Consider the following 57461-nt stretch of genomic DNA (forward strand, 5'->3'; position numbering starts at 1 on the left):
AAAATGAGAGCTGAAATGAATGCTCAAGACAGGACTAACCTCACATTGAATGCCAAGGCCATGAATGTTCTTTATAGTGCCTTAGATTCAAATGAATCAATTAGAGTGAAAGGCTGTAAATCAGTCAAAGAAATGTGGGATAAGTTAAGAGAAATCCATGAGGGTGGTGACAATGTGAGAGAACAGAGAAAGGCCATCTTGGTCACAAAGTATGAATCTTTTAAGATTGAACCTCTTGAGGATATTGACAAAATGTTTTGCAGGTTCACTGACTTGATCAAAGATCTCGAGGTGTTGGGCAAAGAGTACACCTTGGGAGAGAAGAACAGAAAAATTCTCAATGCATTGGGCAAAGAATGGGAAAATAAAGTGACTGCAATAGAAGAGGCTAAGGATTTAAGTTCTGTGCCTATTGAATCTATCATTAACTCACTAACCTCTTATGAGTTGAAACTGAAATCTAAAGTGCAGGAGGAAGAGGATGCTAGAGCAAAGAGAAACATTGCTCTAAAGACTACTCAAGGTGAAGATGATCCAGCTCACCTGGATGATGAAGACTCGGATGGTGATGATAATGATCTTGCTCTTATCACCAGAGGCTTCAAAAGAATTTTGAATAAAAGAAAGTTTAGAAGGGGAGGTCCTAGCAATCAATTCCAGAATCAACCATCTACCGCAAAGTACAAAGGAAAACAAGATTTCAACAAGAAACAGTTGGACAAATGCTTCGAATGTGGACAGATTGGACACTATGCAAATGAATGCCCCATGAAGAAGATGAAAGATGGAAAAGCTGATCGAAAGCCAAGATTCAACAACTTTCAGATTACTTGGAATGAATGCAACTCCGAAGGGGAAGTTGAAGAAGAAGAGGAATCAGCTCAAATGACCTTCATGGCTATTGGAAATAATGAGGTATCTTCCACTCACTCGCAATCTGAAAGTGATGATGATGAAGATGATGATCTTGAATCTTTTGTTGAAAAGCTACATAATGCCTTGAAGGAATCTTATGATAAAAACAAGCTGTTAAAACAGAAAATTGCTTTTCTCATTCAAGAAAATACAAGTCTGGTTCAACAAAATAAACATCTAAAGACTGACAATGAATGCCTTGTAAGAGCCGGATGTGATGTTCAAAACGAGCTTGACAGAAAGACTAATATTTGTGAAATGCTGAAGGAAAAGCATGGTGATTTGAAGAAAAGAATGGACATCTTGGATGAAACTTTGAAATCAAGAAAACAGGATTTTCTCAAAAGAAACATGTCATCTACCCATCTTACTGCTTGTCAAAGAACATTTGCTCACAACAAAATTGCACATGGCTTCACAACATATAGAAGAGGTGGATTGAGATATATCAAACCAGTACATGTTAAGAACTCTTTCATTATGTGTGATTTCTGTTGTCAAAGAGGGCATTTGAAAGGAGATTGCTATGTGAAAAGAAATCTGAACAAAGGGATGAAATGCATGTGGTTAGTTAGATACAATGCTAACTATTATGGACCCAAAAATTAAAATGGGTACCAAACACCTTATCTTTTCAGGAAAAAGGATCAAACAAGTCCAAATGGTTTATTGATAGCGGCTGCTCAAGGCACATGACCGGTGATCCCTCCTTGTTCATAAAGCTGAAATCAAAATCAAGTGGAAAGGTAACATTTGGTGATGATGTGAAAGCTAAGACAATTGGAATAGGTGATGTTGGTAAGGATGGTGAAACTTTTGTTCATAATGTGCTCTTGGTTGATAACTTAGGTTATAACTTGCTTAGTGTTAGTCAATTGTGTGATAAAGACTTGTATGTGTTGTTTAAAAAGCTTGAATGCATTGTACTTGATTCCAAGTACAATGTTGTGTTCAAAGGTAAGAGGTTTAATGACATATATATTGTGATTCTTGATAAAGTTGATTCTTCTAGCTTAAAATGTCTTAAAGCTTCAAATGAAGATCCTTGGTTGTGGCATAGAAGACTTTGTCATTTTAACATGGACTTACTAAAGGAAATTTCGAAAAAGGAACTAGTTAGAGGCTTGCCAAAAATCAGTTTTGAAAAGGATAAAATATGTGATGCATGTCAATTTGGTAAGCAAACAAAAGTTTCTTTTAAAACAAAGAAGTGTGTATCTACTTCAAAACCCTTAGAACTCTTGCATCTTGACTTATTTGGCCCTACTCAAATCTCTAGCTTGGGTGGTAAGAAATACTGTTTTGTGATTGTGGATGATTATTCTAGATACACTTGGGTGATATTTCTTGCTCATAAAGATGATGCCTTCAAGAATTTTACTTCATTGTTTGCTAAAGTGCAAAATCTGCTTGGTTTAAAAATTGTTAGAATTAGAAGTGATAATGGAACTGAATTCAAATTTTGTGGATTTCCAGAATTTTGTGATTATAATGGTATAACTCATGAGTTTTCTATTGCAAGGACTCCACAGCAAAATGGTGTTGTAGAAAGGAAAAACAGGACTCTCCAAGAGGCTGCTAGAACTATGTTGAATGAATGTAGATTGCCTAAATACCTTTGGGCTGAAGCGGTAAACACTGCATGTTATGTAATGAATAGAATTCTCTTGAGACCAATTTTGAAGAAAACTCCTTATGAACTGATTTTTGATAAGAAACCTACGGTTGGTTATTTCAAAGTATTTGGTTGTAAATGCTTTATTTTGAATCTAAAGGAACATCTTGGCAAGTTTGATAAAAAATCTGATGAAGGAATATTTTTGGGATATTGTGAAAATAAAAGAGGATATAGAGTTTTTAATAGAAGGACTCTTGTGATTGAAGAAACTATACATATAACATTTGATGAAGCCAATGATGATAATTCCAAAAGTTTGTGTGAGGATGATGATGTAGGTGTTCGAGAAGGAATGGAAAAGCTATCAATTGGGAATGAAGGAAGTTCTAAACCAGCAGCAACTGAAATGGAAAATGAAGTTCAAAATGATCAAGAAGTTGAAGATGAAGACAAAAATGATGATCCACTCAAAGATCTTCCCAAGGCTTGGAAATTCAGCCAAAATCATCCAAAAGAACTTATAATTGGTGATCCATCCGAGAAGGTAAACACTCGTTCCTCATCGAGAAAATTGATTGATAATTTTGCTTTAGTTTCTCTTTTTGAACCTAAAAATATCAATGATGCTTTAAAGGATGAAAACTGGATTTTGGCCATGCAAGAGGAACTTAATCAATTTGAGAGAAATGAAGTTTGGACACTTGTTGATAGACCTCAAAATCAGCCTATCATTGGCACAAAGTGGATTTTTAGAAATAAGTTGGATGATAAAGGTGTTGTTGTAAGAAATAAAGCCAGATTAGTTGCTAAAGGATATGCACAAGAAGAAGGAATTGATTTTGATGAAACATTTGCTCCCGTAGCAAGATTAGAATCTATTAGAATGCTTCTTGCTTTTGCTTGCTTCAAAGGTTTCAAATTGTTTCAAATGGATGTTAAAAGTGCCTTTTTAAATGGTTTTATTGATCAAGAAGTGTATGTGGATCAACCCCCCGGTTTTGAAAATACAAAATTTCCAAGTCATGTGTTTAAACTTCTAAAGCTTTATATGGTTTAAAACAGGCTCCAAGAGCTTGGTATGAAAGATTAAGTGGTTTCTTGATTGAAAAAGGTTTCAAAAGGGGTGTTGTGGACACCACACTTTTTACTAAGCACGTGTTGAAAGACCTTCTTATTGTGTAAATATATGTTGATGATATTATTTTCTGGTGCTACTAATGAGTATCTATGTAAGGAGTTTTCCACCACTATGCAAAATGAATTTGAAATGAGTATGATGGGAGAATTAAATTTCTTCCTTGGACTTCAAATACATCAAGCTCTTGAGGGAATTTTTATAAATCAAGCAAAATATACCAAGGAATTGCTGAAAAGGTTTGGCATGGAGGACTCAAAACAAGTTGGAACTCCAATGTGCACTTCTACAAAGCTTGACAAAGATGAAGAAGGTAATCATGTGGATGAAAAGCATTATAGAGGTATGATCGGAAGCCTACTTTATTTAACCGCAAGTAGACCTGATATTATGTTTGCTGTTTGCTTGTGTGCTAGATTTCAATCTTGTCCAAAAGAATCACATTTGAATGCTGTAAAAAGAATTTTTAGGTATTTGAAAGGTACATTAGACTATGGTCTTTGGTATGCTAGATCTAATGAGTTTGCTCTATATGGTTATTCGGATGCTGATTTTGGAGGTTGTCATGTGGATAGAAAGAGTACGAGTGGAACTTGTCATTTTCTTGGAAATTGTTTAGTCTCTTGGTTTAGCAAAAAGCAAAATGCAATATCTTTGTCTACAACCGAAGCGGAATATATTGCCGCTAGTGCATGTTGTGCTCAACTTTTGTGGATGAAGCACACTTTGAATGATTTTGGATTGTTGTATGACTGCATGCCTGTATTCTGTGATAATACTAGTGCTATAAATTTGACCAAAAATCCTATTCATCATTCTAGGACAAAGCACATAGATATAAAGCATCACTTTATTCGTGATCTTGTTCAAAAAGGTGAAATATGTGTAAATTATGTTTGTTCTAAAGATCAATTTGCTGATATATTTACCAAAGCTCTGCCATTAGATCAGTTCATTCATCTAAGATCAAAATTAGGAATAATCGAAAAATCATCCTAATATTTCTCAAAGTCTTCGGACGTCCGAAAGAAGATGAACGGACGTCCGATGATGTTCTTCAGCCATTTTCCAGAATTGCGCCTGTTCGGACGCAACTGTCGGACGTACAACTTCGTTCGGCCGTCCGACAGTGCAACGGCTCATTTGTTTTAAATCAACTTTCTTCCTTATTTGCTTCAGTCTCCTCATATCCTATTTCCTCTCGGACGAAAACTCTCTCTTCCCTCACTCTCAAATTCGTACCATTCTGTAACTACCTTTCCCAAATTGACTCAACCAAAACATTTCCCCATCGTTTGCGTTTCATTTCTCCTGATCATTTCACCAAACTGAGTAACATTTCGCAAATCCCCAAATTTTCCTCACAACCCTACTCTTGCATAACCGCTCTGTCAAATCTCGTTCAAGGTGTTTTTGTCCCAAAATTTCTGTGCGAATCACTTCCTTACTGCTGTGTGCATCATTTGCATCCTCCATTCCACACATTTAGAACAATGGTGAATCTAAGGGGAGGAAAAGTTACTGCCGGACGCAAGCATCCACTCAGGGATGAGGATGAGGATCTTCCTACTGTCAAACGGACATCCAAACGCTTCAAAAGGGGAGCTATCAAGGGTCAAATGTCACGGCCTACTCCACAACCCACATCTCAGCCTGAATCTGGACAGGGGACCTCCTCTCAACCGCCTCCTAAATCAGTTCCTCCTCCTACATTCTTTGATGATGCTGCGAAAGACAAATACTCCTGGATATCCCAGAAGGGTGTCATCCCTCAAAGAACTGTAAACCCCTCTGAATTTCGCTCCATAGGTTTAGAAACCATTCTGAGTCTATTTGCTTTCCAGAAATGGTCACATCTTATTTCTATGCCAAATGTCTACTATCCTGATATGTTGCATCAATTTTTTGCCAATCTAAGGAAAGGTTCTGACCCAACTGAAATATTTTCCAGGGTTAATGGGGTAGACTTAATCATTGATTCTGAAATCGTGAACTCCATTTTAAATACTACCATTGAACGTTTATGCAAAGATAAGATTGCTAATTTCTTTTCTTATGAAGAGCTTCCTACTGCTGCAAATCATTTTGATGGGACAAAAATGTTAACCTATTTCAAAAGAAGTTTTCCTCACCTGCTGATGCTAAATTGAATGATCTGGCCCCTGTGAATTTAATTGGTTTTTCTATCATTTCAAACCTGCTTGTGCCTACTGATGGCCACAGAACTGATGCAAACAAAATGGAGTTGTACCTCTTTTATTGTTTTCAAGAAAAAATTCGTATTGATTTTGGTTTTGTCATGTGCAAGTTCTTACTTCGCTATGCCACTGATTCTCGCAGAAAATTATCTTATGGAAAGTTTCTTCAAAAGATTTTTGAGTTTAACAAAGTCCCTATTCTAGGTGTTTGTCCTAAAGAAGCATCTTCTTATGCCTTTACAAAAGGGTATTTTGAAAGGAAAAATCTTGTTTTCAAAGATAATCTATGGGCTTATAAGGGTGCATCTTCTAGTGAACTTAGGTCTAAGACTGCACATGATCCTTCATCCATTTCACTCACTCCCATTCACCCTAGGAAGTCTGCCACTAAAGCATCTTCCTCTTCCAGTAATGAAGTAATTGAGCTTCTTCAAGAACTCAAACAGCATGTTCTTCTTCTAGAACATGGTCTCATGCTCACCATGTCTTCTGAGCAACAAACTGCCTTTCTTGACAAAAAGAATCTTCTTTTTCCTCCACCTGTGGTTGAGGAAGTCTCACATGACAAAGAACCTCGAACCACTGATCCAGGTTCATCAGTTCCAGATCCGAATCCAGCAACTCCTGTGACTCCTCATGGCCTTTCCACATCAGACAAAGGCAAGGCACCAATTGTAGAAGCTGCTGAAGATAATGAAGACACTGAAGAGGAGGATCTCGACCAATATCAGCTTTCTCGGAGGACACCTGGATCCACGTAGATCATCATTTAGGACATTTGCATTTTGTTTGTCTCTTTTAGAATATGTTATGTTATGGATATTCTCAGTTTCTTTTGGTGTGTGTTGATGGATGATCTAAGTACTGAGGTGTAATATAATGGATATTCTTGTTTATGTTTAAGTTCTGTGATGTTTCTAAGTATCTTGATGGAAGTTATTGGTGATGTTTAAGTACTGGTGATGTTTGTTTATTCTGTTTATGTGAATGGAATGAATTGTTTTTTGGTTTACATTTTGGATAAGATGTATTTGTGTATAAGATGGATGTTTTTGGTTTGCTCTTTTGTGATGACAAAAAGGGGGAGAGATCTGATTGATGATTGATAATGTTGGATATGATGAATTGATTGATGGTTTAATTAAATTTGGATTTTGCTGATGGATTGAATTGGTGATATGTTGGTTGTGTGTTACTTAATTGTCATGTTTTTGGATGATTGTCTAAACTCGGTTGGGCAGTCTAGTGAGGGGGAGGTTTTCAAAAGTTCTTTGATTCACTATGGCAGGGGGAGTTCTTGTCTATTTTGAAAGGGGGAGCTTTCATTGCAATCATCAAATTTCATTTCAAACTTTTGTTTTGTCATCATCAAAAAGGGGGAGAATGTTATTCTTGGTTTTGATGATCACAAAAGTTCTTTGAAATACAGTCCAAGAAAGTGAATACTTTGATCAGGCCTGATGGAACAAAGAAAGCATTGTTTTGTTCCGATCAAAGATATTGTCTTTTAAGTGTGTCATTCTTGGCACTTTGAAATGTTTATCTAACCTTCTTCAAAAACAAGTGTTTTTGTCTATCCAAGAATCAGGTTCGAATATGTCATCAAAAGCAAAACAACCAAAATGTGAAGCAAAAACAGGACAATCAGGTCGGACGGCCGAAAGGAAACTGTCGGACGTCCGAAAGGATGAAGAACATCAGGAAGGAAGCACCGTCGGACGCTCACATAGAAGCATCGGACGTCCGGAAGGATCGGACGCTTGCCATCGGACGCTAATCAATCGCATCGGACGTCCGAAAAATTCCAAGATAACTTGCTAGCTCTCGGCCCAAGGTCGGACGCTGTGCTGTCGGACGACAAAGAACTTATCGGACGTCCGAACCTCAACTTGGCTATCATCGGACGATTGGTTCGGACGATGATTCGATCGTCGGACGTCCGACAGCCCCAACGGCTAGTTGACTCTTCAGCTGCCTTCTATCCGTTGGAAGCATTGATGAAGCCCATTTCTGGTTCTCTTTAAAATCAACTGGTCTGAACGAAGTAGGAACTTTTGCACACTTTGTTTACAAGATCTAGTGAGATATTTTAGCTAGAAAATAGTCTCCAAAGCAGATTTGTTTTAAAGTGGTGTGAATTTCTGTTGAGCTTTTCTTTTGTGAGTGAAAGGATCTTTAGTGTAGCTCTGTTGAGGGTTTTCTGAGTGATTGTAAAACTTCTTGGCTTGACTAAGTGAGGCTTAGGGCAAGGAGGAAGTGCTCCCTCCATTGTACATCTAGTTGATCGACTTTCATCAAAGAGAAGTTGCTCTTCCTTGTGTTTGGTCTTCAAGTTTGGGTAAAGCTTGGTAAACACTTGGTTTGTTTCTCTATTTTACATTTCTGTTTAATAAAATCTTCATTGCTTATCTATACTTGCTTCTCCGATCAATATTGCTATTGTCTTCTAATCTACTTGGTTGATCATTACTAAAAAGGAAGGTAAATTTTCATTAACAAAAAAGTGCATAATCTTGGTTAAGATTTTAATCAAACCAATTCACCCCCCCTCTTGGTTGTCTGTGGGACTAACAGAAGAAGAAATTGGGAAATTTTGCTAAAATTTTTGGTATTTAGAAAAGGTAAGAAAGTTAGGCATGTCCAACTTCCAATGATTTTGTAACAAATGGCACCTTAGGGTTTCATTCTCATCCTTTGTCTACCAATGGTAATTTATCCAGCTAACCTCTAATTGTATCCTAGCACCTTGTAAAATAATATCACTTGATACAAAACTCCAACAAGTTGTCAAAAATATATCGCATTTACCGTATTAGCGGGTTCCACGTCAATAATACACTTAAAACTTATCATGAACTAACTTAAACTAGGAAAATGATTTAAAAACTCTATTCACTTATAAAATCTCTGGAAAATTGAAATAGTAGGGTATAATAAAAAAAATACACGCGAGGAAATAAAATAAATAAGATAAAATTAGAAAAATTTACGGGTCCTCACACCCTTGGCAGGCGGATCGTAGACGGAGATGCACACTGGGGCCCTTCCTTGAAACTTAGTGGTGCATTCAGTTACATAGAGAATTATTGGGAGTGGTTGGAGGATATCCTAGGCAAGAGCAAACAAGTACTCCGTGAAAATTACTTGTTTGATGCCTTATATGCTTCACTTTTCACATACGATAGGAATCCTCATGTACATAGAGCATTCTGCGAGGCATGGTGTCCAAACACTAATACCTTGCATACATCTGCCGGAGAATTGTCTCTCTCACTTTGGGACTTGCACAAGTTAGGAGGACTTCCAATCATCGGGGGTACCTATGAAGAGGTAATCCCATGCGCGGAGGAGCTAACTGGATTTAATGAAAAGAAATTAAGGCATATTCTACAAAGCTGTGAGTATTTGTTCGCAGCCTTACATCGTCTTCAACATGGGGAATACAACAAAACTGGAGTTTCTACTACCCAATGGATTAACTTCTGGTTTAAAGGCAAAACTAGGTACTCAAAGCCAAAACAGAGAAGGATAAAGAGGGCATCTCGTGCTCAAGCGACCCAAAATCAAGATGGCGGAATTGGACACCACGCAAATTTTCAAGTCAAGACAATGGCGTATTTGATGCCATCGGAATTAAACTTCACTTGTTGGAAGAGATCTATCTTGCAGCATTTATATTTTACTGGCTCTGTGTCTTTGCTTTATCAGATGAGGACCTCCATTATATTAGACCATTTACTTTCAAAATGGCTAGTATGATGGCTGCCGGTTGTAAGACTTGCCTTGCTGTTCCTGTCCTGCTAAACATACACCGTGGGCTCGATAAAATTTCAAACTCAGCTACCCCAGGGTGTGTACGTGCGGCATTTCCGGTGCACTACGTATATGCTTGGTTAGCGAGTTATTTCTCTACCCATTATTCGACTCCAAATACCATGCCTGGACCCACTATGACCAACTATTCTGGGGAGGGTGGCGCACGATACTTTGATGAAAGTAGTACTCGCGACCTCATTCATCAGGGAGACAAAGCAACTTGGGGAATCACTTCTCTTGTGAAGAACCGCAATGAACTTTTTATTGACAATGGCAAATTAGCGAATCTCGAACTAAGTTATTTTGTAAGCGCCTGTTCAAATTATTTAGTTTTGCATGCTGAAGGGGATTTCCTTGTTGAGCCATATAGTCCATATAGATTCGCGTGGCAATTCAGGTTTTATCAAGTTCCTCCACAGGAACTCGGGGCAGATGTTCGTTCCACGAATCATGACTTGAGTCGAATACTCTGGCGCACTGCCATTCGTAGTAAAACAGAGTCAAAGGTACTTTTTCCTAATTATCCCTTGAATGCTAGCAAGCACACATCTTCAGACTTTCAAACATGGCGGTCTATGGTGCATGATGATCATCTCCTCAAAGGGCGTGATGTTTTGATTAAGAGTGTCCAATCAAATGGGGAGCAGAAGAAGTCAAAAGAGAAGGAACTTGCAAACCTGAACAATCCTTCCAAGGTTGGCAATAGTCTTGAGATGAAGCAAATGACTGTGAGAAGCGAGAAGGAAATTTTGAAGAGTTCAAACAACAAGGTTGCTACCCCTGAGAACCTTACTCCTAATGAACAATTTTCGAAGGGTACTTAATTTCATCTTCCTTCAAAAATTGTGAAGGCTATTGATCATGATTCTTGAAATTCACATGAGAAGAAGAGGAGCGAGCCTTTTGATGAGGAGGATGAGCGATCCACTAGCACGGACCAGCATTGGAAGTACAAGAAGTCCAAGGTAATGACTCTCCCTTTGGATGATATTGGTTTAAATCCTAAAAAACTCTTTAAAGATATTCCGGATATATCTGTGCCTGGTATAAGCCGTGCCAATATTGTAAGGACCTTCCTTGCCTTCTTTAATTTAGCATTTGAAATTTGTTTGTTAATTTCATATTCATGATTTGTCTCATAACATTTTTCCTACAGTTGAATGATCAAGACTTGATCTTCATTGATGATGGAGAACCAAACCAAGCATCAGTTGAAGGACCTACTGCATTTGAACTTTTGGCCAAACAAGTGGTCAGTTCTACCCAACAAAAAGGTGTTAGTGAGAATTTCAAAAAAGCAGTAGAGGATGGAAATGTGATTCGGTAAATCACGCCACAGAAGGCGGAACATATGACTCCATCGGCAAAAAAGAAACTCAAAGTTTTCGATTCACCATCGTGGCCAAGGGCACCTCAAGTGTCTGAATTTTTGCCCCCAAAGTGTGATCTCAACATGCCGTTGAGACTATATCCAAATGTTATGGAATAACTTGAGGGTGATGATATCTCAAACAGCCTTGGAGCGCATGCCTGCTCTTGAAATGAAAGCAAGCGAAATTATGGAGGAAATGCAAAACTTCAATGCCACGGATATCTCAAATTTGCAAGGCCTTTTGAAGGCTTTCTTTGCAAATGCAGCTCGTTACGTCGCAGTGAAATCTTCTCTCTCAAATAAAATTTTAGTTAAATCATATAATGAGTTGCTTTCTACGGCCACCCAATATCTTAGAGATGCTCAGAGTAAGGAGAAACAACAAGCGAAAAAGATCTCAACGCACATGTTGAAACTTAAGGAGATTGATCGCGAGGAAGTAGAGTTGAGGAAGCGACTTGAGTTCTTGGATACTCACAGGAAGGAGACGCTTTCACTACTACGAGAAGAGCAAGATGAACTTACCCGAGTGCAAGGCGTGATGGTCGACTTACGAAATGAAATTCGAAAGATTGAGGATTCCCCGCCCCTACTTGCTGAGGAGAGTCAAATTTTGGACAAAATGCAAGCATTACTTGAAAACAACCGAAAGGAGCTGTCGTCATTTGAATTTTAGGAATAGTTGCAATCTTTTATTTTGTTTCAAATTTCAAATTTTGTTAATTGCTCAAAGCGTGTAGTTATGAATACAAGCACTTCATAATGAAACTTGATTTTTTTTCCTTTTCATCACATTCTTGCAGACGTTCTCGTCTTTACTTACTCTTTCTGTGAGGCCCCAGTCTGTTCGTAAGCTGATATGTGGGTTATTCGTTAATCGGTGAGGTGGTTTCGGGTTTTTATCGCCCGCCTTTTCTACATTTTTTTTCTTTATTGGAAAGTTCCCCAGATAATTTTTATGAGTAAATATAGTTTTTAGATGATTTTTTTTCTAGTATCGGTTAGATTTTGAGAAAATAAGAACGGATTTCGGACGTGGGACCCACTAGTGCGAAAAGTTCGGGAAAATTCGGCCAATAAGCTTAAATTTCGGATACTGTGAAAAATTTATCGGGTGTTAGGAGATAAGTAGAGGAGGTGATTTGATTGATGTGAGAGAGAAAAGAAAAGATAAGATTGCATTTAAGAGGTGACAAGTGTCACCTTCTTAGTGGTTCCAAGTTAAGATTTACTATTCCAATTTTTGACTTTTTTTGACCAAAAGGTAAATATCTTAAAAATTGCTCAAAATTCATCATTTCTTCTCCTTGGTGGCCGGCCCTCTTGTGCTAAGAAAGGAAGAAAACTTCTTCAATTTACAAGTCCCAACTAGCTCAAATCACCCAAAAATACTTGTTTCCATCTATTTCTACTCCATAAAATCTCTCTAGTTGGTGTTAGTGGTTGGTTTGGTGAAGTTTTTGGAAGAGCTAAGGTGTTCCACAACTTCCTCTCTCTTGTTTTCTTGGTAAGTGGTGCTTGACTACCCTCCTATACCTTATGAAGCTTAGGTTATGCTTATTAGTGATTAAAGTGCTGAAATTTCTGGTTTTTATCTTGGTTTGAAGTGATTTGGTGAAGTTTTATTTTATTGATGATTTTTCTGGTTTAATTGGATTATGATGGTGTGGTTGTTTATGATGATTGGCAATGGCCTATAATGACACTAGTAGGTGTGAATAGTTGATAATTGCACTCGATTTTGGATTTGGAAGAATTTCTGGAAAATTAGGGTTCTTGGTTGAACATTCTGTCTGAAATTTTAGGTCATAGATAGAGGCCGAATTGGACTTTTCTCAAAACATGAAAGTTGTAGGTATTGATGAGGTTGAAGTGCCTGCAAAGTTTCAGGGAATTTGGAGTAGTAAAGAGTGAGTTATGACGTTTTTACTGTTGCTATTTTTGGTGAACAGAATGTCCGAACTGCGATAGTAATTGTCTGTTTTGACTGGAATTGGTTTGGATTTTGTTGTTGGTGTCTTCTGATGAAATGTAGCTTGATGTCTTAGCTTTCATATTCCTTTGGAATCAATGCTTTTGGACCTGTATAGACTGACTTGGACTGATTACAGTTTTGTGTGATTTGGGAACCTGCAATTACGGTTCTGGGTTGGTTTTCTGCATTTTGACTTAGTTGTGCTAGGATTTGGATTGAGAGGCCTTCTACATTGTTGTAGCCCCTTAAGTCCTGGATATCCCTGTAAATTTTCAGGATTAACGGAGTGGTATAACCTGAGTTCTAAACGAAATACTCAGACCTGTTTTGACCGTCAAATTCTGTTCTGTTCTTATATCCGGACAGTTTACGACTGGAACTTTGGCTTCACGTTTGACTAGGTTACAAGCTGTTTGGGCTTGCGACCAAAACACCAAACTTATAGCTCTATATCAGAGATTTCTAACGCCCTTGGAATTTCATGAATCGGATTTATAAAACCTGAGATATAGCCGAGCAAATAAGGCCTGCCCGTGAAAATGACCATTTTCTTGTCAGATCTGTTTTGGTCCTGATGACCAACTTCCGTTCCGAATTTGGATTGCCGACCTTCATGAAAGTTGTTCCATCTGGAATGAACTAGCTAACTGCCAATTTTCAGCTCTTTTGCCCATGTGTAGCATAGAAAACAGTTTGCACTCAAAACTGACCATTTGTGCATTAGCCAGATTTCGTATGTGATTGTGTTTGGTTCATTTGGGGCTGAAGCCTCCAGTTTCAGTTCTGGATGTCTTCATAACAATTGTTGTTCATCCTTTAAGCTTCGATATGGTGTCTCATACGCCTTAATCCGATATTCGTAGCTCAACTTATAATTAAAATAGAAACGAGTGTCAAATCTGCCGTTTCCGCTAACGGCCGTTTCCGTTTCCGTCCGTCATATGTACGTGCGCGCGTGCCGTTTTTTGCCGTTTTGTTTGTTTGAGGCACGATAGTAGCCGTTTACGATATTATGTGACACAATCTCCTATTTCAGACGGTGGTAGATTGTGTCACATAATATCGTAAACGGCTACTATCGTGCCTCAAACAAACAAACGGAAAAACGGACGCGCGCACGTACATATGACGGACCGGTGGTGAGCTGGGCCGGATCTGGTGGGGTCCACTACTAGCTGTTCGTTTCGATCCGACTTCGTACTTTTGCTTATTTCCGTTTTGAGTAAGTATTCAGGCCAAGTTTGGTGTGTTTCTTTGCTATGTGTTTGAGAATATGTGAAAAGGGGTACTTAGGCGAGGTTTGTACTTTATCGCACTCGACCTAAACCCTAATTTGAATTGTATAATTGTACTTGGCATATGTATATGAACCTTTTGGAACCAAAACCCCTTGAGCTTGTGGCTCGGGGCGACTTCCAGTAAAGTTTGTGAAAGTTTGCAAAGTTGTGGAGTTCGTGGGCCCGATCTAAGACCTGTTTGGACTATTCGAGCCGGTTAGGCTTGGTCGAAGGTCAGTCCAACTTAGTCTGAGGTCACCAAGTTGTAGGTTCATGTTATGAACCAATTTTGTGAATCCGGTTCAACCGAGAAGGTGACCAAGTTTGTGACCCGAGCTTGTGACTCAAGCTCAAGTTTGTGATTTCGTTCGCCCGGGCAAGTTTGTGAGGTGACTGGCCAGTTGAGGGTGATAAGGTGTCGGTGGGTGTACAAGTGAAGTTCTACGGACCATTGGAGTGTGGTCGACGGAGTGTCGGCAGGAGATCACGCATGGCATATGAATTGGCTTTGGAAGCCACCTGTAATCCTTATTATGTGATGTTACTTTTCTGCTTTTGCTTTACTCTTACTGTGTAACTGTTGTTACGTGAAATTTATGCTTTCGCCCCTGTTTACTTACTAAGCATATAGCTTACCCCGTTCCATTTGTTTTCCTTAGCAGGGGCCGAGGCGGGGACTTTTGGTTCGTATACTAGTATAGTTAGATTGGCTTGTAATAGTTGAACAGTTAGGATGTTTGTTTTTATTTTGGTGGTTTGTATAAGGACCCTTCTTAGGGTCTATCTTCTGCTGGTTGTGGTTATAGTGTATTAGAGTGGTTTGACTCGAGACTTTTGAGGATGTAAATGTAACTTTTGGGATTGTATATATATATTGTATATAGTGCTCTTTCGATTTATCTAGTTTATTGCTTTAAGTTTTGAGTCTTGGCGCGCGCTAGGCAGGCGGCCCGCCGATACCCTTGGGTTCGCCCTTGGGAGAAGTGGGGTCGTCACAGTTGGTATCAGATTTAGCAGAAACCTAATCCTGATTTAGTAGAAACCTGGATGGACCGAATGCTCGATATATTTGCCGCGCTTAGGTATTCGGAAGAGCGGCAGATATCTTTTGGTGTTTTCCAGTTTGAGGGGGCCGCTCGAGCCTGGTGGAATGTGATCAGAGCTAAGTGGGAGCGGGAACAAACCCCTTGGACCTGGATCAATTTTACCCGAGAATTTAATGAGAAGTATTTGCCGCCCATCGTGCAAGAGAAACGGGAAGATGATTTTATTCGCCTGCGTCAAGGTGCATCTAGCGTGGCAGAGTACGAAACCCAGTTCACTAAACTTTCCCGCTTTGCCCCAGAACTGGTGTTAACGGAGCAGAAATGAATCCGTCGCTTCGTTCAAGGTTTAAATGTGGAAATCCAGGAGTCGCTAGCAGCTGCTCAGTTGAACACGTTTAGCCAAGCGCTAGAAAAAGCACAGCGGATTGAGACTGCCAGAGGACAGGTTAAAGCCTTCCACGATCGGAAAAGGAGGCAACCTAGCTCAAATGATTCCATGGTCGGACAAAGCTCGCGAAACGAGCCACCTGCCAAGATAACGAAAGGTACGGATGGTCCACGACCTGCAGGGACCCCGAAAAACTTTGTGCGGGGTCAGGTCGTGCAAGAGGGGCCGAGGAGTGTCCAGCGTGGAGGGGCAAGTACAGCCGCCAAGTCAACCTGTGGTTTCTGTGGGGGCAATCACACCGATGAAAATTGCTGGAAGAATAGTTCGGTACGCAAATGCTTCAAATGTGGTAGCACCGAACACCTGATTGCCCGGTGTCCTAAGATGAAAAAAGAAGAATTTAAGTCACCGACTGAAGGGACCACAACTAAGCCGTCCAATGCAGGGGACAATCGACCTAAAGGGCCAGCAAGAGTGTATGCAATGGGTCAACAGGAGGCGATTGACCCTTCGGCGGGTTTTGAAGGTACGCTTTGACCAACGAATTAATTTCGAGGATGAAATTGTCCTAAGTGGGGGAGATTGTGAGGCCCCAGTCCGTTCGTAAGCTGATATGTGGGTTATTCGTTAATCGGTGAGGTGGTTTCGGGTTTTTATCGCCCGCCTTTTCTACATTTTTTTTCTTTATTAGAAAAGTTCCCCAGATAATTTTTTATGAGTAAATATAGTTTTTAGATGATTTTTCTAGTATCGGTTAGATTTTGAGAAAAGAAGAACGGATTTCGGACGTGGGACCCACTAGTGCGAAAAGTTCGGGAAAATTCGGTCAATAAGCTTAAATTTCGGATACTGTGAAAAATTTATCGGGTGTTAGGAGATAAGTAGAGGAGGTGATTTGATTGATGTGAGAGAGAAAAGAAAAGATAAGATTGCATTTAAGAGGTGACAAGTGTCACCTTCTTAGTGGTTCCAAGTTAAGATTTACTATTTCAATTTTTGACTTTTTTTGACCAAAAGGTAAATATCTTAAAAATTGCTCAAAAATTCACCATTTCTTCTCCTTGGTGGCCGGCCCTCTTGTGCTAAGAAAGGAAGAAAACTTCTTCAATTTACAAGTCCCAACTAGCTCAAATCACCCAAAAATACTTGCTTCCATCTATTTCTACTCCATAAAATCTCTCTAGTTGGTGTTAGTGGTTGGTTTGGTGAAGTTTTTGGAAGAGCTAAGGTGTTCCACAACTTCCTCTCTCTTGTTTTCTTGGTAAGTGGTGCTTGACTACCCTCCTATACCTTATGAAGCTTAGGTTATGCTTATTAGTGATTAAAGTGCTGAAATTTCTGGTTTTTATCTTGGTTTGAAGTGATTTGGTGAAGTTTTATTTTATTGATGATTTTTCTGGTTTAATTGGATTATGATGGTGTGGTTGTTTATGATGATTGGCAATGGCCTATAATGACACTAGTAGGTGTGAATAGTTGATAATTGCACTCAATTTTGGATTTGGAAGAATTTCTGGAAAATTAGGGTTCTTGGTTGAACATTATGTCCGAAATTTTAAGTCATATATAGAGGCCGAATTGAACTTTTCTCAAAACATGAAAGTTGTAGGTATTGATGAGGTTGAAGTTCCTGCAAAGTTTCAGGGCATTTGGAGTAGTATAGAGTGAGTTATGCCGTTTTTACTGTTGCTGTTTTTGGTGAACAGAATGTCCGAACTGCGATAGTAATTGTCTGTTTTGACTGGAATTGGTTTGGATTTGGTTGTTGGTGTCTTTTTATGAAATGTAGCTTGATGTCTTAGCTTTCATATGCCTTTGGAATCAATGCTTTTGGACATGTATAGACTGACTTGGACTGATTACAGTTTTGTGTGATTTGGGAACCTGCAATTACGGTTCTGGGTTGGTTTTCTGCATTTTGACTTAGTTGTGCTAGGATTTGGATTGAGAGGCCTTCTACATTGTTGTAGCCCCTTAAGTCCTGGATATCCCTGTAAATTTTCAGGATTAACTGAGTGGTATAACCTGAGTTCTAAACGAAATACTCAGACCTGTTTTGACCGTCAAATTTTGTTCTGTTCTTATATCCGGACAGTTTACGACTGGAAATTTGGCTTCACGTTTGACTAGGTTACAAGCTGTTTGGGCTTACGACCAAAACACCAAACTTATAGCTCTATATCAGAGCTTTCTAATGCCCTTGGAATTTCATGAATCGGATTTGTTGAACCTGAGATATAGCCGAGCAAATAAGGCCTGCCCGTGAAAATGACCATTTTCTGGTCAGATCTGTTTTGGTCCTGATGACCAACTTCCGTTCCGAATTTGGATTGCCGACCTTCATGAAAGTTGTTCCATCTGGAATGAACTAGCTAACTGCCAATTTGCAGCTCTTTTGCCCATGTGTAGCATAGAAAACAGTTTGCACTCAAAACTGACCATTTGTGCATTAGCCAGATTTCGTATGTGATTGTGTTTGGTTCATTTGGGGCTGAAGCCTCCAGTTTCAGTTCTGGATGTCTTCATAACAATTGTTGTTCATCCTTTAAGCTTCGATATGGTGTCTCATACGCCTTAATCCGATATTCGTAGCTCAACTTATGATTACAATAGAAACGAGTGTCAAATCTGCCGTTTCCGCTAACGGCCGTTTCCGTTTCCGTCCGTCATATGTACGTGCGCGCGTGCCGTTTTTGCCGTTTTGTTTGTTTGAGGCACGATAGTAGCCGTTTACGATATTATGTGACACAATCTCCTATTTCAGACGGTGGTGAGCTGGGCGGATCTGGTGGGGTCCACTACTAGCTGTTCGTTTCGATCCGACTTCGTACTTTTGCTATTTCCGTTTTGAGTAAGTATTCAGGCCAGTTTGGTGTGTTTTCTTTGCTATGTGTTTGAGATATGTGAAAAGGGTACTTAGGCGAGGGTGTACTTTATCGCACTCGACCTAAACCCTAATTTGAATGTATAATTGTACTTGGCATATGTATATGAACCTTTTGGAACCAAAACCCTTGAGCTTGTGGCTCGGGGCGACTTTCGAGTAAAGTTTGTGAAGTTTGCAAAGTTTGTGAGTTCGTGGGCCCGATCTAAGACCTGTTTGGACTATTCGAGCCGGTTAGGGCTTGGTCGAAGTCAGTCCAACTTAGTCTGAGGTCACCAAGTTTGTAGGTTCATGTTATGAACCAATTTTGTGAATCCGGTTCACCGAGAAGGTGACCAAGTTTGTGACCCGAGCTTGTGACTCAAGCTCAAGTTTGTGATTTCGTTCGCCCTGGCAAGTTTGTGAGGTGACTGGCCAGTGAGGGTGATAAGGTGTCGGTGGGTGTACAAGTGAAGTTTTACGGACCATTGAGTGTGGTCGACGGAGTGTCGGCAGGAGATCACGCATGGCATATGAATTGGCTTTGGAGCCACCTGTATCCTTATTATGTGATGTTACTTTTCTGCTTTTGCTTTACTCTTACTGTGTAACTGTTGTTACGTGAAATTTATGCTTTCGCCCCTGTTTACTTACTAAGCATATAGCTTACCCCTTTCCTTTTGTTTTCCTTAGCAGGGGCCGACGCGGGGACTTTTGGCTCGTACACTAGTATAGATAGATTGGCTTGTATTGGTTAAACAGTTAGGATGTTTGTTTTAGTTTTGGTGGTTTGTATAAGGACCCTTCTTAGGGTCTATCTTCTGCTGGTTGTGGTTATAGTGTATTGGAGTGGTTTGACTCGAGACTTTTGAGGATGTAAATGTAACTTTTGGGATTGTATATATATCATATATAGTGCTCTTTCGATTTATCTAGTTTTATTGCTTTAAGTTTTGAGTCCTGGCGCGAGCTAGGCAGGCGGCCCGCCGATACCCTTGGGTTCGCCCTTGGGAGAAGTGGGGTCGTCACACTTTCGATAGCCACCATTTTGGGCTATCAACCGTAATACAAACAATTTCATCTTTGCATAATTTTGATCATACTTGAAAAGGTAATTATCCAAATAATTTGGTAATCTGAATAATACACTTTCAAGTATATGTCACAAAATAATTCGAACTGTCTTAAAGAGAACCGCTCTTTTTTTTTTTGCAACAAAAGAATCATCCGGACAAAGGATTTAGTTTTATAGGATTGTAATTGAACTTAGAAGTTATCCTCTAAACTGCCTACGTATCCCAAAAGGGAATCAAGTCACACGTAATTCCTACCGTTCACAGTTTAAACTCTTGTGGATCAGGAGTATTATTTTGTTTACTACCTTAGATTTGGTGGAGTGTTTCAGCAATTTAACCACGTGCTACACTATTGGTGGTTGTTATCCATAGTTTTAGCTCATGTGGGTTTAGAGCAACATGCAGTTTAGACTCATGCGTCATGGAGTACTTCATTTTTTTTCTATGGCATGTATAACTTCATGAATTTTCCATTTATAGGACCAACTTTTACGTCATCTTTGTCCACTAGTTTGTACGCGCCATTCGTGTAGATTTCTCGAACAACGTATGGTCCATCCCATTTAGAGACGAATTTGTCTTTAGTACGATGGGTCATAACTATTAGCTTTCGAACGGCAAGTACCATGTCCCCGATTTGAAAGGAGCGGCTCCGAACTTTCTTATAAAAAACTCTAGAGAGACGGGCATGATAGCATTCGAGATTTTGTTGGGCCTCCAATTTCTTTTCATCTAAACCTTTCAATTCTTCAAGGCGCAGGCGAATATTTTCTTCCTCCGTGAGCCCTTCCTGAATAGCAATTCTCAAAGAAGGAATTTGTTGCTCAAGGGGCAGAACAGCTTCTACACCATAGATTAAGGCATATGATGTGCCTTGCGTTGTAGTTCGGTATGTAGTGCGATAAGGCCAAAGAGTTTCACCTATCCTTTCGTGCCAATCCTTCTTTGATTTGGCCACCACTTTCTTCAACAAGTTACACAAAGTTTTGTTGAATGCCTCTGCGAGGTCATTGGCGGGGGCATTATACATGGAGGACTTGCGTTGCTTGAGATTAAATTTCTCGCACAATTTATCCATCAAGCTATTGGAGAAGGATTTTCCATTATCAGTGATAATGTACCGGGGAACTCCATAACGGTAAATAATATTCACACGAATAAAATTCACCACATCTTCCTTTCTAACTTGTTTGAGCGGTATGGCTTCAGCCATTTAGAAAAGTAGTCGGTCGCAATCAATATATATATGTATTGACCGGACGACTTTGGTAATGGTCCCACAACATCAAGACCCCAAGCATCGAAAGGCCAAGAAACAATGGTCGGGTGTAACGGCTCAGGTGGTTGATGAATGTAATTTACGTGAAACTGACAAGTTTAACATCTTTGAGCATATTCTATGCAATCTTTGACCATAGTAGGCCAATAGTAGCCCATCCTTTTAATCCGAAAATGTAACTTGGGACCGGATTGATGAGCTCCACATATTCCAGAATGTGCTTCGTGCATTGTCCGATATGCCTCGTCTTCGCTCAGATAGTGCAATAGTATACATTCAAATGATTTTCGGTACAGCGTATCCTTGTACAAGATAAAATGAGGGGCACGACGACGAATGTCAGTTCTCCTACGTTGCTTCTCAGGTAATTTTTGATATTTGAGATAATCAACGAAGGGTTGTCTCCAATTTTCTTTGTCAATTTCATAGGTTGAGACCACATGAGCGTCGCATCTTTCAATATCTTCATCATCAATTAGTGATGGAACTACCCACTTTTAGCATACACAAACTTGTATCTCATGATTCGGCATGGTAAGTGAAGAGACTAGCGCAGCGAATGCATCAGCTTACTTATTTTTCCTTCTAGGAACATGTTTAATACTTACACCTCCAAGCCGCCTCATAAATCGCGTTTCATATTTGTGATACGGAATTGATTTTGACTTTTTGACTTCATAACTTCCCAAGAGTTGGTTAACCACCAATTGAGAGTCACCATAGATTTGAAGTTTCAACTGCTCCATGTCAACAGCTATTTCAAACCCGAGTATGAGAGCTTGGTACTCAGTGATATTGTTTGAACAATGTTGATTTAGAGTAAAAGAGTATAACAATATTCCTCCATCAGGAGTCACGCATACAATCCCGCTCCAACTTCATGATGATGAGCAGTAGCATCAAAATACATTTTTCATGGTGGACGAATCTCAATAAGGAGTACATTCTCATATGATAGGTCATCACTTAGCTCCCATTCAGCAAGTATCGGGTGATCAGTAAGAAAATCTGTCAGAATTTGTCATTTCACAGCTTTTTGAGACACATAAATAATCTCAAATTGTTGGAGCTGAAGATACCATCTAACTAAACGGTCGGATAATACTGGCCTGTTCATCACATATTTTATGGGATTCGCCCTGGAAATGAGTTTCATACTATGCGGTTGAAAGTAGTGTTTTAACTTTTGTATTGCAAAAATAAGAGATAAACACAACTTTTCAATTGGTGAGTAGTTTAGTTCGTTGGGGGTCATCATTCTGCTTAAATAATAAAGGGCAACCTCTTTTCCTTTATTATTTTCTTGAGCGAGCAATGCCCCCACTGACCGTTCTTGGACAGCAATATAAAGGAGTAATGGCTTTCCATGAATAGGTGCAGCCAACACAGGTGCTTTCATGAGATAAGACTTAATGCTATTGAACGCATTACTGCATGTCTTATCCCACTGAAACGACACACTTTTCTTTATAAGGCGACTAAATGGTTGACACCTTCATGCCAAATTTGAAATGAATCTCCGCAGATATGCTAACCGTCCTTGAAGGCTCTTTAATTCATGAATATCACGAGGTTCAGGCATCCTTAATATAGCATCAATCTTGGCCCTGTCAATTTCAATGCCTAAATGACGAACAACAAAACCAAGAAATTTTTCCGATGTGACTCCAAATGCACATTTAAGGGGATTCATTTTGAGTTGATATCTTCTCAACCGATCAAAGACTTGTCTCAAATTCCTTAAGTGATTACTTCTTTCTTTTGACTTAACAACCAAATCATCCACATAATATTCGACATTTTCATGAAACATGTCGTTAAAAATATTTTACATTGCTCTTTGATAGGTAGCTCCAGCATTTTTAAGTCAAATGGCATTACTTTATAACAATAAATTTACGCCTTAGGACGTGCGAAATGCAGTGAGCTCTTCATCCTCAGGTGGCCATTCGAATTTGCATTGTAACCAGAAGATCTATCTATAAATGACAAAATCTCATGTCCAACAGTTGCATCAATCATGAGTTCGGCGATAGGTAAAGGAAAGTCATCTTTGGGACAAGCATTGTTAAGATCCCTGAAATCGATGCAGATGCGAATTTGCCCATTCTTCTTACGCACTGGTACAATACTTGAAATCTATGTAGCATATTTAACCTCACGAATAAACCCAACTTCGATGAATTTATTGAGTTCAATTTCAATCAAAGGAATCAAATCGGGTCTAAGTCGCCGTTGTGCTTGTTTTACAGGTCGAACTCCATTTTTAACAGCCAAATGGTGGATGGCCACTTTTGGGTTTAAACCCGGCATTTCTTTATAAGTCCATGCAGAAACATCTTGATACTCCCGCAAGAGTTCAATGTATGCCTTCTCTTCGTCAGGGCTCAATAAAGCACTTATGCATATTGGACCCGGGTCCTCTGAAGTACCAAGATTGATTTCCTTTAGATCATCCACAGTGGCCTTAACACCTTCTTCCAATTCAGGTGGAGCGTCTTCAGCATCTTCTTCTTCTTCAGGAGAGTCACCGTCAATTTGGGTTATATGATTGCATGAAACAACATTCTCTTCATCATCCTCTTTTGGTCTTATGTACACCACGGTATGCTTCCTGACCCTCAACTTAGTTCCATACTTTATTACAAGGTCTGTGCATCTTCTCATTCTCGAAAGAATGATGCTACCAAATTTATGAGGACAACCAGAAGGTTCTTCAAGATTTTACAATGACTTTGTTATTTTCCCTTTACTCTTATGAGAGTTTTGAGGATTTTGTCTTTTTTGTGGTCTTAACCTCTTAAAAATAGATACCCGTGGAGCATTATTTTCCTTTTCGTGAAAAACTTGAAATTTATGTGCTATTTGAGAAAACTCATCCTCTACAGCAATATATTGGCTACTAACTCTATTGATCTTGATGCAGATTGGTATAGGAGAGGAATAGCCAAGGCCAAATTTGGGATTTTCAACAGCTTATTCTTTTTCCTTCAATATCTTTTCGGTAGGATTCAACCCATAAATCATGTCACTAGTAGATTAACAGGATGGAACATTTAACACCGCAGATTCTTTGAGATCGTATCTAGCCTTAGCGAGAAGCTTATAAGCAATAGGATCAAAACTTTCTTTGGTTCTTGACTTTGGTATGGTGTCTTGTTCGACTTCAGATTCTTTGCTTAAAAGGTTAGACCTTTTAAGTTGAGGAGATGACGCCTTCTTTGTATCAAGATGAGCTACCGGAAGAGTCAAATCTTTTAGAGTTTCATGCTGAATTGCAGGTGACTGTCCCTGTTCCATTCTTAACTTGAGAGGGCAGCGAAAGACAACTAATTCATTGTTTGGCAATGAAACAACAGTTTCTTCATGAACTTCCTCTTTTGATTTCGAAATCATCACTTTCTCCCATTTTGCATTTGGAGATTCGGGATTCTGGATTTTATCCACAGATAGAGGTTGTTCAGACTTATCCTTCGCATTGTGCCTTTTGATGTAAAATTTGGCATCAGCGATATACGCTTCTGCCTCAGTGAAAGGATTATCATCGGCTTTCACACTTCTTGCTATCCCATTTTGACAGTACTTGAAACATTGATGAAGAGTTGATGGTACAACTCCATTTTTATGAATCCAAGGCCTTCCTAATAGCACATTGTATGTGATTTTAGCATCTATCACGTACAACAGTGCTCTAGACGACATGTCATCAATAACCATTTCCAAACTTAGTGATCCAAGAGCTCTTTGCCCTCCTTGATTGAAACTTTGAATCATCAGTCGGTTATTGGAGAGTTTATCAACAGGGATGCTAAGTTCCTTTAGAGTTTTTAAAGGAAGAATATTGACTGCAGAACCTCCTTCTATCAAAATTCTATTCACTTGTTGCTCCTTCGCATAACTAGTCACAAACAAAAGGCGGTTATGCGGTGTTCACCCAAGTAACAAGTCTTCACTAGTAAAAGACTTGTGATATTCACCTCTTCATTGCCGATAGGCACATGACCTTCTTCATTGCCGGTAGGCACACGGGTTATCTCACAGAGAGATTCGTGAGTATTATCCTTTTGTTCTTCGATATGATTTATGCGTGTTGCATGACTTGCGACCACATCAACCTCAAAGAATTCTTTAGGCATGAATTCCTTTAAAGTGACAGGAGTTTGCGACTTTTGCTTGAAGATTTGACCTCCTTGAAGATTATGACAGTCATTATTTTTCTTTACGTCCTTCCCTTTCCCCTTTCAGATCACCATACTTCTTGTTAAGGTCTTGTTTGCCTTACTAGATGGACGGGAATGTCGCCTCCTTCTTCGCGTGACTAAAGTCCACCTTCATCATCCATATCGGGTTGTAATGCCTTCTTATCTTCATATGCATGTTCTTGAATAGTTGAAGGAGCACCTTCTTGTTTGATTTCCATGGGATCCAATGATCAAAATTGAATTGTTGGCGATACAGGTACCCTGACCCTTTTAACCTCCACGGACTGCAGAAAACTAATGGACGTTTGATTCACACTCGCTTTGTCTTCTTCAAGGAGAACTTTTCCTTGTCTCGCTAACTCTTTTATTTTATCTTTGAAGACAAAGTATCTTTGAATGGGATGCCTAACCAATCGGTGATACTTACAGTAATTTGGATCGTCAGTGTTCCTGGCCTCATCAGGTCGCTTCATCTCAGGAAGCGTGATCAAATTTATACTTAACAGATCGTCAAACATACTAGAGACATCAGAATCAAGGAAAGGGTACTCTTTGTCTTGCATCTCCTTGAGAGTCGGCTTTCTCTTTCCTTGCTCTTGATGCGTATTGATCTTCCTGTCTTCTCTCCTGACAGTTTTGGAAACGATCTTAAAAGGTGTTATACTTGTAACCATAGCCTCATTCTTCTCATTTTTGATTGGTGGCTTGCCCCCTTTCCTCGCTTCTTATCTCTCTTTAGCCTTGTGAGGGTCAGAAACTGGCGGTTCTTGTCCATCAAGATTAATTTCTAACTTATGGGCTTTTGTGGATGTGACAGCCCCACCTTCCCCTAAGGCGAACCAAAGGGGTTAGCGGACTGCCTGCCCAGCTCTCGCCAGGACTACGGGCAGATACACGCGATCTAAAACGTTTCGGGAAAGTAAAAGCGCGCTCGGACAAGCCGAATTGATCCGAAAGTCAACCAAACATCAACCAGACATAAATACATTGAAATTCAATATTTACAACCACATTGGCATGTCAAAAGCTATTCATCATGGATACACATGTTCGGTTTGCCAATCAAAAGATGAACCCAATACACATTAGGGTTTCATGCAAAGAGCTATTCAAAATAGACATATACATGGCTCAATTTGACAACCAACAAGTATGATCTTCCAAAATGATCATTTTCCTGTAAGGAAAACAAATGGAACGGAGTGAGCTAAAGCTCAGTGAGTTACTACCACATAAGCAACAAAGATCACTTAAGCATAACCGTTCATTTCAAGTATACAAATAAGAAGCAAAACAAATAGGTAAAAGGATACGGACGGCTCTCAAGAGTCCATTTCCACGCTTACATTCTTGATCCAACCTCATTGACCCTCCGTCAATGTTAAAAGTACCAAACCGTAGACTTCACTTCACTTCCATTCCTTCCACCCATCATACCCCAACCGGGCCCGCACTCCAAGCAGTAACTTTAGGTGATACTCGAGTACACCGGAACCAAGGGTCTCATTACCACAAGATTCCCATTTCAGTCCCCGTGGCTAGTCAATGTTCACGACCAAGCCCTCGCTGGCTCGATTCAATTGAATGCCAACGGGGTCGAGCTCAGTACAGTAGGGCCGTTGGATACTTGTCCAACCAACACCCAAACAATTTCCATGAATGAAATCCAAGAATTCATATAGCAGTACAGTAATACAGTGAAACGGTAAACAATCGGTCACAAGAATAAAAGGAATGAGGGCGGTCAAGTACACCCTCACCCTAATCATTTCCAATAGCCAAACAAGCCTTCAAGGCATCACAATCACATATAGCAAAGCCACATTATAAATCCAAGTGAGTAGTATACTCACCAATTAAGCAAGTGAGGTTTCATGCACCGTCGTCCCTAGTACGTCGTGCACTAACGTCACGTCCTAGAACATGTAAACAAATACCATAAGACTCGATAACGAGTCATAAAGCCAAGCCCAACACAACCCCAATAGGGTTTCATATGCATATATAAGTATATAAGCAAACCAGAAAATCAAGAAATGGAACTCATTTGTCCCAACAACAAAAACAGGTTTTGGCTTCCAAATGCGGTAATGGCACAAAATGCGCTACGCTCATCGGATGAGGGTATAAGACCCACCATCGCGAAGCTAAGAGACAGGGCTACAACAATGTAGAAGGCCACTCAGTCCAAATCCTAGCACAACTAGGTCAAAAATGCAGAAAACCAACCAGAACCGTAATTGCAGGTTCCCAAATCACACAATGCTGTAATTCGTCCAACTCAGTCTACACAGGTCCAAAAGCATTGATTCCAAAGGAATATGATAGCTAAGACATCAAGCTACATTTCATCAGAAGACACCAACAACAAAATCCAAACCAATTCCAGTCAAAACAGACGATTACAATCACAGTTCGCACATTCTGATCACCCAGAACAGCAACAGTAAAAACGGCATAACTCACTCTACACTACTCCAAATGCCCTGAAATTTTTCAGGCACTTCAAACTCATCAATACCTACAACCTTTCATGTTTTGATCAAAGTCCAATTCGGCCTCTAACACTATGATCCAAAACCGGACAGAATTGGGGGTTATCAACCCTAACTTTTCTCATTTCAATCCAAACCCAAAATTGATTGCAATTTCCTATCATATGCACCTACTAGAGCCATAGCCCCTTATTACCAACCATCAAAAACAACCACACCATCAAGATCACATAAAACCAGAAAATTCCTCAAAAAATAAAAACTTAACCAAATCACTTCAAACCAAGAAATAAACCACAATTTCTAACACAATAGCCACCATTAGGCATAAATTCAACATCATTAGGTGTAAGAGGATAGTCAATCACTACTTACCAAGTAAACAAGAGAGAGGAAGTGGTAGACCACCTTAGCTCCTCCAAAAAACTTCACTAAGCAACTCACTAGCACCTAATGGAAAGCTTTTATGGAGTAGAAACTAGTTGATGCAATTGGTTTGGAAGATTGAGCTAAATGGAAGCTTGAAATTTGAAGCAATTCTCTTCCTTCTTGAGCTTGAGGAAGTCGGCCACCAAGGAGTGAAAATAATGAATTTTTGAGGTAATTTTTAGATATTTAACCACTTAGTCAAAAGGTCAAAAACATGAATAGTAAGTCATAAAGTCCACCCAATGGAAAAATGACACTTGGCACACTAGTAAATGCATTTCTATCCTTTGGTCACCTCTCACATCAATCACCTCACACTCCTCTACTTATCTCTTAACACCCGATAAATTTTACGTAGTATCCGAAACTTAACCTTATTGGCCGAATTTTTCCGAACTTTTTGCACTAGTGGGGCCCACGTCCATAATCGATCCGTAATTTTTCAAAAACTACCCAATGCTAGAAAAATCATCTAAAAACTATAATTACTCATAAAATCCACCAAGAAAATATTCCTAGGCCAGAAAATGCAGAAAACATGCAATTAAAGGGGAAAAACCCTAGGAAAATTATTAGGGCAATTATGGGTTCTCACACTCTCTCCCCCTTAAAAGAATTTCGTCCTCGAAATTTCTCACCTTAACTCCCAAACAGGTTTGGATACTTCTTCCGCATTTCTTCTTCCACTTCCCAAGTAGCTTCCTCTATCCCATGGTTTCTCCATAGCACTTTTACTAATGGAATCTGCTTGGTTCTGAGCTCTTTGACTTTTCGGTCAAGCACTTGGACAGGTTTCTCTTCGTATGCAAGCGATTCGTCTACTTCAATCTCCTCCGGTTGTAATACATGAGATGGGTCGGGATGATACTTCTTTAGCATTGAGACGTGAAACACATCGTGGATGCGAGAAAGACTGGATGGCAGTTCCAATCGATACGCGACCGCTCCTACTCTCTGCAGGATCTTGTAGGGTCCGACGTACCGTGGTTGAAGTTTCTTTCCTTTGCCCGCTGTAAGACTTCGTAAGGGTGTGATCTTAAGAAATACGTGGTCTCCAACTTCAAACTCCAAGTCTTTTCTTCGATTATCTGCGTAACTCTTTTGTCGACTTTGAGCTGTTTGAAGTCGTTACCGTATCATCTTGACCTTCTCTTGAGCCTCTTCCATCCATGGAATAGTTGCCGGGTCCAGTGCTTTCTTTTCGCCAACTTCGTCCCAGTAAATCGGCGAGCGGCACTTGCGTCCGTAGAGAGCTTCGTATGGAGCCATCTGAATCGACGAATGGAAGCTATTGTTGTACGCAAACTCTACTAAGGTCATGTGTTGACCCCAGTTGCCTCCGAAATCCAGAATGCACGTTCGTAGCATGTCCTCGAGAGTTTGAATCGTCCGTTCTGACTGTCCATCCGTCTGAGGGTGATAGGTCGTGCTCAAATTGAGTTTAGTCCCCAAGGTTTCTTAAAACTTCTGCCAAAATCGAGATACGAATCGCGGATCCCGGTCGGAGACAATACTCACAGGAACACCATGTAGCCTTACTATCTCGTCCATGTACAGTCGGGCCAACTTGTCCATGGAATACTTCATATTCACCGGCAAGAAATGGGCCGACTTGGTTAAGCGATCAACGATCACCCAAACGGCATCGTGTCCTCTTTGCGTCCTCGGTAGACCGGAAACAAAGTCCATTGTGATGTTTTCCCACTTCCACTCGGGTATTTCCAAGGGTTGTAACAGACCCGATGGTTTTTGATGCTCTGCTTTTACCTGCTGGCAAATTAGACACTTTTGCACGTACTGGGCGATTTCCCTCTTCATATTGTCCCACCAATAGGTTCCCTTCAGGTCCTGATACATCTTGCTGCTGCCCGGATGGATTGTATACTTGGACCGATGAGCTTCCTCCAGAATCTCCGTTTTCAATAATTCGACCTTCGGTACCACTATTCGGTTTCGATATTTCAAAATACCCTCAGGACTCAAATTGAAGTCCGTGGTTTCTCCCTTCTCCACTTTCTCTCTCCACTTCTTTACCATCAAATCTTCGTTTTGCCCTTCTTTAATGCGTTCCAGTAGAGTGGAGGTCACCCTAACATTACTAAATAGCACCTTATGGCTCCCGAGACAGGGTCTCCACTCACAGACGGATTCTAATAGATCCCATTCTTTAATCATCAATCCTGCTACTTGCACCTTACGACTCAAGGCATCGGCTACCACATTTGACTTTCCCGGATGGTAATTGATTGTACAGTCGTAATCTTCCAAAAATTCCATCCATCGTCATTGCCTCATGTTCAGTTCCTTCTGGGAGAAAAGGTACCTAAGACTTTTATGATCCGAGTACACTTCGAAGGTCACCCCGTATAGGTAATGCCTCCACTTTTTCAGAACAAACACAACCGCGGCGAGTTCCAGATCGTGGGTCGGGTAATTCTGCTCGTGAAGCTTCAACTTCCTAGAGGCAAAAGAAATTACATTACGGTTCTGCATCAAAACACACCCAAGGCCTTCTCGCGACGCATCTGCATACACCGCGAACCCGTCCACTCCATTTGGCAAGACTAGTACCGGAGCCGTGGTCAATCCTCTCTTTAATTCCTGAAAACTTGTTTCGCATCGGGCGTTCCAAACGAACCGACCATGCTTCTTCGTCAGGTCAGTTAAAGGTCCTGTTAGTTTAGAGAAATCTTTAATGAACCGGCGGTAGTACCCAGCTAGCCCTAGAAAGCTACGAATTTCCGTGGGAGTTTCTGGTCTCTTCCAATTTGTCACGGCCTCTACCTTTGCCGGGTCCACTGATATACCTTCGTGGGAGATCACGTGCCCTAGGAATGCTACCTTTTCCAACCAAAACTCGCATTTACTAAACTTGGTGTACAACTGATGTTCCCTTAACGTCTGCAACACCACTCTCAAATGCTTCTCATGCTTCTCGCGTGTCTTAGAGTAGACCAAAATGTCATCAATGAACACAACGACAAATCGGTCTAGATAGGGTTTGAAAACCCTATGCATTAGGTCCATAAAGGCGGCGGGAGCATTGGTCAGTCCAAATGGCATAACGGCGAACTCGTAATGCCCATATCTCGAGTTGAAAGCAGTTTTCGGTATATCCTCCTTTCTAATCAACAACTGATAATATCCTTGTCGGAGGTCCAACTTGGAGAAGACCACTGCTCCTTGCAGCTGGTCGAACAACTCGTCGATGTGGGGCAGTGGATATTTATTCTTGATCGTAACATTATTCAGACCCCGATAGTCAATACACATCCTCAAGATTCCGTCCTTTTTCTTCACAAATAGGACAGGAGCTCCCCAAGGAGACCCACTCTCATGAATGAATCCCCGCTCCAAAAGATCTTGTAATTGCAACTTAAGCTCCTTAAGTTCCGCAGGCGCCATTCGGTAAGGGGTTTTTGAGATAGGTGAGGTTCCAGGTAACAGATCTATTTGGAATTCTATCTCCTGTTCTGGAGGTAAAGCTACTAACTCATCAGGGAATACATCCGAAAATTCCCTCACTACGGCCACGTCTTCCACTTTTAACTTATCCGTAGGGGTGTTAATCAAAAAGGCCAAAAATCCTTGCGCCCCTCTACTTATCAGTTTCCTAGCTCGAATGCCCGAAATTAAAGCAGATGAGGCTAACCTACCCCTTATATCCAACCTTAAGGTTGCCTCGCCAGGAATGCGAAATTCTACCACCTTCGTTTTACAATCCAGTTGAGCGTTATATCTGGCTAGCCAGTCCATACCCAGAATCACGTCGTACCCCTTAATGGACAAGCTTATCAGGTCTCCTAAGAATCTCTTTTCACCTACCCATACATCACAATCCCTATAAACCATACTAGTCACCAAACGTTGATTTCCCGTGGGTGTACTAACTTCTAGGTCATATGGTAAACTAGCAGGTTTTATATCGATGCCACACATGAAATCAGGGTTAACAAACGAATGAGTGGCACCAGGATCAATTAAAACTTTGGCAAAGCGGTGGAAAATAGGGATCGTACCTTCTACGACCTCCAAAGACTCTGGGACCTGATGGGGCTCTAAGGAGTACACCCTAGCTGGCACTTTCGGTTTGGACCCATCTCCCTTCGCTGGTCCAGTATTGGTCCTCGGCGATGGTTGGCTTCCCTTTCCATCTTGTTTCAGGAACGGGCAAGTAGCCAATTGATGGTCCGCGCTTCCACATCGCAGACATTTACCCTGTTTCCTCCAGCAGTTATCTTCGGTGTGGTTTGGCTTTCCGCAATGCCCGCAGGGACCGCGAGGTGCGGAAGCCGATCCACTCTGAGTGTTTCCCCTCGGTCCTCGCCCAGTTTGGCCACCCCTGAATGGAGTCCCTCTACCTGAACCAGGTTGTCGACCACCTCCCGTTCCTCGGCCAAATTTAGTAGGAGTACTCTTCTCACCCTGTCCAGAACTACTTCCAGGAAAGCCACGCTTCTTCGCCTGGAAGTTCCGGACCTGTAACCGTGCACTTTCAACACGTTGGGCCTTTTCTACAACCTCGCTAAACGCAGTGATGTGAGCCACCGCGAGGTCTTTCTGAATCTCAACATTCAAACCCTGAATAAAGCGCCTAATCCGTCGTTGCTCAGTCATGATTAATTCAGGCGCAAACTTGGACAAACGGGTGAATTGACTCTCGTATTCCGCCACAGTTTGAGTCCCTTGGCGGAGTCTAATGAACTCGTCCTCCTTCCTCTCCTGGACCAGAGGAGGGAAGAACTTTGCATCGAACTCTCGAATAAAGTTCACCCAAGTCCTGGGCGTCTGCTCCCGTTCCCATTTCTGTCGGATCACGTTCCACCAGGAACGGGCCGCCCCCTTAAGCTGAAACACGGCAAACGTCACCTGCCGTTCATCAGGGTAGTGTAAGGCTGCAAATATGTCAACCATCTTTTCAAGCCATCTCTCAGCAACGTTCGGGTCGGGTCCCCCAACAAACTTTGGCGGAGCGAACTTTTGGAAACGTTCGAGAGCTCTATCCTCGCTCTCGACATGATGGCCAGGGTTTCCGGGGTTTCCAGGGTTAGGGTTTGGGTTCTGGGCTTGTTGCTGCACGACTTGTGCGAGCAAGTTTGTCATTTGCTGCATAGCAGCAGCTATTTGCGCATTAGGGTCGGCTTGTGGTTTAGGATCGGGTCCAGTCGAGGTTTTCCCCGTACCCCTAACTGGTGTGGGTTGTCTAGATCCGCGCCCACGTCCCCGACCACTCCGAGTACCTTCCATAAGTTTTACTTGGTCTAGGCAAGAGTACTAAACCAAAGTAGTAACAGGCATGTACGTAACATTCAAAACTTGCACATTAACACATATTGATACACGGCAAACATGATCACTAACATATATACAAGCCAAAAGCCACACACATATATATAATCAGTCAAGTCAAGTACAGGCAAGTCAGAAACAAACATAGAAAATCCCCCGAGGATTGGCCTTATCAAAAGAGATTTACACGTAGCTAATCTAACGACCAAAACGATTAGCTAAGGCTCTATCCCTATCCCTATGTACATACAAAAACCACCAACTATCCCAAAAGAAACCTAGAAGTCAAGGCCTAGTCAGTTGCCGGGGTCTGGGACCCAGGCGACGGGGTAGACTCCTCCCCAGGGTCGGCCTCCGCACACGAAGCCTCGTCGCTACACTCTTCAAGGCCATCGTCACAAAGATTAAGGATCGCCTTAGCGCGACCCCTGACCTTACGAGCTCGCTTAAGCTCGCGCTCTCGTGCCTCTTCACGAACGAGAGGCTCGGGGCTTTTCCAGACGAAGGACGTAAAGTCCCAACTGTCGGCATATGGCTCTGATACCACCTGTGACAGCCCCACCTTCCCCTAAGGTGAACCAAAGGGGTTAGCGGACTGCCTGCCCAGCTCTCGCTAGGACTACGGGCAGATACACGCGATCTAAAACGTTTCGGGAAAGTAAAAGCGTGCTCGGACAAGCCGAATCGATCCGAAAGTCAACCAAACATCAACCAGACATAAATACATTGAAATTCAATATTTACAACCACATTGGCATGTCAAAAGCTATTCATCATGGATACACATGTTCGGTTTGCCAATCAAAAGATGAACCCAATACACATTAGGGTTTCATGCAAAGAGCTATTCAAAATAGACATATACATGGCTCAATTTGACAACCAACAAGTATGATCTTCCAAAATGATCATTTTCCTATAAGGAAAATAAATGGAACGGAGTGAGCTAAAGCTCAGTGAGTTACTACCACATAAGCAACAAAGATCACTTAAGCATAACCGTTCATTTCAAGTATACAAATAAGAAGCAAAACAAATAGGTAAAAGGATACGGACGGCTCTCAAGAGTCCATTTCCACGCTTACATTCTTGATCCAACCTCATTGACCCTCCGTCAATGTTAAAAGTACCAAACCGTAGACTTCACTTCACTTCCATTCCTTCCACCCATCATACCCCAACCGGGCCCGCACTCCAAGCAGTAACTTTAGGTGATACTCGAGTACACCGGAACCAAGGGTCTCATTACCACAAGATTCCCATTTCAGTCCCCGTGGCTAGTCAATGTTCACGACCAAGCCCTCGCTGGCTCGATTCAATTGAATGCCAACGGGGTCGAGCTCAGTACAGTAGGGCCGTTGGATACTTGTCCAACCAACACCCAAACAATTTCCATGAATGAAATCCAAGAATTCATATAGCAGTACAGTAATACAGTGAAACGGTAAACAATCGGTCACAAGAATAAAAGGAATGAGGGCGGTCAAGTACACCCTCACCCTAATCATTTCCAATAGCCAAACAAGCCTTCAAGGCATCACAATCACATATAGCAAAGCCACATTATAAATCCAAGTGAGTAGTATACTCACCAATTAAGCAAGTGAGGTTTCATGCACCGTCGTCCCTAGTACGTCGTGCACTAACGTCACGTCCTAGAACATGTAAACAAATACCATAAGACTCGATAACGAGTCATAAAGCCAAGCCCAACACAACCCCAATAGGGTTTCATATGCATATATAAGTATATAAGCAAACCAGAAAATCAAGAAATGGAACTCATTTGTCCCAACAACAAAAACAGGTTTTGGCTTCCAAATGCGGTAATGGCACAAAATGCGCTACGCTCATCGGATGAGGGTGTAAGACCCACCATCGCGAAGCTAAGAGACAGGGATACAACAATGTAGAAGGCCACTCAGTCCAAATCCTAGCACAACTAGGTCAAAAATACAGAAAACCAACCCAGAACCGTAATTGCAGGTTCCCAAATCACACAAAACTGTAATCAGTCCAATTCAGTCTATACAGGTCCAAATGCATTGATTCCAAAGGAATATGATAGCTAAGACATCAATATACATTTCATAAGAAGACACAAACAATAAAATCCAAACCAATTCCAGTCAAAACAGACGATTACAATCACAGTTCGCACATTCTGATCACCCAGAACAGCAACAGTAAAAACGGTATAACTCACTCTACACTACTCCAAATGCCCTGAAATTTTGTAGGCACTTCAAACTCATCAATACCTACAACTTTCATGTTTTGAGCAAAGTCCAATTCGGCCTCTAACCCTATGATCCAAAACCGGACAGAATTGGGGGTTATCAACCCTAACTTTTCTCATTTCAATCCAAACCCAAAATTGATTGCAATTTCCTATCATATGCACCTACTAGAGCCATAGCCCCTTATTACCAACCATCAAAAACAACCACACCATCAAGATCACATAAAACCAGAAAATTCCTCAAAAAATAAAAACTTAACCAAATCACTTCAAACCAAGAAATAAACCACAATTTCTAACACAATAGCCACCATTAGGCATAAATTCAACATCATTAGGTGTAAGAGGATAGTCAATCACTACTTACCAAGTAAACAAGAGAGAGGAAGTGGTAGACCACCTTATCTCCTCCAAAAAACTTCACTAAGCAACTCACTAGCACCTAATGGAAAGCTTTTATGGAGTAGAAACTAGTTGATGCAATTGGTTTGGAAGATTGAGCTAAATGGAAGCTTGAAATTTGAAGCAATTCTCTTCCTTCTTGAGCTTGAGGAAGTCGGCCACCAAGGAGTGAAAATAATGAATTTTTTAGGTAATTTTTAGATATTTAACCACTTAGTCAAAAGGTCAAAAACATGAATAGTAAGTCATAAAGTCCACCCAATGGAAAAATGACACTTGGCACACTAGTAAATGCATTTCTATCCTTTGGTCACCTCTCACATCAATCACCTCACACTCCTCTACTTATCTCTGAACACCCGATAAATTTTACACAGTATCCGAAACTTAACCTTATTGGCCGAATTTTTTCAAACTTTTTACACTAGTGGGGCCCACGTCCATAATCGATCCGTAATTTTTCAAAAACTACCCAATGCTAGAAAAATCATCTAAAAACTATACTTACTCATAAACTCCACCAAGAAAATATTCCTAGGCCAGAAAATGCAGAAAACATGCAATTAAAGGGGAAAAACCCTAGGAAAATTATTAGGGCAATTATGGGTTCTCACAGTGGACAATTCATCAAACAATTCTGGTTGTACACCTTGTAAGATGTATCTGAATCCCTAGTGCGTACCTTGAATACACATCTCGATCGCGAAAGATTCAGAAATTCGATCTTTGCAATTTAAGTTTAGATTCCTCCAACAGTCGATGAAATCAATGACAGGTTCATTCTTCCATTGGCGTGTATTAGAGAGTTCAGTCATGCTGACAGTTCTTTTTGTGCTATAGAAGCGACTAAGAAATTCATGTTCTAGCTGCTCCCAACTGTCAATGGTTCTAGACTCCAGATCTGTATACCAATCAAAGGCATTGCCCTTCAGCGAGCGAACAAACTGCTTAACGAGCAAGTCACCATCAGTGCCTGCATTGTTGCAGGTTTCCACGAAGTGTGCAATATGTTGCTTAGGATTACCCTTGCTATCAAATTGTTAAAATTTTGGAGGTTGATATCCTACAGGCATCTTCAAACCTTCCACTCTAGCGGTGTAAGGTTTAGTGTAATCACTATATGACTTGGCGCTTCCACCAATCTTGTCCTTGATTGCACTTTCGATAAATTCCTTCAAATTATCAACATGAACGGTGCCATCAGGGGAGATTGAAAATTCCTTCGTGGCTTGTGACTTCGCATCCTCTTTCTCCTTCTCTCTTGATGATGAGTCACCTTCATCTTGCACTTTAGATTTCTGTTTGGACATACTAAGGCTATTTTCGCCTATATTTTCCACCATAGCCATTAATTTGACTATCTTGGCATCTTGACTTTGCGCATGCATTACTAGCCCTTCGAAAATTTTGGCTAGATTCAAAATCTGGTCTTCCATAGTTGTGGTATTGGTCATCATGACGGCCATCACCACAGAAGCAGCAGAATCACTTGGGCTATCAATGGATTCATCATGGGCTCCTTTCTTGTTGGGAAACATCTTGAGGTTTGTTTCTTCAGTCAAAACGTTCGCCTTAGCCCTTTCTGCTAACTTCTTGGCCTTGCTCCTTGTCAGAGGTGCAGTATACTGCGTCTCTTGAATTGTTGAGATATCGACAACTAAGCCTTCAAGAGAAAAGTTCACCTTCTTGAACTCCATTGAATTTTGAGACTGGTAAGTTGTTGGAAGAAAAGAGATGAGAGGCAGAAATGGTCCCACCGGGCGTGCCAAAAATTTGTATGCACGAATTTTGTTGCCTAAAATAAGAGACAAAAAAACTTGCATAAATATCAAATTTATTAAATTAAATAATAAGTAGCTTGCAATCTCTGAAAATTCTTGAATCAAAGAAATTAATCTCCTGATTCTTCTTTTCGAATAGCTTCAATTGAAGGGCCGAAAAGCTTGTTCTCCAATCGAAAGGGTGTTTCGTACAATTTCGGCGTAGAAAATGATTGACGTGATGATGACGTCGAACACTTGGAACTCTTAAGTCTTCAACACCAATGGCAAGAGGATTTGTTTGACTTGATTTGGACTTGGATAGAAGGAAAAGCTCTTGAGAGAATTTGACAGAGTTTCTCCGAATGTTAGGGATTTTCTTCTCATATCTTTGCCTTGAGGAAATACCTTTATTTATAGCCAAAATATGTAGGCTAACAAAACCCTCAGAACCTTCCTGCATTTTGGATCACTTGTGCCTTAAGAAATCCATTTAACTTGGGCTTAAATAGTGAGTCAACCCAAAGGGTTCATGGTGAACTAATAAATCAATTAATCCACCCCAGCTTAAATGGCCATTACAAATTTAATTTAATTTAATAGCCCATATTGTCGCGCCCCATTTTTTGATAAATAAATAAATGGTTTAAAAAATTTATTTTTTTTTGATTGGAAAATGAATTGTGATTTAAAAGAAAAAATGGGTCTAAATGGGGGGTTGAGAATGCGACGATTTGACCCAAAATTATAGTTTAAAAAGGGTTTTTAAAAATAAAAATTGGAGTCGCCACTTGGTAATGAGTTAAGGTGTACCAAGTCACCAAAAAATGAATTTTTAAAGAAATAATAGGAAAAAGTAGTAAGAAACCCCTTTTAAACGACTCCTAGTCCACGTAAACCAAAGAAAAAGGTTCGGGAGTCACATTTGACAAAGGGAAAGGCAAGGATAAAATCCAAGGCACCCCTTTGACCTAGCCAAAGCTAGTTGCATGATTTAATCAAAGATTTTCTTGTTTTAACCAAAGAATTTATTACATTTGGATGCACTACATGAATGCAAACCCTAGACCTAGGGGTATTGGGGGAAATTTCTCTTCAAAGGTTGAGTGGTGCCAATCTCATTGATTGTGAAGCCCAATAACGATCCTTTGAAGAAGTCACGAATAATGCGAGTGGGATGCAAATGAATGGAATGCATGTATGCAATGTGAAGACATGAGTTTGAAAAAGTAATAAAAGACAATAAATATGTAAGTGAAAATGTGCACGTGAGTGGGCAAGGTGCGGTATGTGAAATGATAATATGAAGTACATGTGTGCAAGTGATGATAAAAGTGTTCGTGTGCAAGTGAAGCAACATAAAGGTGCACGTGTGCAAAATGGGGGGAAAAGAAAATGAAAATGTGATGGGGGTATAAAATGATAGAGTGGATTTAAAAATGCATGAGCCTAGGGAATTCATGCATATTGGGTACGGGGAGACCTAAATCGTGACTCAATTTGCCCTTTTATAGAGGGAATACAAGCGTGCTAAGGCTTAGAAAAAGCCACACTCGTCTATATCCCATATTTAAGGGGACTCTCAAGCAAATGAACCCCTATAAACTAGCATGAAATGCAAAACCTAAATTGAGAGGGAAGGGATTAGAGGGGCATGCAAAATGATAAAACTAAGAAAAATGCATGACATGTAATGAACATGCAAACATGTACTAACGAGGGGAAATCCCTAAGGGTCTAGCGTTGGACTAGCCCATTCTATGAATTCCGACTAGCGTTGGACTAGTGGAAACGTACATTCATCCATCACATTCATTCATGGCCATGGAAAGCAAGTAGACATGCCAAACACTCGTAAACACATAGCACATAACACTTAGCATGCTCGACTAGATGCAAGGCCCTAATAAAGCAAATTAACACGTAGCACGTAAGCATGCAAGACAAATGAGACAATTAAAGCCCTAACTATTACATTTGCTAGCTAGGCACATGTCTTCGATAGATCTTCATTGAATGCTCCTCCAAGACTTATCTATTACATTAGGGAAACCTTACTACAATCTAAAAGAGGAAAAAGGAATAAAATGATTAAATCCCTAACTATTACAAGCCAAGAGGTGTACACATACCCCATTAAAAGAATACTTGAATAAAAGTAAAAGTAAATGAAATAAATGCAAGGAATTAAGGAAAAAGAAGGAAAAGCGAAATAGACATGCATATTCACATAACACGTAGGAGCACGTAGGGTCAAATGAAGTGCAAATGAGGGATAGAGTGTACCTCCCTTGAATTGACGCCCTAATGAAGTGAAATTACTAATTTACCCTCCAAAATAATAAACGGGTCAAGGTACCACTTAAATTATCAAATGATCACATGAAACAACCATTAAACACAAAAATGAAAATTAATCACGGAACGAAAATCAAGTATGGAATAGATCATGCACGTGCAAGCAAAACTCGATCTCAAATAAAAAAAGGTCCCAAGAATCTGAAGTGGAGTGCTAAAATGGATGGTCTAAGGTGGAATCCCTCACAGTCAAAATGCAAAAATCATGACAAAAGAAATGGCAAATTATTTATCAAAGTTAAAAAACAATATTATCTAAGCAAAAACTTAAATCAAACGAAACCAAGACCATAAATGCCTCCAAGTTATTAAGCTTTCATGATTTTATCCTAGAAATCTATTAAGATTGTTCACAATTTATGTAAAAAAAAACATATCAAGGTAAAATCACATAAAAGGGATCCAATTGCAAACGTTAATCAGTCATGTGAGCCCAATTAGAACATTTAAGAACTTTAAAGGTTCAAGAGTGATGAAAAGGTCAAGTCATGGTTCAGATTGCAAATACTTTAGGACTCAATTGCAAGAAATTAAAGCATAATTGGGTCACAGTGCAACAAAGGGGAACTTAGGGGGTCAAAGTGCAATTTTTGAAGTTAGCTTCATGCAAAAACCATGCAACCACGTAGAAGGCCTTCTGCAATTCTGGTTTCCTTTCCTATATGATATGCTGTATTTCATTATTAACCAAATGCATCACCAAACAAACATCAACAACCACAAAACATCACTCCTAATCATCAACCAATTCGAGTGACAGTTTCATTACAAGACTAAAACAGAAAATCTGGATCGGTGGCTACTAGAGATACAAGAAATATCAACCAAAGAAAGGAGTAAAGTGCTGCAATTTTCCAGTTGCAGCTTTGCCGCCATTTTCCTTGATGCTTTGGATCAAAACATGCAACTTCGTCAATCATTTTGCACAAGATTTAACTAGCAAATTGGATGAATAAAACCCAGGTTCTTGTGGCCTGTTACATGAATCAAAGACATGAAAGCTAATGCAACTTCATGCTATCCACAAAGAAAAACAAATTTCTTCAACACTTTGCCCTTAAGATTTCAGCAGCCAAAACAAATTTCAAACGCAGCTTGCTCTGAAAACACAATTTTTGATCAAAATAATGTCGTGAAACTAAGAAACAAGGCCCATAACTAAAATGCAATCCTGCAAGTTCCGGCAATGCTACATACAAAGAAAATTCAGAATTTTCTTGTTTTCTGCTGCACTTTTCATTCGACAACTTTTGCAGCTCCAAGAAACTTTTGGCTAGCAAGATTCAATTCCAGCTCAAGTATGTTTAGACACAAACACTCAAAACCAATCCAAGCCTCATAACAACCATTTTATCATTCAAACCAACCAAAACATAGAAGAAAAATCATGCAAAGGCTGGAGAATTCTAGGCAAAAGGTTCGGCAGTTCATACATTCTTAGCAGAAACCTCCTTTTCTTTCGCTGGTTTCTTAAGCTGCAAATTTCTGGGTTTCATGTCAAACAGAGGGAACCAAGCTCCAAGCAAGCATCAAACTCTATTCTCAGCTTAAGACTTAGCTCACACGACAAGCAGCTGCAAAATTTTCCTCCTCTCGGCTTTGCTCACGCACGCAGGGTTGGTTGGTCTGAGTTCAGTGGTTGCAGTTGTAGTGATTGTGGTTGAATTGAGCACGGCTGGTTGAGGTGAAGAATAAAATGGCAGCTCTCGGATGATGGAGAAAGTAATGAAGCTCACGCAATTGTCTCCTGCTCTCACCCTCCCTTGGACAGTTCAAGTACCGAAGCTCGCACGGCTCTCTCTCTGGTTTCTCTCGTCGATGATACCAAGGCAGAAAGTGAAGTGAAACGGAATGATGTTGTGTAGTGTTGGGGTTGCTGAAATGGAAAGCTAGAGCTCGGATGAGGGAGGTGAAATGTATATATTGAGGTGTTGTGAGTGGAGCTGGTCGGCACTCCGGCAGAAATGGAGATGTTTTTTTTTTTTTTTGAAATTAATTAAATAAAACTGATAATAAAAATAGATAACGAACAACAAAAACAACAAAGCACAATTTTCCATTTTTCATCAATTTCCTCTTTTCTCTTTTTTTTTACAAATTTTACATTAAAACTTAAAACTAAAACGTGAACAAAATTAAAATGACAAATAATTAGCAAATAAAAGACAAATAACAAGGTAACAACTAAAATGCAGACAATCTAAAACAAAATCATGAATTAGATGCAACATACAAATTATTTAAAAATTTGGTGTCTACAGTTTGCCCCTCTTTGTTTGAGTTTTGAAAAAACTTGAGACAAAGAAGTAGACACCAAATACTTACCTGTGTTATTCGACTGCAAAATGATTTGAACGGACAGGAATTTAAAAAAACGGGACTGACCCGAACAAGGAATTTAAAACGGGACTGACCCGAACAGGAATTTAAAACGGGACTGACCCGAACAGGAATTTAAAACGGGACTGGCCCGAATACGGATTTAAAACGGGACTGGTCCGAATACGGATTTAAAACGGGACTAGCCCGAACAGGAATTTAAAACGGGACTGGCCCGAACAGGAATTTAAAACGGGACTGACCCGAACAGGAATTTAAAACGGGACTGACCCGAATACGGATTTAAAACGGGACTGGCCCGAATACGGATTTAAAACGGGACTGGCCCGAACAGGAATTTAAAACGGAATTTAAAACGGGACTGACCCGAATAAGGATTTAAAACGGGACTTCACTGGGGAAGTTTAAATAATGAATTGAGTCTTTACCTGAGAATAGTTCAAATTTTGCACCAAGAGGGAAACTTGGATCTTTGTGATTGAAGCGAGAGCTGATGTTATTTCTTATGATCGATTTTTGCAAATAACATCGATCCCTACTTACTGGGAAGCTTTGTCTGGCATTGATTTAGACGCCAAAAGGAGAGTGGCTGCTCTGGTTTGTAAATGCAACAGTCCTGCAAGAAAAGAAGAAATAATGGACTTGCCACCATTATTTGATCCGGTTCGCCTTGAGAATCGTGTAAACATGAGTCTTGTGATGCTTTTACTTCGGCTCGGCGGCATCTGCCTTAGTCGAACTTGAAACCTTTCAAATTCTGAGACTGATAAAATACGGATTTAACACTTCACCCAATCTAGGTGGCAGCTTTGTTGCATGTCACTCACTATAACTGATGATTGAATCCCTTATCTTTGCACAAACCTCAGGGTTTATCATTCATTTGAATTTAATGGTGAAAAAATGATGCATGAAAATTAGTCGTATAAAAATCAATGTATATGCAAGATGATTTCCTATGTTAGGCAAAGATGAGCATGCAAAAGAATGTAGACAATCATAAGCATTCATACACAAATAATTTGAGAATAACCAAGAGGTTTATAAAGATACATTTTGCAAAAGAATATTTGTAAAGAACAAATACAAATTTAACCAACGAATATCATATTCAAAACTTTGGATATTTTCTTTTCGGAATCCGATATTGGCAGAAGTATCACAAATATGAGGAAAACCCCAAATGAACCAGGTCACCGGCTGTTCCTTCTTGAGCTTGTCTGTTGAGAAAACCTACCTTGGCGCCCTTTCGGGTTTTCACCAAGGTTGCCCCCACCCCTTTTGTTGTTTTTCTTTTCTCTTTTCCTTTTTCTTTTCTTTCTTTTTTCTTTTCCTTTTTCCTTTTTTTTCTTTTCTTTTTCTTTTTCTTTTTCTTTGAGGCGCCCTTTCGGGTTTTCACCTAAAGAACAATGAAACTCCTCGAGCATGATCGACTCAGAAATATGAGTTAAAGATTTCAGGCATCAGTAAAATGCACTTCTCTTGTAAGACTAGGCGAAGGCATTACGGACATCACTTGCCAGTTGATTAGCAAATTTCCTAGTAAAAATGCAACAAGGGACGAAAGCCAGGACTTTGGGCTTTGTAGTGAGGTTAGGTGAGGTGTTTTTCAAGAAAAGTTGAGGCTTGAAAGCAAATTGATGCGAGGTGTGAAATAACTTGAGATTGCACTTATTTTGAAATCGTTTGATCGGATTTTCACTCTTTGCATTTTTCTCACTCTTGCATTTTTCTTTAAAAACTAAATTTGCCCCAGTGTGGGGTTCTTTTTTCCTTTTTTTTTTTTTTCATCTCTTTTCCAAAATAAATTTTGCCCCAGTGTGGGGTTTGCAATTCTCAGGGGTTATCAAACAAAAATTTGTCAATTCTGATGGTTCAAAGGGGACAAGTAGGGATAAGATATTTTAAGTGTAAAAGAAGATGGCCTAACTTGCATTTCGCCATTTGCATGAATTTCTAAAGAAAATTTGCATAATCAAATGAAAAACTTTTTGCACATATCTGAGTTGATGGGTTGAGGGAATGCTCGTCCATCCATTTCTGCCAAAATAAGGGCTCCGCCAGGTAATACCTTCTGGACAATCAACGGCCCTTGCCAATTTGGAGCAAATTTGCCTTTAGCTTCATCTTGCATCGGCAAAATTCGCTTTAGTACTTTATCACCTTCTTCAAATGCACGCCGGTGGACTTTCTTGTTGTAAGCCCGGGCCACACGTTTCTGATAGCACTGACCATGACAGATAGCATTGAACCGCTTTTCATCGATCAAGGTCAATTGCTCATGGCGCTGCTTCATCCAATCAGCCTCCTCCAATTTGGCTTCCATAAGGATTCGTAGCGACGGAATTTCAACCTCAGCTGGTAATACAGCTTCCATCCCATACATAAGTGAATATGGCGTTGCCCCAGTCGATGTCCGAATAGAAGTCCGGTACGCCATCAATGCATAAGGCAACTTTTCATGCCAATCGCGATGCTTTTCTGTCATTTTGCGGATAATTTTCTTCAGATTCTTATTTGCGGCTTCTACAGCTCCATTCATCTGAGGCTTATAAATGGCGGAATTGCGGTGTTTGATTTTGAACTGCTCACATAGTCCATCTACCATGTCATTGTTCAGATTCTTGGCATTGTCCGTGATAAGCGTTTCGGGTACTCCAAAGCGACAGATGATGTGATCTCTCAGGAAATTGGCCACTACCTTCTTCGTGACATGTTTGAATGACTCCGCTTCAACCCATTTGGTAAAGTACTCGATCGCCACCAATATAAATCGATGTCCATTTGAAGCGGGAGGATCGATTGTACCAATCACGTCCATACCCCACATTGAACAGGGCCACGGGGCGGTCATGCTATGCAACTCAGTGGGTGGAGCGCGTATAATGTCACCGTGCATTTGGCATTTTATACATCTCCGGACAAAGTCTATACAATCATGCTCCATAGTAAGCCAGAAGTATCCGGTTCTCATGATTTTCTTCGCTAGCAAATGGCCATTCATGTGAGGTCCACAAACGCCACTATGCACTTCCTTCATCATATATTGAGCTTCATCTTCATCAATGCACCTTAAAAGGTTCAAATCCGAGGTTCTTTTGTACAACACTTCTCCACTCAAGAAAAATTTTGAAGCCATTCTACGCAGAAAGCTCTTGTCTTTGGTACTAGCATGCAGGGGGTAAGATCCAGTTTTAAGAAATTCCTTAATATCATTATACCAAGGAATATTGTCCGAGGACTTGTCTACAACCCAACAGTGGGCAGGCTTGTCTTGAAATTGAATCTGGATCGGTTCGATCTTCAACTCATCTGGATACTGGATCATAGAAGCCAAGGTGGCCAAAGCGTCAGCAAATGCGTTTCGGGCTCGCGGGAGATGTCTGAACTCCAAGTTTTGAAATTGTTTGGCCAGAGTGAGCAGACTACAATGGTAGGGCAGAATTTTTGAATCTTTGGTTATCCACTGTTTCAAGGTTTGATGCACAAGCAAATCTGAATCGCTGAAAGCTATCAACTCTTTGATTTCCATTTCCAAAGCCATTTTGAGACCAAAAATGCAAGCTTCATACTCAGCCATGTTGTTTGTGCAAGCAAATTGCAATTTGGCAGCGGCAGGATAGTGCTTCCCTTCGGGTGAAACCAGAACGGCTCCAATTCCAGCTCCGAGGGAATTCGAAGCTCCATCGAAGAAAAGCCTCCATTCAGGGCTTTGTTCACTTATATCATCTGTAGCGCCTACGAATAAAACTTTCTCATCAGGGAAATAGGTGTGAAGTGGCTGATAATCATTGTCCCTTGGATTTTCCGCCAGATGATCAGCTATAGCTTGCCCCTTGACGGCCTTCTGTGAAGTGAAAACAATATCGAACTCTGAGAGGATTATCTGCCACTTAGCTAGACGTCCAGTTAGCATCGGCTTTTCCAGGAGATACTTCAAAGGATCAGATCGGGAAATAAGATAAGTGGTATGGCTCAACAGGTAATGTCTCAGCTTTTGAGCCGCCCAGGCCAACGCACAGCAGCTCTTCTCAATGAACGAATAATTAGCCTCGTACTGCGTGAACTTCTTGCTTAGATAGTAAATGGCTTGCTCCTTCCTTCCAGAGTCATCGTGTTGCCCCAGAACACACCCTACGGCTCCATCGAGTACAGATAAATACATAATCAAAGGTCGGCCTGGTTTGGGCGGCACTAAGACTGGTGGATGCAACAAATAATCTTTAATCTTGTCGAAAGCCTGCTGGCACTCCTCATTCCAATACAACGGTACATTCTTTCTTAATAATTTGAACAATGGCTCGCATGTGGCAGTTAATTGGCCGATGAACCTCCCGATGAAATTGATCTTCCCTAAGAAGCTTTTCACGTCCTTCTGAGTTTTCGGCACTGGCATATCTCGAATTGCTTTGATTTTCGCCGGATCTATTTCTATGCCCTTCTTGCTAACAATGAATCCCAACAGCTTACCCGCAGGTGCTCCAAAGGCGCATTTCGCAGGATTTAACTTCAAATTGTACTTCCGCAATCTTTCGAATAACTTCTTCAAATCAACCAAATGATCCTCTGCCCTCTTAGACTTGATTATGATGTCATCCACATAGACCTCCATCTCCCGGTGGATCATATCATGAAATAGGGTTGTCATGGTCCTCTGATACGTTACTCCAGCATTCTTTAAACCGAAAGGCATGACTCGGTAGCAAAAGGTACCCCAAGGGGTAATGAAAGCAGTTTTCTCCCTATCCTCTTCTGCCATCAAAATTTGGTGGTAGCCAGCAAAACAATCGCAAAAGGATTCAATCTCATGTCCGGCAGTATTGTCTAAGAGAATGTGAATGTTTGGTAGAGGGAAATCATCTTTAGGACTGGCTTTATTAAGGTCTCTATAATCAACGCAAATTCGCACCTCTCCATTCTTTTTTGGAACAGGGACTGGATTCGAAAGCCAAATTGGGTAATGGGAAACAATGATAATGTTGGTTTTGAGTTATTTTTCAATTTGCTCTTTTATTTTGAGGCTCATATCTGGTTTGAATTTTCTGGGTTTTTGCTTTACGGGTGGAAAAGAAGGGTCTGTGGGTAACCTATGCACTACCACGTCAGTTGAAATGCCAGTCATATCATCATAGGACCACGCAAATACATCCTGGAACATGGTCAAGAATTCAAGCATCTCATTTTTCTGTCTTTCACTCAAATGAATACTAATTTGCACCTCCTTAACTTCATCCTCAGTGCCAATGTTAACCTTTTCTGTTTCTTCCAGGTTCGGTTTTGGTTTTTCCTCATATTGTTCAAGGTCCTTTGCAAAAGAATCGAATACCTCCTCATTATCACTCTCGCTTTGGAGTTTGGATTCACAGACCTCCAAGTCATGAGTGATATAGAGATTGCCGTTATTGAATTCCAGAATTGTGATATCCAAAGGGTCAAATAATTTTATTTTTGGCCATCTGAAAGAATTAACGAATGTGGGATAATAAGCAGATAAGCATACAACAAACAAATGAACAAGCAATATAAATATAAACAAGCGAATAAACAACACAACATGACAAGAAAAACTTGTGCACTTTCTATAAAGCCTTTGATTGAAAGCAAATGGAAATGAAAACTTAACAATATTTACATGTGCAAGTGTTAGTCAAAAGTAAAATTGTTTTCATTGGCTATTTACAGATGCAAAAGTATTTTCATGAATTCACATGAATGATAAACCCCTTTCAGTTTACCGAAACTCCTTTCGAATGGGCAGAGCCTCGGCTGTCCAGTTGGGAATTGATCCATCGAGGATGTCAGGAAATTCAGCTTCGCTCGGAACACTATCTTCAAATGTTGCCCCAACGAACAATTGGGCCAAACTTGCTTCAATTTCGTCAACTGGGTTGATTTCTGACATGATCACCTCGGCTGGTCGTGGGAAAGTATATTGCAGGGGTGGAATGTCAAGAGCCCTTTGCCTTCCTTCCTTCTCCGCTTTCTTGCGCTCCTTCATCTCTCTAATGTCCTTAGCAGTTGGTCGGAAACCCAAACCAAACGAATCATTTTTCTCCACAATCTCCACTGGCTTTAAAATTCCTTGCAGATCTCGTCCCAGCCCTTTGTCAAATTCATAGCCTCCGCGGATCATCTCCTTAGCCATCATGACACTGGCCCTTGATAGAGCTTGCTCCTCCTTTGTTATCCAACTGACGGAGACAATATCAGATGTGCTATGAGGGGTCACTGTGGAGCTTCGGCTACCCTCTTCTTTGGACTCGGAATCGGTGATTACAAGGCAATCCTCTTCGGCAAATATAGTTATCAGCTTGTCATTTACTACAAATTTCAGCAATTGATGCAATGAAGAAGGCACCGCCCCAGACTTGTGAATCCATGGCCTGCCAAGCAAAACGTTGTAAACACTAGGAAAGTGCATGACTTGGCAGGTTATTTGAAACTGGGCGGGCCCCATTTCAACTACTAAATCAATTTCTCCTATTGGCTCTCTTTGCGCTCCATCAAAACCTCGGACTATGGTCCCTGAAGGCCTCAGCTAGACGTCTTGCAATCCTAGCTTTTCCAAGGTGTTCCAGGGACAGATATTAAGAGCGGATCCATTGTCAATCAATACCTTCGGCAGCATTTTTCCGTTGCACCTCACAACTATGTACAGGGCCTTGTTATGTCCAATGCCTTCCGCCGGCAATTCCTCGTCAGAGAAAGTGATTTGTTTGGTGAATAATACGTTCCCAACCACATGTGAGAAATTATCAACTGAAATGTCCTTAGGGATTTGAGCTTTGGTCAACAACTCGATCAGCGCGTCCCTATGCCTATCTGAAGAAAAGAGTAAATCTAACATGGATATCTGGGCAGGCGACTTGCTCAGCTTTTCAACTACATTGTACTCACTTCTCTGAAGTCTCTTAAGGAAATCCAAGGCTTCTCTCTCGGTGATTGTTGGTTTAACGGGCGGCTCGGAGTTATTTGCTGGAATCGGAATGGCAGTTTCAAACGGACTAGCAGTCTTCCCCGATCTGGTAACCACTGACACTTCCTTCTTTGCAATTGACTTCTCCCCAATCTGTATGACAGGTTCATCGTAATTCCATGGCACTTGCTGCAGACTTAAAACAGGTTCTTGCTTCGGGAATTCGATGAATACTGGCTCTAAAGCCTCACTCTCAGTTGGCGTGAGATCCAAGATAAAAGGCTTTTTATCTTCTTCGGATGGTAACTCTATGACAAATGGCTGGTCTGTGATCCCAAACACCTCAGCTTCCCTAGCCATCTCTTTGACTTGTTCCACGTACTCCGTGTCATCCAGAATGACCCCAATGGTATTAACGTGTTCCGGCAAGGGGTTCCTATTTACATTCGGCCCTTGTGTCTCCCTCTTTCTAATTACAATTTCTCCAGATTCAATCATATCTTGAACTTTATGCTTAAGAGCCTTGCAGTCCAAAGTGGAATGTCCGGGTGCCCCCGAGTGATAAGCACAGACAGCTTGCGGGTTATACCAAGCGGGCATACCATATGGATAGGTAGGAGGGGGTACCATACCAATTTTCCCGGCGGCCTTGAGCTGTTCGTACAGTTGGTCAATGGGCCTGACTAAGTTGGTAAAAACTCGAGATCGGCCGGGATTTTGTATTTCATGGGTTTGAGGATGGTTGTAGTTCTGTTTGTTTGGCGGAACAGGTCTGGGATTATAAGGAGGGCGAGGTCTAGTTTGGAAGTTAGGTGGAGAAATATGGAATGGTGTTGTGGGTGTGTTTGGATAATTTGGTCGGGATCGATGATGGTTAATGGTAGTACGATAGACAGGTCGAGGGTGTGACTGGTGTGAGTAATGGGATGGATAAGTGGGGTATTGTCGGTACCTAGGTCGGAAAGAAGGGCTTTGGTTCCAAACAAATGAAGTTTCCTCCTCTTTCTTCTCGAACTGGGATTTCTTACTACTATCGCCTTGATTTTGCATCGCTTCCAATTGTGATTTCAGAGCTGACACATTAACAATCTTTCCTGCTCTCACAAACTCATCATACTCTTCCAATTTATTAACAATTTCTGCGAAGGAACATCCAGTCATGCGAAAAATCTCCTCAAAATAGGGCGGGTCATGAGCTTTAATAAATGTACGCACAATTTCATCTTCAGTCATGGAGGGTTCCACCTTGGCAGCCAATTTTCTCCATCTTTTTGCATACGTCTTGTGATCCTCAGATGGTTTCCTTTTAGTTCTTTCCAGTGTAGTCCTTGTTGGAGCCAAATCGCAATTGTATTCGTATTGCCTTATAAAAACGGTTGATAAGTCCAACCATGTTCTCATGTCCTCGGGCTTCAAATTGGAATACCAGTCCAGTGCATCGCCTTCTAAGCTTTCAGGAAACAAACGAACTGGCAGATTCTCATCATCCATTGGCTTGCCCAACTTGTTGGCAAACATTCGGAGATGCGTCTTGGGGTTGCCTGTTCCGTCATACTTGCTAAATTTGGGTGCTTTAAAACCCACAGGTAGTTGCATGTCAGGAAACAAGCATAACTCGTTATAATCCAAGCTCTCTTGTTTGCTCAAACCCTGACTCTTTCTCATGAATTCATCAAACCGATCCAACCTTTTTAGCAAATTCTTGTCAATTGGTGCAGAGGATCCCCCAGCTTCAACTTTCCATTGGATAGCGGTATCCAGCGTGAATGGTTCAGCAGTGAAATTGTAATATGGCTTTTGGGATTCAAGCGGCCTGTTCAGATTTACAGATGGATGATTTTGGGGAATTTGGAGGTGAGGAGGATTGGCTTGGGTAGTGGGCGCGTGGGTATGCGGTAGGTCATGAGTGAAATAAGTAAAAGTTTCTTTATGCGGATTTGCAAAATGTGGAGTAAAGGAGGTTTGAGTACAGGGTAAAAGTATTGGTTCAGTTGGATTGGCAGGTAAGGGTTCCCGCTGGATACCGCCGCTGCTCCCAGTGACTAGCTGATCAATTACACGTCGTTGTGCGGTCATTTCCATATTCAGTTCATTGAACCTGTTTAGCACTTCGCTCAGTTGAGCTCCCAGATTCACCAAGTCAGTTGATGATGTCGTTACAGGCCTATCAGACGATTCCGGATATGTACTCATATTTACACGATTTCTCAAAATCCGGCTATGTGAACGTGTAATGATGGGGCTTTGTAGCTATATTTCAAAAACACCTGACATTTTAGAAAACCCTATTTAGCATCATCTTTTGATCGACTTTTAGCAAAACAAGAAAAGAAAGAAAAGAAAAGAAAAAAACACGAGTTAGTATATATTGAGATAATTCGGATGCATGCCCTATTGGGGGACCCTTTTTATGCCAAGGGTAAGCCTAGCATGAAAATGCAATCCTCTGGGGCAGGCACTATACAATACCTGATGAACCCGACCAACTTATTGAGTGAAAAAATAATTTAAAAAAATTTGACCAATTGGAGTGAGAAGAGACATTTGTCCAAAAAATGAGGACAAAGTCCGAATGAATTGCTTGCTTTGATCAACACAAAATGATGTGTAATAGGGCCTACTCTTGAAAGGATTACGATGTCTCGACTAGGTTTTCAGTGAACCTTAGATCGAAACCCTAACAAAGAACAAACGGGTCAAATGGATTGGATAAAACTGATGATTTATTCAAAATTGACTAGATCACCCAAAAAAATAGGTAAACTGATCAAATGAATTGAATGAAATTTGATTTATTCAAAATTGATTGGATCACCCTAAAAAGGGGTAAATTGGTCAAATAAATGAAAATGACGATTTATTAAAAATGACCGAATTGTCCTAAAAATGAATGAATTGACCAAATAGATTGAATGAATTTGATGGATAATTTGATTAAATGAATTGAATGGAAATGAGAGTTTATTGAATTGGCTACCTATTGGTAGTTTCAAAAAATTCATTGCGATGCATCAGTCTATGAGCCTTATAAAATCAAGATTTGGCCTCGATTATATTTATCGTCTCAACAATGTGAAATTTTTGTGAATTTCTCCAAATTAATATCTTTTGCGCAGGGGAATTTTACCAAATATGTTAAAATGGCCAAAAAATGATTGTTAGATACTCATATTCCAAAGATCGTGCTATGAAAATGATCGGATCCTACCTTACCTTGTGCACTACCCCTTTGGATGGTACAAAAAATATAAACGTGCAAGTCTCATTGGATTACATATCCGAGACACAAGGCGGCTTATTCCTAATCATGGGATCCCCTAAATGGCATTCCCTCTAAGATTTATGCATGATGCCAATTTATCAAAGTGACTAAATATGCAGTATAGAAATGAAACATGACCTAAAAGAACCCCTTTTGTGCACCGGGGTGAGCCTAAAATGAAATGTATTCATGCTGCAAATGCGAAGCATTGAATTTAAATGTGTCACATCAATTAGGGTAGGCTCCTAAAGAGTACTATGCCAGAACTCTTATTTCTAAGGTTTGTGAATGCAGTGGAGACAAAAATCAAGAAAAGTTAGTTCAATCAGATAAATTCACATAACACATTGTAGCAAAATAATACACAGAGATAAAACAATAAAAAGAAAAAAGAGGGATTGGATCCCTCCCCTCGTGAATAGTGTCCCTAATAGGGTAAGGCAGACTCTACCCTATGTAAACTATCATGGATGCATGAGGGATTAGCTTACTAATGCATCTAGACTCGATAGGTTTTAGGTCCCCGAGCCTTCAGACTTGAAAACCAAAGGTCATCAACCCCAAGGTTCTTTGTCGGTGGCTCGAGCGATTCCCCAGACATTGCTACGCGCACGTCGTGCCACGGCCACATGTCCAAGTGAATCTATCAAAAATCCTCAATTTTCGACTAAAAGCTAAAGGCTATCAACCCAAAGCTTAAAATGAAAGATTGAGTGACCCCTCGGATCATGCTACGCACACGTCGTGTCGCGCTCACACGTCCAAGTGGGTCGCCTAATCCTAACAGGGAAGAGTGGCGTGACAAGCCACTAAAAGAAAAATAAATAAGGGATAAAAAATAAAACGTATGCACGTATGCCAGTGCTCGATTTGGAGTGGAGGGATCGAGAACCAATCACGAGACTCTAAGGTAATATCCCCCACCCAAATGCAAATCGCGATACGAATAAATAGATAAATGAACCATTCATCACATACACGCAAGATGAGAAACGATTACGAGTGTGAAACGCAAAACATCCTAAAAAAGAAAAATGCAACCTAAACATCCAAATATGATAAGTAAAAGGGTTAAAAAGAGAAAAGAACAACTAAACCAAGTGCTTGGACTCTCTTACGTCCCCAGTGGAGTCGCCAAGTTGTCGCGCCCCATTTTTCGCGCATGTGTATGTGAAATGGGTACGACCCTCGTCGAGGCTTCTCTGCTGGGTACGACCCTCAAGCCGTTTGTGCTTATCATTCTGAAGCACCCGGTCACTCGACTGGTAACTGTTGGGTATTGAAGCATAAGATCCAGGATATGATTGAAGCAGGAGATATAGTGTTAAAGAAGAGGGAAGAACAAGGATCGAGCACAAGTACAAATCCCTTTCCCGAACACAAAGACACCTGTGAAGCATTTACCCCCGATGAGGAAACTTGAAAATCCCGAACTAGTGAGATCACTCCCTCTCGAAGGGAGTTTCGATAAATTTGGGGAATTGTTTTTTATTAAATCCATGAAAATTGTTCATGCACGTGTCTTTTGCTTAACCATGTTTTTTGTAAATATTTTCAATCAAGTGACTTTTGAAGACACGTTTCGATCTTTATCTTAAAATGCAATAAAATGTACAATTTTATACATACTGTGTTACTTACGCATTCTTTTCAGATGGTCACGAATAAAATCCCCTGACCCTTTGGATATCACTGTTCCGAAATTTGATGCCAGCCATCTAGATTCTCACGAATGTGAATTTGAATTTCAAAATGAGAGGAGTAGTGAAGAGACATCCGAAAATGTTTTAAAGAGGCCCGAATGGTATAAGGAGGAACTCAGACCAAATGGGGATCAAGATGAAGGAAATAAAATTAGTGGTCACTTGAATAAAAAGTAGAAAAAGGAGGCTGATGGAAAGTAGCGTCAAGAACAATAATTTCTAGTTGAGAAGAAGCAACCAAATACAGTCAAAAGGAGCGACCTGTGCTTACAATAAACGAGACAGCGTGACTACTCAGAAAAGAGACAAAATGTTGAAGCAGCTGTTGTCAGTGCAAGATTGGAAGGGGTTTGTTGTCAAAAAAAAAATGATGAGAAAAGTGAAAATGAAAAAAGAAAAAGAAAAAGGAAGAGTATTGTCTGGCGGATCGCTTATGTTTCACAGATATGGATGAAGAGGAGTCTTCCTCAGTCAATTAATTCAGATACATGCAAGAAATTTCGCATTGATGGAAGTTTCCTTTCAGAGTTAATATAAGGAACAGAATAAAAGTCAGGCCGTCTTCCTTTCCCATTGAGACATTTTTTATCCCTAGTTATCCCTTTTGAATTTTCAGAATAAATCATTTCGTTTGGCAACCCCGGAGGATCGCAAACCCCACACTGGGGCAAATTTAGTTTTGAAAAAGGAAAAAAAAAACCCATAGGGCAAATTCAAATTTTGAAAAGGAAAAAAAAAGGGATTGAAGAAAAGAAACCTCAGTTAAATAGCTGGGGCAAATTTTTGAAAGTTTCAAAAGAAGCGCAGAAAGGAAAAAAAAAAAAAAGGAAATGAAAAAAAAGAGAGCCTTAGTTAAGAATAAATTGGGGCAAGTCTTGATTTAACCCTAATATAGGGTTGATGCAACAATGCGATCTCAGATCATTTGAACCACTTTTGAAATCAACTTTCAAGCCTTAACTTTTCTAAGCACCTCACCTGACCCCAGTATAAAAGCCAAAAGTCCTGACTTCTGTTCTTTGCAATATCTCTGTCAAGAAATTTTCTAATTAATTGGCAAGTGATGTTCATATACTGATGCCAATATTTTTTAGATGTATTTCTGAATTGATTAGGTGTGAGATCGACACGACTCATCATGTGAAAACCTGCAAGGACGCCTTTTTTAAAAAAAAAAAAAATCAAAAAAAAAGAAAAAGAAAAAGAAAAAGAAAAACAAAAGGATGGAGGGTAATTTTGGTGGAAACCCGAAATGACGCTGAGGTAGGGTTGCACAAAGAAAGCAAAGGTGATTCAATTCATTGGAATTCTTTTTTTACATCGTGGTTTTTCTGCTGGCATTGAATTTTGGACGGATGATATCCAAAAGGGTCAAACGGGGCACTTTGTTAGAGGTCAAAATATTTTGGTCATCAACATAGATTGCTGGATTTGTGATTCATTTTTCTAAATTCATCTTTTTCTTTCAATACGAGTCGATGGTTATTTTTTTACATTACTTTGGTTTGTGACATTTTTGTATAAAAATTCTTTGGGTGTTACATAGTTTCATTTGTCTCATTGGACTTTTTCAAATGACAATTCCCTCGATTTATCGAAAGGTGCATATCTATAAGTTTTCATGTTAAGTTAGCATTGGAAGCTAAGACGACCGGGATGCAATTTGCGGTGTAAGGTCGGGTTTTGCAGCGTCAAGGGAAAACATCAAAATACTCATGTTTACACATTTCTCGAAAGTCGGACAGATCGAATAGTGGTGGCATTATTTTGATTGTTTCACATAGCAAAATTGGAAGAATTATTTTTGTAATTAAGTCATGGAAAGTCACCCAATAATCAAACATCCAGGGTTCAAATAGAAGAGGAAGTACGAATCAAGACTTTAAGAAGAAGCAATGATGACACAATGCAAAGCAAATGATTGGTTGTACAAAAATGATTCAAACTGGGGCAATTTTTTGAAAAGGTTTTTCAGGTAAGTATTCAAGAACTTTTTCATGCAATAACGTGTGTTACGTTTTTTTCACATCCGTTAGCATCGGGTTCAACCCACTAACATGTCTTTTATCACCGTTAGCATCGAGTACAACTCACTAACGCGTGTTTTATTTTTTCACATCCGTTAGCATCGGGTCCAACCCACTAACGTGCCTTTTATCACCGTTAGCATCGAGTACAATTCACTAACGCGTGTTTTATTTTTTCACATCCGTTAGCATCGGGTCCAACCCACTAACGTGCCTTTTATCACCGTTAGCATCGAGTATGACTCACTAACGCGTGTTTTATTTTTTCACATCCGTTAGCATCGGGTCCAACCCACTAACATGTCTTTTATCACCGTTAGCATCGAGTACAACTCACTAACGCGTGTTTTACTTTTTCATATCCGTTAGCATCGAGTACAACTCACTAACGTGTGTTTTACTTTTTCATATCCGTTAGCATCGAGTATGACTCACTAACGTGTGCTATTTTTTGTCTACTGCGCGATTAGCATCGGGTCCAACCACTAACATGATTTTTTTATCACCGTTAGCATTGAGAATTTGACTCACTAACGTGTGTTTTTTTTCACATCGTTAGCATCGGGTCAACCACTAACATGTCTTTTATCACCGTTAGCATTGAGATTTGACTCACTAACGTGTGCTATTTTTTTCACATCCGTTAGCATTGGGTCCAACCCACTAACGTGTCTTTCATCACCGTTAGCATCGAGTATTGACTCACTAACGTGTGTTATGTTTTTTTTCACATCCGTTAGCATCGGGTTCAACCCACTAACGTGTCTTTTGTATATCATGTTGGGATTCAGCAGGTTTGGGTGTTATCCCACTGACCGTTTTATTTTATTGGATTCGGGTTTTATCCCACCAATCTGTTATTTCTTGACAATTTAATTTCCTGTTGGTGAGTCTCAGCGTCCACCGCGCACCCTTCTATCTCCCATTCTTGACAAATTTAAATTCCTGTTGGAGCGTAATCGCGTCCCTCCGCGCATCAATTTAATTTCCTGTTGGTGAGTCTCAGCGTCCACCGCGCACCCTTCTACCTCCCTTTCTTGACAAATTTAATTTAATTTTCTGTTGGTGAGTCTCAGCG

The 57461-nt window shown here is 40.4% G+C and overlaps 2 protein-coding genes across 2 annotated transcripts; both read right to left on the minus strand.

The window, feature by feature from the left end:
* Window positions 1-20121: 20121 nt before the first annotated feature.
* LOC113754810 lies at window positions 20122-20892 on the minus strand. The gene has a single exon (XM_027299060.1). It carries the CDS (start codon window positions 20890-20892, stop codon window positions 20122-20124), a length of 771 nt encoding a protein of 256 aa, XP_027154861.1.
* A 28121-nt stretch (window positions 20893-49013) lies between these two features.
* LOC113754811 lies at window positions 49014-51584 on the minus strand. Its single transcript, XM_027299061.1, has one exon. It carries the CDS (start codon window positions 51582-51584, stop codon window positions 49014-49016), a length of 2571 nt encoding a protein of 856 aa, XP_027154862.1.
* Window positions 51585-57461: the final 5877 nt, after the last annotated feature.

The sequence above is a fragment of the Coffea eugenioides genome, unplaced genomic scaffold (genome assembly GCF_003713205.1).
Source record: "Coffea eugenioides isolate CCC68of unplaced genomic scaffold, Ceug_1.0 ScVebR1_1070;HRSCAF=1860, whole genome shotgun sequence".
Taxonomy (NCBI): Eukaryota; Viridiplantae; Streptophyta; class Magnoliopsida; order Gentianales; family Rubiaceae; genus Coffea; species Coffea eugenioides.

Coding starts and splice junctions, on each gene's coding strand:
- LOC113754810 (XM_027299060.1), bottom strand. CDS start 20,892: ATGGCTGAAGCCATACCGCTCAAACAAGTTAGAAAGGAAGATGTGGTG.
- LOC113754811 (XM_027299061.1), bottom strand. CDS start 51,584: ATGAGTACATATCCGGAATCGTCTGATAGGCCTGTAACGACATCATCA.